The sequence below is a fragment of the Desmodus rotundus genome, chromosome 8 (assembly GCF_022682495.2).
Source record: "Desmodus rotundus isolate HL8 chromosome 8, HLdesRot8A.1, whole genome shotgun sequence".
Classification (NCBI taxonomy): Eukaryota; Metazoa; Chordata; class Mammalia; order Chiroptera; family Phyllostomidae; genus Desmodus; species Desmodus rotundus.
The window spans coordinates 15,795,164-15,867,252 of record NC_071394.1 but is presented as its reverse complement, the minus strand read 5'-3'; the positions used below and the strand labels follow the sequence as shown (position 1 = coordinate 15,867,252).

The window sequence follows — 72,089 nt, the reverse complement described above, 5'->3', positions numbered from 1 at the left end:
TCTGGTTTGGCTGCTGTCCCTGCCTGACGTCCCCCAGAGATTCAGCTACTTTGTCCTTCCGTATGTTTGTCACTACAGCACACGAGGGCAAGGCTGGTAGGGTGCAGCATCATTTTGTCGGTCACCTGCACAAGTCACCTGTGGGGACTCGCATCTGGGAGTGCTGCGGTTCTTTTTCTGTTAAGAAGAATGCACAGACCTACCTTGTATTATTGTGATTCACTTTATTGCACTTCGCAGATGGTGTACCTTTTTTTGCTATTCAATATTCAAAACTCTTTTTGTGCTTTTGAATTTATTATAGATATCCCTCTTCCCCGCTACTTTGCTCACCTTCACCCAGCCCCCACCCTTCCTTCCCTCTGGATGTCACCACACGGCTGTGTCTGTGGGTCATGCATATACAATCTTTGGCTAATCCCTTCACCTTCTTTCATCCAGTGCCCCTCCCCTGCCCCTCTGACAGCTGTCGCTCTTTTCCATGTGTCCATGCCTCTGTTTCTATTTTGTCTGTCAGTCTATTTTGTTCATTAGCTTCCACATGTAAGTGAGATCATACGGTATTTGTCTTTCTCTGACTGGCTTATTTCACTCAGCATAATAATCTCCAGGTCCATCCATGCTGTCGCAAAGTAAAAGATTTAAGACTCTCCACCAGCAAAAACATTACGACTCACTTTACTGTGATACTTGCTTTATTGTGGTGGTCTGGAACTGAACCCACAATATCCCCAAGGTATGCCTGTAGTTTGCAAACTGTTGCTAGCCAGGGAAATGTCTAGTCTTGAGTAACACTCAGAAGGAAAACTAAAGGAATTTGCAGAATGATTTTCTCTTTCTTTATAAAGTAATTTTTTATTTTTCAATTACAGTTGACATGCAATATTATATTAGTTTCAGGTGTAAAATATAGTGATTAGACATCTATATAATTTATGAAGTAATCATCCCAATAAGTCTAATACCTGACATCATATGCAGTTATTACAATATATTTGACTATATTCCCCATGCCGTACCTTATCTCTCTGTGTACTATTTTCATAATTGGCAATTTATACATCTTAATCCTTTCTCTTTTTTTTACCCGTACCCACAGATCCCCTCTCATCTGACAACCATCAAAATATTCTCTGTGTCTATGAGTCTTTTTCTGTTTTGTTTTTTAGATTTCATGTATAGGTGAAATCATATGGTGTTTATCTTTGTCTGACTTATTTCCCTTAGTAGGAGTTGAATACCCTTAGTATGAGCCAAGTATTATATGGGTTATTTTCATATTCTACATAGTAAACCCTTGTCAGATACATAATTTGCAAACTTATCTACCATTGGTAGGTTGCCTTTTTATTTTGTTGATGGTTCCCTTCGCTGTACAGGAGCTTCTCAGTTTGATGTGGTCCCTCTTGTTGAATTTTGTTTTTGTTGCCTTTGCTTTGGGCAGCAGATCCAAAATCACCCCCAATACTGGTGTCAAGGCGCTTACAGCATATATTTTCTTCCTGGAGTTTTATGGCCTCAGGTCTTGATTTCAAGTCTTTAATAAGTTTTGAGTTGATTTCATGTTTTGTGTAAGATAGTGGTCCGGTTTCACGTTTTCGTGTGTGGCTGTGAACACCATTTATTAAAGAGACTATGTTTTCCCCATTGTGTATTTTTGGTCCTTTGGTTGTAAATTAATTGACCATATATGTGTGCATTTATTTCTGGCTATCTTCAATTCCATTTGTCTGTTTTTATGGCAGTACCATATTGTTTTGATTACTATAGCTTTGTAACATAGTTTGAAATAAAGGAGCTTCGTTCTTCTTTCTCAGGATTGCTCTGGCTATTTGGGGTCTTTTGTGGTTCCCTACAAATTTTAGGATTGTTTGTTCTATTTCTGTGGAAAATGTATTGAAATTTTGAAAGGGACTGCATGTAATCTGTCTTAGGTTGTATGGGCATTTTAACAATATTAATTCTTCTAATTCGTGAGCAGGGAATATCTTTTCACTTATTTATGTCATTCAGCTTCTTCCATCAATGCATAGTTGTTTTCAGTGTACAGGTCCTTTATTTCATTAGTTAGATTTATTCCCAGGTATTTTATTTTTGATGCAATTGCAAATGGAATTGTTTTTTAAATTTCTTTTTCTGATTGTTTTTATCATTGGTATAGAGAAATGCAACTGATTTTTTAATATATTGATTTTAGATCCTATAACTACTGAATTTACTTATTAGTTATAACAGTTTATTGGTGGAGTCTTTTTTGTTTTTTCTATATAATATGTCATCCACAAATAAAAAATAGTTTTACTTATGTCTTGCTTTCCAATTTGTATGCCTTTGTTTTTTTTCTTGCCTAATTGCCCTGGCTGGGACTTCCAGTACTATGCTGAATAAAAACGGTGAAAGTAGCATCCTTATTCCTGATATTAGAGTAGAGTCTTTCAGCTTTTCCCCATTGAGTATGATATTAGCTCTGGGTTTGTCATATATGACCTTTACTATTTGAGGAACTTTCCCTCTATACCCCATTTTTTGAAAGCTTTTATTATGAATGAATATAGAATTTTGTCAAATGATTTCTCTGCCTCTATGAAGATGGTCATACAGAGGTTTTATCTTGTATTCTATTAATATGATGTATCACACTGACTGATTCACATGTTGAGCCATCCATCCTTGCATCCCAGGGATAAACCCCACTTGGTGGTATGTCATTCTGTTAATGTGTTGTTGAATTTCACTGGCTAATATTTTGTTGAGAATTTTTCTATCTCTATTCATTGGAGACATTAGGCTATAGTCTTCTTTTGGTGTCCTTCTCTGGCTTTGATATCAAGGTAATGCTGACCTCATTAAATGAGTTTGAAGTACTCCGTTCTTTTCCGTTTTTCAGAAGAGTTTGAGAAGGATTGGTTTTAATTTGCATTTGATTATTTGGTAGAATTCACTAGTGAAGCCATCTGGTCCTGGGCTTTTGTTTATTGGGATGATTTTGATTATTGATTCAGTTTCCTTACTAGCAAATGGTCTGTTCAGATTTTCTATTTCCTCATGATTCAGTGCGGTAGGTTGAATGTATGGGTGGGGTTGTCCACAGAGGCTTTCCCCTCCAACTTTGTGGCTTTGGGCACTATTGTTTGATCATTTCTCATTAAGCAGAAGGATTTCTGGGCAAGCTCAGGGCTATGCTCAGTTTCAGGAAAAAAAAGAAAGAACAGAACAAGAAACCTGTGGGTCTTGAAGAAACAGGAGGCTCAAGAAGAAAAACACATCAAATCATTAAACTATCACTTTAGTGATAGTTGAAAATTGTCTAAACCACCCTGAAGCCTGTCTTGCTAACGAGAAGCATCCTTGGGGTTCACAGACACTGAGTTGAGAAGGAATTTCTCTGTGAGATGGCCCAGGCTGTAGCTGGTTAACTGATCCAGCGGAGCAATATTGCCCTTGGAGCCGAAGGGTTCGAGTCCTGTTTGTCCAGGTGCAGCACGTGTGGAAATCTGTCCACCCAGCCACTCTGCCAAAGGTGGCCGACACAGCCAGGTGTGCCCTGGGCTGGTGGGCTTAGCCTCAGGGCGATTGCACCTCTCAGGAAAGTGGGGGGGAGCCCAGGAGGGATTCTGTGGCTCCTTGTAGTGACATGGTGCGCCTGGAATAACAAAGGAAGGAAATCAAAACAAAACAAAGCCACAGCCTAGGAGTTCCAACCACGCTCAGAAGTGATGAAAGTGAAAAGAAAATATAGCTGGAGTTCAAACTGTGGCTAGGGTTATGACAGTTAATAAATCAGTGAGTCTGGAAAATGTTAAGTCTCACCAATAAAATTAGGAAGCAAGACTGTCATTCAACTAGTGTTATTTTAAAAAATAATAATTATGAACACGTGTTTGTCTCCTCTCTGCAACAAAGCTTGCCTTCTCCAGGACAGAGTCTTGTGTATTCATAAACTGGGTTCTGCCACAGCTAGCTCTGTGGCCTTGGGTGGATTATTTAAGATCTCCGAGCCTCTGTTTTTCATCTGTGAATTGGATTTCATAATAACTTCGCTTTGGGTGGCAGTTTTCAAATATTTGGCAGTAGCCTGGAGGAAGGAATAGAACCTTATATCACGATGCAGTGTGCTACATAAACACATCCACCACACATATAACCCAAAGAAAACTGTCATAAATATGTTTCATTACCGCAGTTGATGCATATTTTATTCTTTTCTTCATTACATCTTAGGAAATACTGGTGGTGGCCCACTACACTGATTTCATAACTTAATCTTTCATAACGTTAACATTTTAAAAAGACCATCGTAGGTTCATCTGCCCATTCAAATATGTACTATGCATAAAGAGCCGAGCTCACAGAAGGTAATCAATAAATATGAGCTCCCTTCTTTCTTCCTTGGGCAGCCAAACTTAGCATTAGCTACAATTGGTACTTTGTGTTTCTGTGACATCTGTATGTGTGATGCTTATGTAGTTTTCATAATTCAGCAAACGAAATACTCATTACTGTGGGTTTCTCAGTCTCAAAGCTGACTTGATGTGGGCCGATGACAACCAATTACCTTTGACTCTACACCAAGGAGTTTACACGATTCTGGCCTGTGTTTAATCTGCAGTAAACTAAGCAGCAATCCAAGAAGTAAACCTTTTTAAAGGATTATTGCACATCGACTGTTCAGGCGGGAACATGGCCTTACATTTCCATAAAGCAATATACTTTTTCACGTATTTTCATGTATGCTATGTCATTGGTCCCTCACAGTCACTCGGATGCTGCTGAAACAAGCAGCTGTGACTCTCTGTTTGGATGTGATGAACCTGGGAGCTGAGGATGAGAGGTGTGCTCTTGACCCTGGCTGCAGACTGCAATCACCCAGGGAACTTTAACAACACAGCTAAAGCCTGTGCTCCAGACAGCCGGCTTCAGATGGTTTGGACACAGCCTGAGAGTGAGTATTTTCCAAAATGGCTTTAGATTAGTCCAGTGCGCAGTCCAGGATGAGAGGCACTGGGTGACACCGTGCTGAGATTGAGATGCTGATATGATAAATAAAGCTAGGTTTCATAACACAGGGGGTCCTTTTCCCACTCCCCCATACCCTCTGACTCCCGTTAAAGACAATTGGAGAGTCTCTGCTGAAAAGCAGTTCTGGCAATTTGTTCCAATCATCGCATGTGCTTATCAGGTACAAAACCCAGCTTCCTAGAAAATATTCTGTGAAGTCTTCCAGCTCATTCTGACCGGCTTGTTTTCTGAGCTAGTGTGAACCGCGGTGTCTAACTTCTCACCGTTCCGTCTTCATGGGTAAACCCCAGGAAGGCAGAGTGTCTCGCTCTCTGAAGGCTGCTGACAACAGAAACTTACATGAAACCCTCCCTTCCCTTTGTCCCCAGGGTTTTGGATTCCCTGCTCAATATTACACCCCCCAGATTAAGTTGTACTTGACTTTTGTCTGAGCTACCTTTACTCCTAGGCTGTGAGTGCTTCAGAGCACACACTCTATTTTACGTAATTTTACGTTTCCCAAACCTAGCATGGGGCCTGGGATGTGGCCCAGACTCAGCCCATTTTGCTGAAGGAGCAAACAGCTGACTCTAGAGCTCAGAGCAGGTGGGTGGCTCTGTTCCTGCTACCTCAGCACTTTTGCTGCCAAGATGGGTTTTCTTTATGGTGTTATCAAAGGAAAATAAATTGAGACTTGGTGTCTCTTGCTCACCATTAAGAAACTGTAAAGTATAAAGCCCTGTGCCATAGTGCTCCCAATAGAGATGAGGTCCCATTATAGGGCACATTTTTCATGAGACAATCTGTCACCCTGGAGTTTGAGAGACATAGCTATAGTGTTTGGTCCTCTGACACCCTGATGTAATACTGGACGCCAGGGTCTGCTACACCAGGCGTTCATTCTCTGACCTGAAGCTCTCTGTATCTTCATTTCTTTGCTTACAATAGTGGTGATCCTAATGCACAATTCACAGGGAGATGACATAAAGAATGGGAAAGTTCCCAGGAACAGTCGTAAAAACGATTTCCCTTACAAACCCTCAGCTGAGTGGGGCTTCTGCCCTGTGTAGGCCACACTTCAAATCACAGCTCTTTCAAGTTTCCTTTGATGAAGAAACATAACTGAATAGGCATACGGCAAAAGATACTGTTTTTCTAAATTAAAATTTGGATTGTACCTATAAATATTTTTACTTATATTTATGACACATGCAAGCAAGGTACCTCTGGTCTTTTGAATCTGGTTTGTTTGATAATGGCAGGAGAGCTCTCTCTAAAGATCACTAGACATGCTACCAGGCATACTTACCGCTGAACATAACTTTGGGCTGTGCTGATAGGAAAGGAAGTCCTGGAAGGCTGTGTGGTTTATTCACTTATTTGCCTGTGCATTCATTCATTCAACAAGCACTGACTGCTCACTTTTGCCAGGCACGGTGAAATGTGTTGGAATACAGAGCAAATGAGATTATCTTTGCCCCAGGGGCTCACATTTCCTGTGGAGGAGGCAGACACATCTACAAATGGCTATACTCAATATGATAGAACTATAATAATATTATAACTATTTGCTGAACTATTTGTTGAGCCAGAGACTGCTCTGGGGCTCAGAATATATTGTGGGCACACAGCACTGGCCATCAAGAGCTTATACACTAGTGTCAGGGGGAAAGTTGCAATTTGACAATTATAGGCACAGAGGTGAAGTCTATGCTATCGCTGGGGGGATCATGGAAGACTTCCCAGAGGAGGTGATGGCTGCGCTGAGCCTTAATGATTGAGTAGGGCATTCCAAATGAAAGCTATGTGAGGTGGAAGCTATAGGGGAGGTTATGTGGGAAAAAGTGGGCTTTGCTCTCAGAGCAAACAGCACCTGCCAATGTGTGGCTGTACCTGAGGGACTGAGAAGGAAGGAAAAGGCCACATCATACAGGGATTGTGCACCTTAGTAAGAAGTTTAGACTTCATTCCATAGATGCTGAGCCTTTATGCAGAAATTTGACATTGTCAAGAGTTGTGTCTTAGAATGACTTTTCAGTAGCAATGAGGAAAACAGACTTCTTGGAGATAGGTATGGGCAAGAATGTTGTCAGTGAGAAAGGGGAGGAATCTGACCCTCTTATCCAAAAGGAAATTCTTGAGTGCTTGAACTAAAAACGGGGGTGTTGAGCAGAGAAGGAAGAGGAACAGACATGGCAGATATGGAATGCATAGATCAATACAGAATGTTGGAGCATCGAATGGGGAGCGGTAGAACGGGTGGCGTTCAAAGTGACTGCTAGGTTCTGGTTCCAGTGATGTCAGTGGCTGGCACGTGATGACACCCCAAGGGCTGAAGAAATGACTCCGGCTCTTTCTTGGCTAATTTTCAGGTTGCCATTTGAAGAAGCCATCACTGTCCATGGTGCAGAGAGACAGCTGGTTGACGTGTGCCAGTTCTTTTAGGCTAGGAACATGGTTTTGATACATATAATTACTTACATATATTTTGTACTTATATATAACATACATGTGTTTATTATAGATATGTGCTGACCGATATATGTGTGTGTGCGTATAAATACACACACACTGACCCATTTATATTGAATGTATCTATATGAGCTGGCACATATAATGACCACACTTGTTTTGGTGACCACCCATGCGTTTAAGGATATCACTTTCTTTCCTTAATGCCACGTGACTGCAGCAGTACGGTGTTAACGTTATGTGCACGGGTTCTGGAGCCAGACGGCCTGGGCACAGGCCCTGCGTCCACCCGTCACTTGCAGACTGACCTGGGAGTAGTCATATCACCTCTTCCTCCCTGAGTCTCCCCCCACCCAACCGCCAATCTATCAAATGGTCATAACAATTCCATATGCCTCCTAGGGCCATTGTGAGGATTCAATGAGTTCATTCGTGGTACCTCATTTAGCACATGGCCTGCCTGGTACATACTAAGTGCTCTGTGATTGTTCTCTCTCTTTGTCATGCCAAGAACATCTCCATGGGACAGATCCCCAGAGGGCCCCTGATGCTGCTTGAATGACATCTCTCCCCGTTGCTGCCAGGCAGAGCTGTCTCTGCGCCAGGCTCTGTGCCACAGGCTGTGCAAGTATTTCTTCCATTGGTTGCACTACCGAGTTATGAGGTCCGACAGGTTAGGACTGTTTTTAGTTCAAGCATTTATTAATTTCCTTTTGGTAACTGGATCAGATTCCCACCCTTCCAAGAAATCCATTTTTCGCATTGCTGCCATGGTCCCAGCGTGACAGATTAAGAAACAGAGACCTGAGATGTTCAACAACCTGCCCAAATCCACACGCACAGTGAGTAGAGGAACCAGGACCCAACCTCCCAGGACTGCCTGGTTCTAATGCCCTTGGACATGATCCAGGCAGTTGCTAGGGCAGCCAGTGACCATAGCGGTGAGCAGTTTCCAACAGGACACTGGCTGGCAGGGCCTCATTATTCCAACAGCAACAGCTTCCCTGGTACCCAGTGGGGTGGTCCAGTGCCATAGGATGCTGAGGGGTCCTTCCCTGTTTAGAGGACAATTCTGCTTCCTCCTTCATCTCTTCTCTGAGCCTCCCAGACCACCACAATCAAGTCCCCCCTCCTCATCTTTTCTTTAAGGATTTAGCCCTGCTTATAGAAGCCTTGAAACAAAGGATCCAATTTAGCAGGCTGCAAAACATTGTAAGAATATGATCTGGAAAAGATTACTTTAAATGGCAATTGCCTTGACTGTGTTTAACTGACCCATAAAAGCCACTTAGAGGAGAATATACTTTGAATACACATCGCCTGTGTGCTCAGCTTATCCATTTCCACATCGTCACCATCATGTCCAGCTGGAACTTGGTAAACGTCAGGCCCCATCTTGCATTTCACCTTTCGGCGAGGTTCTTGTGCAGGCTGCCGATGGTGCAGATGGGGAGTTGCCATTTTTTCATGCAGCTTTCTCCGATGCACAAAGTTCACAGGTTGTTCAGTCACAGCGTGAACTATTTACTAACCACACTGTCTTTTTCAGTTGCAAACTGAGATGTGGAGGGGAATTTAGGAGTCAGTTACTGATGTAGGTTGCGTCCAGGGTGCTAGGTCTGAGAACTTTGCACCATTACAGGCCATTGTTTATAATGCTCAGAGCAGACTCTATTTCTACGAACACATTCTAGTAAAAAATTATGCTATAGGAACTTCCCCAAGATTGTGGAAACTGAATTTCCTAAGCTTTGAATCTGCCAATGAAAGATAAATTTTTTTCCTGCTAGGATACGAGTTACCCTCTGAAGTCTGTCATGTTATTTTCTCGGAGAAGGAAATCTGGCTTCCACCCAAGTCAGGTGTGCTGCTTCAGTTAAGCTGGATACTGAAAATCTGCGCATTAAAAAAAAATAAAATAGGCAAACTGGGTCAATCTAGCAACGATCCATCGCTTTTCTAAAAGGATTCACTCCCAAGATTCTTTGTATTGGAAGTTTCCCTTGAAACTTTGAGATGATTTGCAAAACCCAATTTACACAAAACCTTTCAAGAGCTCATGTGTTGAGCAAAGCTCTATTAGTCTGTGTTGTTTTGAAATCCTTGCTTGGCATAGCTTAAGTGCAGATCTGAAAAAAACCCTACATGTGTATAAAAATACGGTCTTTGGGCACTATCGATGACAAGCAAATGAGAAGTTCATGGGACTATTGGTTTGGGAAGGAATGCATTCTCCTGGACTAGGGTCTAGTTCCTGTATTTCGTTTCTACGCACACCAGCGCAGGTACGATGTCAGCTCGTGAATCCGAAGGTGACTCGGAGGCTTCATAAAAAGTGCTCACTGAGTGCTAGTTGACAGAGCCGAGAGAAGGATGTGTCGCTCTGTCTTGATTTATTTTAAAGCCACCATTTTACTGGGTGCTCATTATGGGCTGAATCACTTACACAGTGCTTCACACACATCATCTCATTGCATCCTGGCATGAAACTGATTGCAGCCAGAACTAATTGTCCTCATACCTACCTGGCAGGGGAGAGGCCGTGATCACAAAGGTGGTTTTCCCAGGAGAAGGCTTACCCATTGCGCTCTGGATGTGCTGACCCCTGCGGTTTCCCCAAATGTGGGAAACTAGGCTGCATAATTTGTGCTAGTGGGGGCCCAAGTTCACACCCTCCCTTGAAAAAACAATTAATTGTTCTCATCTTGCCCATGAAAAAAAATGAGGCTCTGAGAGGTGAAGTCATTTGTCCAAGGTCACACAGTTAATTAATAGTTCTTGATTCAAATACAGGCTTGGGTAGAGTCAAAGGCCACACTCTGAGTCAGTACACTTGCCCTTGACCTCGACTGCACCTCTAGGCTGAGCCACTAAATTGCTGAGGGTAGAGATGCAGTTTATATCTGTTCGTCTCTGTTCTCCAGCTGCTTCGAAGGGGGCAATAGTGTTTGTCATGACAGTGGTGATGCCTACAACAGATCCAGGTGGGAAGGTGCTTTCGGAGCACCTAGGTGTTGTGCAGAGTGACCACGTGAACGCGATGTCCCCCCCTGAGAGATGAGAGGGTTTACACCATCTTGAACCGGGGTACTGGGCGTGCACTCCCACCTCATTTCTTGAGAGGCCAGAAATGCATCTCATTATTTTAATATGCTTCATAGCGTGTAGCGGGTTAATGGCTGCTACGTAATAATGAATGAACGAACAATAGTGTTAGTGGCTAACATTTTCTGGCTTCTTACTGTGAACTCAGGCAGTGTTCTAAATATATATAATATATAATTATTTATATAATATATATTTATATGATATATAATAAATAAATTCATGTAATATGGAATCATTGTAATTACACAATTATAAGCATATAATTATATATATATATATATATATATATATATATAAAATACAGGGTCCAGCATGAATAATGCCCTGTTTTTATTACACACTCTTTTATTACAAAATCATAATTAAGCATGTAATTCTATAACATAACAATATCACACCATGTGATATTTTAGGTGAAATGTTCGAATTAAAACTATAAGTTATTACACCCATATTATTACCCTACCAACCACACTCAAGCAGGCGTTACTTCTGCCAGACCCTGTGTGTGTGTGTGTGTGTGTGTGTGTGTGTGTGTGTATAACTCATTTAACCCTTACAACAGCCCTATGTGTGGTAGATTCCAATATGCTTCCTATCTCACAGATGAGGAAACTAACCAAGGACACAGAAAATGGGAGAGGGGGGATAAGAACCTACATCTTGGGGCTCCAGAATCTCCTCCTCAACCCAACTGTGCCCTGATGCTTCTCTACACAATCCTGCCCCACCATTTCTCCCCTTGCATTGTACCGTGAAGCCCCCACCCTACTTTTACCATCGCATTTCTCAAAACTGACAGCCTTTGTACTTGTTCTGCTTTCCTTTCGAGTTTTTCTTCCCACACTCAGGTATTGGCTCCAGGAGGACAGAGACTCTGTCTTCTTTGTTTACCGCTGGCTGTATCCTTGGCATGGTTTCTTCCCGAGTGTCTATGAGCCGCTGTTACCTATAGGACAGTGCCCCCGCACATCATAGGCAGTGACGAGATCTTCACTGAATGAAAGAATGAATCATGTGGATATCTTTTAGCTCCTCAGAACTGGCAGCTCTTCAGGAATGATCCTGCTCTAGTTCTGCTTGTAGAAGGGATTTCAAACACAGTATAGTGGAATGGTAGGTATATAAACACATTTATCTGGGCTGAAGAGTGAATAAGAAGTCAAGAAGTCATTCAGCTCAGGGGAGGCAAGACACAGGGTGGTAGATGGAAGAGGCTCAGTGGGAAGGAACCCATCTGTGGGGGGAAAGACTTGCTGACTAAGGGGAAGGGACATGTGGAAGGGGAGATCTGAGCGGAGGTCATTGAGGGCTCAGCAAAGGGAGCTGGGAACTGAGTTAAGAGTGCTGGTGGAGGGGCCATCCTTGCAAAGCTGGTGGGGCTGCCACTGTTTCTGTAACGTGGCACAAGGAGGTGGTGACTGGTAATTGTGCAGAGAGATGTGAAGTGCAGAGAAATTAAGAGAGAGCCTCTTACCTGCCCTTGATCTGCTCAGGATAATAGCAAGGTGAAAGTCTCTCTACACATGATTTTGAAGCAAATTCTGACTTTAAAAAATGATGTCAGATAAAATGACAGTTTGCCACTCCTGAAACCAGGGACTGGTTCATGTAGGCAATCAGTAATGATGACAGGCAATCAAGGCTGGGCTGTAATTAGTGTGAAATTGCTGTGAAACTGTTAGTAAAAGGAGACTGTGTTTGATAAAGGAGCACTGACTCAGGCTGGTTGCATCGACTACTTTTACAGGAACAAAGCAGTTACTTCATACCTGGATGTTCCTATGGGGTTAACCAAAGATTCAAGCCAGTGAGGAAAAAGACAATTCCACCCTCCAGAATGATGTGGCCACTGATTGCTCAGACCAGAAGGACACTTTGTGATTCCCAGCTGCTTGGCAGCAATCAGCTGCTGCTCTTACTAAGATCCCTGACTTTGCCCTTCTAGTCCACTTGAGATCTGCTGTCAATTGATTACTTAAAATGTGCTTAAACCCTTTCTTTATCTTCCCAATATTCTCCGAGGCACTAATCTTTCCTCTTTCTTCTCTTACAGATTATTAATTCTGTTCTCTAGGAATCTACCTACTCAGGAATTCACTCCTTGTACGAGTTATCTATTGCTGAGTAACAAAATTACCTCCAAATTTAGAGGCTTAAAACAACAAACACGGTTTATCTCACAGTTTCTGTGTGCAGAGTTTGGGAGCAGAGTAGCTGCTGCCTCTGTTCTGGGGTTTCTCAGCAGGCTGCGATCAGAGTTCTGGGGCGGGGTGGGGAGGGTTGCTTTGGCAAGGTATAATTTACATACAATAAATTGAATTAAAACTATGCATTTGACGGATTATGACAAATGTGCACGCCTGTAGAACTACTACCAAAATACAGAAACAGAACAATTCTATCACAACCAAACTTTTCCTTGTGGTCCTTGGCAATCTGTTCTTTCTTTTGTCCACAGCCCCAGGTAACCCCCTACATGCTTCTTGTCCCTATAAGTCAGTTTACAGTTTTTAGATTTTTAGAATTTTATATAGAGTGATTCATGCAGTATGAACTTCTTTGTGTGTATCTTCTTTCACTTACCCTAATGTGCTGACTTGGAGATGTATTTCTGCTGCCATGCGTACTAATAGGTAAGCCTTCTTTACGGCTGAATGTTATCCAGTGCATGGATACACCGCCGTTTGTTGATTAGTCTCCTGCTGAGGAGCATTAGAGTTGTTTTTTTCTTTCCCAGTCTGGGGACCATTGTTAAAAACTTTCTGTGGGCATTTTTGTGTAGCCAACAAACTGACATATGCTTTCATTTCTCTTGGGTAAATAACTTGGAATGAAAAGACTTGGACATACAGTAGGTATATGTCCAAGTGTTTAAGCAACTGCTAAATTGTTTTCCAAAACGTAGTTGTCCCATTTTGCATTCCCACCAGTGAGACTTCCCGTTGCTCCAGATCTCCACCACCCCTAGTGAAGTCTTCACCACACTCAGTGAAGTTGCCTCGTGAAGTCCTCATCTTCAACAACCCTGGGTGCGGGCAATTTAACTTCAGCTCCGCTAGAAGGTACACGGTATGGTTTTACCTTGTGCTTCCCTAATGACCACCATGGTGAGCGATTTTTCACGTGTGTTATGTGCTCTCCAAATCTCTTTTCTCTGGTGAGAGGTCTATTTAATCTTTTGTCTATTTTTAATTGGGTTGCTCGTCTTATTCTTGCATTGTGTTTCTTATATACTCGTGTTCTATATACAAGTCCATTATTAAGTATGTACACGTAAAATATTTTAGTCCATGATTTGACTTTTCATTTTAACAATGATTCTTGAAGATCTAAAGTTTGTAATACAAATGGAGTTTGGCTTGTTGATTTTTTCTTTTATGGGTCACATTTTTTTTTTGTATTTAAGAAATTTCTTCCAAACCCAAGGTCATTCAAATTTACTCCCTTGTTTTCATTTTAATGTTTCACAGTTTTAGCTTTACATAAGTCTATGATTCATTCCAAGTTGATTTTTGTGTATGGTGTGAGCTGTAAGGTGTGAGGTTCATTTTTTTTGCATATGGCTAATCAGTTACTCCAGCACCATTTATTGAAAAGATCATCCTTTCTCCATTGAATTGCCCTTGCTCCTTTGTCAAAAAACAATTGGCAATAAATGTGTAGGCGTATTTCTGAACACTCTGTCCCATTTTCTTGATTTATTTGTCTATCCTGATCCAACATGACATTGTACTGATTACCGTAGCTTTACAATAAGCCTTGAAATCAGAAAACATAAGTCCTTTAACACTGCTATTCTTTTTCAAAGTTGCTTCAGCTATACTCAGCTCTTTGCATTTTCATATTCTGCTGGGCCTTTGTTTGGGATGACGTTGAGTTTGTACATCAATTTGACAACAATGAGGACTCTCTTTGATCCAAGAACACAATATAGTTCTCCACTTATTATGTCTTTATAAACTCTCCTAGCAGTATCTTGTCATTTTCAATATACATGTGTTACATATATTTTGTCAAATATACCCCTAATTTTTTGTATTTTAAATGTTATTATTAAAGACTTGTTCAAATTTCATTTTCTGATTATCTGTTGCTGGCATACAGAAATACAAATGAATTTCGTATATTGATCTTGCATCCTGACACTTTGGTAAAGCATTTAGAAATAATTTCTTAGGAATTTTTTACATGGAGTCATGTTGCCTGTACATATAGCTGTAGGTTTTTGTAAATGTCCTTTATTAAGTTGAGGAAGTTCCCTTCTATTCTTAGATTGCTGATAATTTTTATCAGGAGTGAATTTTAAATTTTGTGAAGGAAATGTTTTTTATATATCTATGGAAATGATCATGTGACATTTGGATTTTAGTCTGTTACAATGATGAGAATGACATTGATTGATTTTCAAATATTAAAACCACCTCGAATTTATGGGACAAACCCCACTTGGTAACTGGGTACTGTATTTTACATGTTGCTAGATTCAATTTGCTTAAGTTTTGTTGAGAATTTTTGTATCTATGTTTATGGGCAATATTGTCCTGCAGTTTAGTTTTTTGTTAATGTTTTTTATCTATTATTTTTCTCTTATGTATTTTATTATTTTCTGCTTTTATCTTTTAAAACTTTTTTTTCCTAATGTTCCCTAGGTTTTACTTGGTTCTTCTGTTTCTATTTCCTAAGGTGAAACCTTAGGTCACTGATTTCAGACCCTTATTCTTCAGCAGGATAAATTTCTCTATCTATTATGAAGCTGAATTACACAAGCTTAAATAATTTGTGTTTTTGTTTTTACCAGTTCAAAACAATTTCTAATTTCTTTTTTATCCCTTTTTGACCCATGGATTATTAAAAATCTATTATTTAGATATTTTGGAGTTTTCAGCACATTTTCCTGTTGATTTTTAATTTAATTTTATTGTGATCTGAAAATATACTTTGTTTTTAATCCTTTTAAATTTTTTGAATCTTGTTTGGTAACCAAGAGCACGGTGAAACTTGACACATATTTTAAGTCCAGTACATTTGGACAGTGTGGGTGTTCTGTGGCTGATAGGAGAGGCTTATAAATATTATTCAGGTCAAGCTGACTGATAGCCTTGTTCAAGTCTTTCATATTCTTACTAATTTTCTGTCTACTGTTTCTCACAGTTCTTGTGAAAGGGAATATGAAATCTCCAACTATAATTGTGGATTTGCCTATTTCTCTTTGAACTCTGTCAGACTTCCTTCTTGCATTCTGAAGTTTAGTTATTAAGTGCATAGATATTTAAGATTCTATATCCTTTTGATGAATTGACCCCTTTATTATTATAAAATGATTGCTAATATTCTTTGCTGTAAAATCTAATTTGCTATTAACATAATGACTCCAGTTTTCTTTTGATTAGCGTCTTCCCATTTATTTACTTTTAATCTCTGCATGTTTTTGTAGTGGAAGTGAGTTTCTTGTAGGCAGCACAAAATTCAGCTACCTATGTTTCTGAAGAAAATTCTCCTGTTATTTTTATCTTGATTCTTTTTCTATAGCACGTCTTTATTATTTGGCTATTTAAAAGATTTTTCTCTGTATCAGTAGTTTTAAACAGTTGACTATGATGTACTTTGGTGTAGGATTTTTTATGTTTCTTGTATTTAGGGCTTGTTGAACTTCTTTATGGTTTTCATTATATTTGGGATATTTTTGACCATTATCTTCTCAAATATTTTTTCTGCCTTCTCTTCATTGATATGATAGGCTGCCTAAATTTTCCCTAGAGCTCACTGATGGTTTGTTTAATTTTTTTCAGTCATTCCTCTCTCTCTTATTTTGGTTCGTTTCTACTGCTATGTCTTCATATTCACTAATCCTTTCTTCTACAGTGTCTAACGGTCTCTTCCTCCCATCTAGTATATTTTTTACTACAATAATTATATGTTTCACTTCCAGAAGTCCCATTTTAATTTTAAAAAATTTTACATGTCAACATATTTAATCTACTTTCTTCAACGTATGGAACATAGTTATAAAAACTGTTTTAATGACTTTGTCTACTAATGCTATAATGTTGTGCGATCCCCAGGTATTGATACCCTGCTCTCTTTGTGTGGTTCTTCCCACAGTACACGGCAGTTTGCTCACATACATGCACTGGTTAGAATTCAACTGAAAATTCAAAGGGACCCTCTACACATAATGCTTAAGTTCTTTCATTGTGCAATTCCCTTCCCACAAGTGCCCCTTTGAATTCTAGTCACCTGGACCTCATCAGACGACCAACTCCATCTTTTCACTGCAGGGAGACAATCAAGCTCCATTTGGGTTTCCCCTCTCTTCATGACAGCATGGAAGTTCTCCCCAAGTTAGAAGATTGGGCAATCTGAGGGCTCGTCTCATCTGTTTCCCTTTTCTCACCGACCATTCTCCTGGGCTGCCTGATGTCTGAAAACTGTTGTATCATAAATTTTGTCTGTTATTTTAAGTTTCATATTGGAGGATAAATTTAATTCCTGTGCTCCATATTGGTCAGAAGGAGACATCGCTCAGTGAGGTTTTATTTCCTCCCCCCCTTATTACATTTAAGGATTATTTGAATTTCTTTTGTTTTCCTGTATGTTTCTGTCCTTTGCTTTTCCCTCCATTGAATTATTGATAGTTTTCTTTCTTCATTTCTAGGAGCCTTTGAGATATGGAGATTAGTCCCTCTTTTTTTTGTAAAGCTATTCCAGTGTCTTATTTGTGTTTTCACTTTATTTATGGTGTTTTTATTCCATGCATATGGCTTTCATTTTTATGTAGTATAATTTATCAGTATCTCCTTTTATTACATTTGGATTTTGAGTCAAATTTAGGAAGGCCTTCCTGAGGCATATTTTTAATATCCTCAGAGCTTCAATTCTTTGCCTGCTGAGAATGGATTTTATTTTTGCCAATTGCCTGAAATTATTTGGAATACAATCTGGTGAATAAGACTGGAACAACAAATTGAGTGATGATTATTTTTATTAAATCATAAAGTTTCTATGTAGTTGAGAGATTGGTTTTCATGTCAAATGCATACATTTTTCCTGAAGCTGATTCCAAAGTGGAATTTAGAAAAATGTTGCTGGATAATATTTTTACATGTTAACTTTCTCTCCTACTGTAGTGCTTCTTTCCCTCTCCCCACATTTGAGGAGGTAGTCTGTTCTCTTCTTTATGGCCTTGGAGGAAATGTATGACAGAACAATTGTGGGGAGGCAGAAGGCTCTAGAGAGGAATAGCCATGTGGTATCTTTAGGAAGGAAGGACGTAGACAGACATAAAAGAAAACTTCTGTGTCTCAAGCAACAGAGAAACACTGAACCACAGAAGCCATCAGAGAAGGATGGTGGCCATCATCTGGGTAGACTGTGAGGACAGATGACCAGCTGGACGGCACCCCCAGGATGCTGTGGGACCAGTAAGACTGGGAATTATGACAGATTTTCAAAGCTGTTTGGGTAGAAACACTAAGAGTGACTCACATGAGGCTTCTTACCACTCGGTTGTCTGGGGTCTTGAATTTGAAGTTTAGTTTATTAAAAAAAATGTACATTTTGTATATTTAGAAGAGCTCTCCCCTCTTTACACATATTCTTAGCAACGGTTAACATAAGTTGGTAGCTTTCTAAAGTGAGAAATTTGAAGGGGTGCTTTCATTTGCCTGTCTGCTAAGTGGGGCTGGGGAGGATTCAACCATTAGTTGCTGTCACCTTATCACAGGAGTTTTTAGTTAGAAGTCCTCAGATCCCAAGGGATCCCTGAACTTACATAGTGAAAAGATTACTACTTTACTCACTTCTAACTGAATTATCTAATTTCCTTCCATTATAAATGTAGGCAATAACCCACAGGAGTATCAGCAATACCTATGATTTCACCAACAATAGAAAACACACATTTTCTTATTACAGCATGGTTGCTGCCGCTCTTTCAACATATTGTTAATCCTCCTTACTGTTCATCCCTTATAGCATTATGGAAGCTTAATTTATCACTTTAACTATGGAAGTTTCTAGACATGTTGCTAGATCTACTTAATTTATTAATTAGGAAGCATTGTAAGGACAACAGGACTTCCGGCCAAGATGGAGGCATAGGTAGACACACTGTGCCTCCTCTCACAACCAAAAGAAGGACAACAACACATTTGAAAACAAAAAAACAACCAAAACTCGTAGAAAATCGAACTGCATGGAAGTCTGACAACCAAGGAGTTAAAGAAGAAACACTCACCCAGACAAGTAGGAGGGGTGGAGATGGGCAGCTGGGAGGAGAGGACTCAAGGAAAGGCTGCAGCTGGCAGAGCCGGTGGTCCCACACTCCTGTGCAGATAAATCGGGAGGAACAAATGGAGAGCGAGACAGACCGCACAACCCAGGGCTCCAGCACAGGGAAATAAAGCCTCAAACCTCTGACTGAAAACACCTGTGCAGGCTGAGGTGTTAGCAGGAGAAACTCCCAGACTCACAGGAGAGTTTGTTGGAGAGACCCATGGGATCCTAGAATGTACACAAACCCACCCACCAGGAATCAGCACCAGAAGGGCCCAATTTGCTTGTGGGTAGTGGGAGAAGTGAGTGAAAGCTGGCAGAGAGCAGAGTAAGCACCACTGTTCCCTCTCGGACCCCTCCCCCACATACAGCGTCACAGCACAGCTGCGTGGGTTGTCCCGCCCTGGTGAACACCTAAGGCTCCGCCCCTTACCATGTAACAGGTGTGCCAAGACAAAAAAAAAAGGCCCAAATGAAAGAACAGATCAAAGTTCCAGAAAAAAAATACAACTGAGCAATGAAGAGATAGCCAACCTATCAGATGCACAGTTCAAAACACTGGCAAACAGGATGCTCACAGAAATGGTTGAATTTGGTCGCAAATTAGATGAAAAAATGAAGGCTATTCCAAGTGAAATAAAGGAAAATAAACAGGGAACCAACAGTGAGGGGAAGTAAACCGGGACTCAAATCAATGGTGTGGACCAGAAGGAAGGAAGGAACACTCATCCAGAACAGAATGAAGAAACAAGAATTCAAAAAAATGAGGAGAGGCTTAGGAACCTCCGGGACATCTTTAAATATTCCAACATCTGAATCATAGGGGTACCAGAAGCAGAAGAGGAAGAGCAAAAAATCAAAAACTTACTTGAACAAATAACGAAGAACTGCCCCAATCTGGCAAAGGAAATAGACTTCTAGGAAGTCCAGGAAGCCCAGAGAGTCCCAAAGAAGTTGGACCCAAGGAGGAACACACCAAGGCACATCATAATTACATTAGCCAAGATTAAAGATAAGGAGAGAATCTTAAAAGCAGCAAGAGGAATGGAGACAGTTACCTACAAAGGAGTTCCCATTAGACTGTCAGCTGATTTCTCAAAAGAGACCTTGCAGGCAAGAAGGGGCTGGAAAGAAGTATTCCAAGTCATGAAAGGCAAGGACCTACATCCTAGAGTACTCTATCCAGCAAAGCTTTCATTTAGAATGGAAGGGCAGATAAAGTGCTTCCCAGATAAGGTCAAGTTAAAGGAGTTCATCATCACCAATCCCTTAGTATATGAAATGTTAAAGGGACTTATCTAAGAAAAAGAAGATAGAAAATATGAACAGTAAAATAACAAACTCACAGTTATTAACAACCACACCTAAAACAAAAACAAACTAAGCAAACAACTAGAACAGGAACAGAATCACAGAAATGGAGATCACATGGAGGGTTATCAGCAGGGGAGTGGGAAGGGGAGAGAGGGGTAAGAGGTACAGAGAATAAGCAGCATAGATGGTAGGTAGAAAATAGTCGGGGGGAGATTGAGAATAGTATAGGAAATGTAGAAGCCAAAGAACTTATATGTATGACCCATGGACATGAACTAAGGGGGAAGAAATGCAGGTGGGAGGGGTGTACAGGGCAGAGGGGAATAAAGGGGAGAAAATGGGACACCTGTAATGGCATAATCAATAAAATATATTTAAAAATTAAATTAAAAAAGCATTATTATTACTATTTCATAAATATGTTTAATATTTTGCTAATTTATATAGCAACATAATTAGTTTCCTTTGTATTCATGTATTTTATTTTGAATACTTATAAATATTATTCTGACAAGCAGCCTGTAGACTTCAGCCAACAGTTAAAAAGTATCCATGGCATAAATAGGTCAATAGCGCCTGTTTTTGTTAAACTTTGTATAATTCCTGGCTGGAGGCACCTCTCCACCTCTACAAGAGACAAGATAGCAGTAAGGCAGCTCCTCACTTTTTCATTTCCAGCTCCTCCTCAGCTGGAAGATTTGAGGATGTAACTTACCTCGGAGAGAATCTGACCTTCTACATTCATTTCAGGCTCAATAAGCTGCAGGAGCCCAGCACTTTATTCGTCTGCTTTGACAGCTTCCACCAGGAGCAGTGCTTACTAGGTTTGCGGGCCTGAAACTTTTCTGCAAGGTTTAGATGATGACAGATTTGCCTCTCTTCTTTCCGTATGAGCTGATGCCAAGATGACTTTCCACATCAGTGAAATAGCTTTAAACCTGACATTCTGGGCTTGGGGCCCCCTCTCATTTCATCGGCACCGATTCTGGCCTCTGTCTTTGAATCCATTATACTCAGGGCACAGGGCCTGTGTCCCCTCTCTTGCCTCTAAGTCTTCCTCTGCCCTTTCAATACTCCTCCTTCTGTGTCCGCACTCCCTCCAGCTGTGGCAGGTGAAGATGCCAGCAGACTGGGGGATTTCAGCATCCTGGTCGTGCAGGCTCCTGTGGAGAGAAGCTATCGGCTTTCACCATTTGACAAAAAGAGAATGAGAACAAAATCAGGTCAAAAGCAAAGTCCATGCTGAGTTTAATAAAATCTCTGATCTTGTCATTCTTTTGAATTCAAAACTCTCTGACCCAGAACTCTTTTTCTAAGATCAACCTGAAGACAAAACTTTCCAGCATCTGTTACCTGAGAACATTTGACTGCATGCAACTCTGTTTTCTGTTTCACTGTAGTAAGGAGAGCTAACATTTTACAGTTTATGATGTGCTTTCCGAGTAATGATTTTGTTTATCCTCAGAGTAATTGTGTACCTCAAGTTGTCTCGCTCGCATTTGACACATGAGATATCTGAGCCCCGAAAGTCCCAAGACTCACCCTACAAGGCACTAGCAGTGGAGCTAAACTAGGACTTCTGCCCGCAGAGGCAATGCCGGTGCCCCTGCCCTGCCCTTCCTGCTGTAGGGCGAGGTAAATGTGCAAACACAGATCAGACAGCTCACACTTGCGCTCTTTGCATTCAGCACGTAGGTTTCATTTCTTTCTGTGTTTTAAAGGAATTCACATGAGCTCCTAACATTTTTTAATTTGTCCATTTCACATCAAAATCCAGATTCCTGACTTTTTTCCACGTTGGATGAAATAAAAGGTCTCGTTATATAGAACGCACACTACCGTGAGGCAACAATCAGCTACAGCTGAGTAGAGCTGCTCCTCTTGGACCGAGTGTGAATTAGCCAGGTGGCCGCTGTCCCCGCCACTCCCCATTGTTCCGCAGTGTTAAGGCTAAGGTCAGCTACCATTTATTATTCTTTTTGTTCTGTTTTTCTTATAGTGTAAGTTAAAGAGAAAAGGAAAACAATTCACTTTTTAAAAAGATTTTATTTATTTATTGTTAGAGAGAGGAAGGGAGGGAGGAAAAGAAGGAGAGAAACATCAATGTGTGGTTTCTTCCTGAACATCCCCTACTGGGGGCCTGGCTGGCAACCCAGGCGTGTGTTCTGACTGGGAACCAAACTGGTGACACTTTAGTTCACAGTCTGGCACTCAATCCACTGAGCCACACCAGCCAGAGCAGAAAACAATTCTTAAACTCAAAAGTGGAAAAGTGAAATAGGGACCTAGAGAACTTTATTTGTTTTTAACCTGATTTGCCTCGGTATTATCAGGTCCTGTACAGATTGGAGTTTTTTCTGGATGCCATCGTAAACATTTGAGGAGCTTCTTATTTATTTTTTATAGATTTTATTTATTTTTAGAGAGAGGGGAAGGGAGGGAGAAAGAGGGAGAGAAACATTAATGTATAGTTGCCTCTTACACGCCCCCTGTGAGCACGTGGCCCACAACCCAGGCATGTGCCCTGACTGGGAGTCAAACTGGCGACCCTTATAGTTTGCAGACCTGTACTCAATCCACTGAGCTACACCAGCCAGAGCACATTCGAGAAGCTGTTCAAGAGTACATGAGTCTGGGCTACACCACACATCCAATGAGTCAGAAGCTTCAGAAATTGCCCCCAGGAATCTCTAATTTTTAAAAAAATTCCCCAGATTATTCTGATCAGGAAATCACTGATTTAAACCTCATAGTCCTTCCTTGTTAAGTCCTCTTTCCGAGAGCAGACTTCACTTTCCCCTAAGCTCCTTGAACAGCAGGTGCTGGGAAACACAGGTCAGCCCAAAATAACTGTCAGCCCAAGGCAGGCAGGTGGAAACAATTTCTTCGGAGTTTGTAATAAGTGCATTGTCAGTTGACCCACGGATTCGACCCTATTGAGTCAACAATAAGAAAGGCATCAGGAGACCCTATCAGGGCTGATTCCCCCCACCCCGAGGCTAATTCCCACAACCACAGCCTGAGTCACGCGGAAGGAACCTAGGAGTCATTCAGCATTTCTGAGAAATCACTTTCTCTCCCTGCTTCCATCTTCTTTCTCTGAAAAACCTAAATGTAGAAAGAGATATTTAGAGACAAAATCAAGGCTTCAACAGTGATTTCCTGTGCCTGGGGACTGTTCTTCCACTATGGGCTTCATTTCATAGCATTAGTGTTTTTGGTTTTTTCCTGAGAATTTTTAAGACGAAATCATGGTGACCTAGGCTGGGTTAGTATTTCTTTACGGCCCCAAGGCAGCCTTGGAGAAATAAAACGTTCTCGGAATTTCGTTGCTCCCACTTTTCTTATGTAAAGATAAACTAGTTATGATGGGGAATCCCTGGCCATGAGGGCCAGCTGTGTCAGGGAATCAGGGATACGTTTTCTTTCGTCCTTTCTGTGATGACAGCAAGGGCAGTAGTGGCAAGTGCTCTTCATCAAGCAACAGTTCTGTGTCGGTCCCCGTGCTGTTCATCCACTAAACGTTCCCTTCCTTAACCTTTACAACAACCCTGTGAAGGAGAGACCTACATCCATACTTTGCGTGCGGGGAATCGAAGCTCTGAAAATGAGGGTATCTTAGTTGGGTTATCCAGCCGCTGTTTACTGAGCAGCTGTCCTGTGTCCATTCTCAGATCACACTGCTGAGCTAGGATTGGAACCTGTTTTCTGATTCGCAAACACGGGCTTTTCACTAACTGTGAAGCCCCTCTGTTTGCCAGGGCTTCCTCCCATTTTTTCCTTTACCCCAAGTTAGTTCCCTAGTGGGACTAACTTGGAGTCCAAGGAAGTTGGCTCCCATACTATTTCTATTTTTAATATCTCTATTTTCTTGAATAAATATCTTGTCCAGATCAGGTCTCTTGGGGGTAGAGCCAGTGTGTAGGGGGTGATGAACGGGAAGGGAGGGGGGAAGAGTGCTGGAGGATCTAGCTCTGTCTGGAGGCTGAGTCAGAACAGCCACGAAGAGGCTGGGGGCTGGGGCAGGTGTGACAGACACATCTCCATGAAGTCAGGGTGTACCTCCTGTGACAGATTAGGTGGGACCGTTGTGCCATAAACCCAGAAGGTCTCTAGTCCTGAAATACTTCCATGTAACTTGGCAACGAACTATACTGAGTGAACAAATATGGGTAGAGAATACCTTATAATGAATAATTATGACTCACTTCATTTTGGAGTTATTTTTAAAGCTATTTTGCATATGTCATTTTATTTCATGCTCAGATGAATATGGTAGTATAAGCAGAGATTCTGTACTGAAAGCTGGTCTGGGACTGTTGATAACTGCTAAGTCTTGCTCTCCTTAGCCTTGTAAGGGCCCTTCTGCTACAATTAAAACACTGTAAACAAATAGAATAGATAACAGTAGACATCCTGAAGCTAAGTTTGGCCGAGTAGTTACATTACGTGTGCGTCATAGTGGAAATGGCTCTGGGCAGGAGCAAGGCTGTTGCGCTCAAATGTAAAAATTTGACCTGGACCTGGATGGTCGATGTGTATGATGATACTGAGATTATGGAAGCCACGGTCAAACAAATGGAAAAGCTGGAGAGAAAAAAATGTCGGCTGGTGTTAGAAAACAAGATAGGCAACTTGAAAAGGGACTTAACTATAGGCCAGAGGGAACAGAAAGTTGGAACATAATTGTCCCGGATTGTACTATACAATATAACCCTTTGGGAAAGCTGCATATAATTTAGCGTCTGTGTGAGGAGTAGCCTGCATCACCTTAATGGATTTTTGATAGAATATCAAAATTTAAAAGTAAGAGGGCTATGCTTCTATCAAGAAGTAATCCTCTTCACAACCCATTTTTCATTTTAATGTGCCAGCTGGAAGCTTGCTCATTGTTCTTTCCTTATTTTTTCTTTCTCATGATGATCCTAAGTGTATTTTTCCAGAAGACACCCACTGACAAGCCCAAAGCCATTGTTCTGAGTTCTTATTCCTATGAGTGTTTAGGTTAATAGGGTTCTTAGTATTCTATGTCATCCTTTTTATCCTTTCATTTACGTTCTTGGCTGCCGAAAGTTTCCCATTTATGTGTCTCTTTCTTCTTCTGTTGGACCCTTCTGAGTGGTCATTTTTCATCCTGTCTGTTTCCTGATCCCAGTGGTCCCTTCATTCTCTCCAAACTCTTTCCCCTTCTTCCTGCGTGCTCCCTGCAGTCAGCATGTCCTCCAGTGAACTTGTGCAGCCTGTCAAGAGTTGACAGCTGAAGATGGTTATTGGGCTAGAACGAGAGGATGACTTTATTTAATAGCTATTACAGGCTTTAAAACCAGTCTCAGCTTTTGGCTGCAAATGATGGAAACTCAATTCAAGTTAGCTTAAGTAAAAGGGAATTTATTGGGTCACTTATCAGAAAAAGATATTGGGGTAAGGCAGAATGAAGTGAATTGCTACAGGAACCAGGACCTCAGAAACTACAGCAAGAATTCAATGCCAATGGGTCCATATCTTGCTTTCCTCCACTTTTTTTTCCTGATTAGTTTCATTCTGTAGACAGGTTTGCCCTGTGTGCTGGGAAATATGGCGGCTACTCATGTTCATTCAGCTCCAGGCTCATATCCTCCAGCAGACAAAGGGTTTCCTGTCACCGCCCATCCCACCCACCAAACCCAGATCCATCTATTATTCCCAGGGAAGGCATCTGATTGGTTCTGATTGGTCATGTGTTCTCCTCTGGGCCAGCCTCTGAGTCTTAGCCAGACCTGAGTCCTGAGTGTGGGGTGGGAGGGACTAGGATATGGCAGTACAACTGACAACCCCACCAGAACCATCTAATGGCCTTATTAAGGCCAGCACAAAAAAAAACAAAAAAAAAAAAACAAAAAAAACCACATATTTTTTAAATAATTTATTTTCCTGCAAAATTGCCCAAGGAAGAAGTTCCTTCCTCTGGTGTTACCTTTATAATTAAATAATTACTTTGAGGAAAATTACAGAATTATATGGGAGTTCCCAACAGTATTTTTAATTAAAAATAACAACAACAACACAATGTTATATTCTCTTAAAAATGCTCACCATTATGCCCTTCCCTGAATCCACACTGACAACCACTCCCACATGGACTCTGGGCTTGGCAATTTGACTTGATCTGGCTAATGAGACATGAATAAACATGATGCAAAACAGAGGCTTGAATGTGTGTGCGTGAGGGCTTGCTCTCATTGGCTGCTCTTGAGAACCCCGTTAAGCTTAGATGAGCCACTGGGTTATGAGTAGCACATGGCCCGGTTATATCTGTTGTCTCTCCCAACAGCCAGACGTAGAAGTGAGGCCCTTGACCACCAGCTAAACAGAGACTCATGACTAAGCAAAGATGACAGCACGTGGAGCAGAAACGGGCCATCCCAGCTGAACCAAGCCCGCATTTCTGACCCACAGAATTGTGAATAAATGGTTGCTGTCTTAAGCCACCACTTTTATGTCTTATGATTATTTGTTATGCAGCAAAAACTGCTTCGAATACTATGTGCAGTGTTCTTGGGTCTGTCCCGACTTGGGAGGCCCTTTCAGCTCTTTGAAAGTTGTCATTCTGGATTCTTCACTGGGTGTCTTCTTATTAGTTCCCTCCCCACTGTAGCAAAAGTTTCCATATTATTCCCAATATCCTCTTTGAGATGGCCCACAGTTGCTGAATTTCTCTTTAACCATATTTCCCCCCAAAAAATCAAGAAAAAAATCTACTTACTGGTGTTTTTCTTCAGTAGGCAAGCCTATAGTAAGCCTGAGAAAATTCCCAGCTGCCCACCTCTCTGGGTCTCTAAGACACTATCTGAGTAGGACATACACTTAGAATTGTTTTTCTTTCAGTAGAAATGTTGGCAGCTAGGATTTTTATTTGTGAAGTAACTGCTTGATGGTAACTGAACATTTTTCAATTTCATTTTTGAATTTTATTTAGTTTCATTTTTCTTAAGAGTAAATCAAGCAGGGATCTGAGCAGAGAACCGGGAGTGGGGGGTGGATCGCCAACATTTAACAGTTGGAGATAGAAGAGAGGATAAGAAAGTAAATGGAGAATGAGTGAAATACAGTCGGGGGATGGGGGTCACTGTAGCCAAGGGCATTTAGAACTTCAAAAGGGAGAGAGCTGCAAAAATCACTGAGTTCAGCAATTAGGGAATAGCTGGGCTTGGCACACGTGATGAACTCTGAGCATTGTCCACAGTGTGGGAAGAAAGGAAGTCCGGCCACAGTGACTTGTGGAAACACGAGGTGTGAGCAAGTACAGGCAGTGTGTGTTGATGTCTCATCCCAGAGGCATATGAGAGAGATGGGATGGCAGGTATCAGGCAGACAGGCTCCCTGGCAGGCAGGATTGAGATTTCAGTATATTTATATAAGGGAAGGAAGAAGATAAAAACATATAAAATCTCATATATGTGTATGTGTGTGTATATTTTTTCTCCTTCCTGCCATCATATAGATAGATGGTAGAGAGAGAGGGAGAGGGAGGGAGGGAAGGAGGTACCGAGAGAGAGACACACACAGAGACAGAGATACAGAGAGAGGATGGATGCAGGAAAGAAGCAGAGTAACTGAGGAATTAGGATTTAGAGGAAGCAGAAGGGTATAGAATAATTAAAATTTTACTTAAATAGGGAAACCTCTTCTGAGGCTGAAGGAAGAGTGAAGACTGGATGTGGTAGAGGCAAGTCGACAGGCACGTGGTCGTAGTTGCAGTGAGGCTGAGGGCTTAGGTATGCAGCAAGTTCTCGGCTGAGTGCCAGGAAGCAGGGGGGCAATGAGTGTGAGCGGGCAATATGGGATCTTTTGAATCGGTCATTAAAAGTACAAGCACTAGTCAAGGAGCTGACTTGTAGTATTGACCAGTGCTAAAGGTAGAAACCAGTCTGCGTAATTCTGCATGTGTGGCAAGGAACTGGAATTTTCCATCCTCATTGATCGTGAGTTTCATCCCCCACCTCAGGACAGCATAGAGACATAGGAGAGTCAGAGTCCAGGGTGCCCTCTCGGCTGAAATTTGTGCCAGAGACAACGTGATGTCACACAGGTGCCGGCTCACCTACGTAAACACTCATCACTATCTTTGCCCGAGATAAGGAGGAGCCTGCTTAATGGAGCGCAGGTGACAGATGTGAGCACGAACTCTCCCTGCCTCAGAAAGGGGCAGCGCTCTCAGGAACTGTGCCACAGGGCATTTCAAATGGAGTTGTTCTTTGAGAGTTAAAATATGCAACCAGCGTAGAAAGGATGCGTTGTGACTCTATAGAAGCTGGCAGAGTGGTTCCTGGACTAATGCAAGCTTGGGTTATCACCTAGTTGGTGACAATAACATGTTTGAAGAAAAAAAATAGACCGAATTGTCAGGGGAATCACCTCATTTGCTGTGGATGTGGAAAAAGCTGACCTTGACAGTGGAGAATCAGTGGCCACACAGTCTGGAACACTTAGGTCCGTATGACTAGTCCCTCCCTATTCTAAAACAGTGTCATGAAAACATGTGGCTCTGAGGGACAAATACCATATGATCTCACCTTTAACTGGAACATAATCAACAAAAGAAAAAAGCAAACAAAATACAACCAGAGACATTGAGGGGGGGAACAGTCTAGCAGTGGCCAGGGGGGAGTGGGGTGGGGACAGTGGGAAGAGGGGATTGCAGGAACTATTATAAAGGACACATGGACAATATCGGGGGGGATGGCGGGGGTGGGGGGAGGGAAGGGGAGAAAAGGCATACAACTGTAATTGAATAACAATAAAAAATAAATTAAAAACAACCCCAAACATGTGGCTCAACAAGTCTTTTGTTCCTTGCTCAAATCCATTCTCACCAAGCAACTTTCTGAACGTAGTTCTGCTGTATGTCTCTGCTGTACAGTAATCACTCATTCCAGAGAAATACCAACTATCTGCTGTGTTTCAGGGTTATTTGTTTTGGTTTCAGAGATACAGAGGTGAACTAACAAAACAAAAATCCCAGTCTCCATGAAGCTACCAATCATTCATAATACAGACACACACAGCATAGTACTGTAATTGTCGATAAGCAAGATGGAGAAAAGCAAAGCAGAGGAGGGAGACAGGAAGTGCTGTGGGGGTTTCTATTTCTGGTCGGGTCACTGGGCAAAGCCTCTTCAGAAGTCTGCATTTAAATAAAGACTTAAAGAAGATGAGGCAGCGGGCCACGTGGGCATCTGAGGGAAGACCATCCTTGGCAAAGGAAGTAGCCAACATAATACTCGCAAGGTGGGACAGGCCTGGCTTGTTCCAGGCATAATGAGAAGGCCAGAGTGACAGGCATGGAGGGAGGAGGGGAAGAAAGTGGGAAGTGGAATCAGAAAGGTGATGATGTGGGTGGGGAAGTTACGTGGGACCTTATCAGCCATTACAGTAATTGGGACTCACTCTGAGTGAGATGGGACCCATTGGAAGGTTTAGCACAGAGGAGTCACCTGACAAAGGTTCTAATACAATCATCAATACTGCACTCAAACCTTCTGTGTTGGGAGGAGTTTGGGGGGCAGTGGATCAAAGAGAAGAGAAACTAGCGGGCAGGCTGTTGCGGTGACCCAGGGAAAGAGAAGGTGGAGAAATGGAGAGTAGCGACACAAAGGCGTTAAAAGTGGTGAATGCTATCCTGGCTGGTGCGGCCCAGTGGGCTGGGCATCGTCCTGCAAACCAAAAGGTCACCGTTGATTCCCAGTTAGGACACGTGCCTGGATTGGGGGTTCAGTGCCTGGTTGGGGGTGGACGAAAAACAACCAATCAATATTCCTCTCCCTCTCTTTCTCCTTCTCTCTAAACATAAATAAATAAAATCTTTATAAAAAAGGGGCTGAATCCTGGCTACATGGTGATGACAGAACAGCAGGATTTGTCGGATCGTGAGGAGGGCGTGAGAGAAACTGAGGAGTCAAGGATGGTTCCAAGGTTGTGATCTTAAGCAACTGGTAGGATGGAGTTGCCAGGGGAGCGTGTTTGTGGGTGAAGGTCAGGAGGTCAGCTCTGGACATGTTCAATTCCAGAAGGCTAATAGATGTCTCAGTGGAGATAGCAAACCAACGAGCAAGAGTTGGCAGCGAAGAGATCAAGATTAAAGCCACAGCTGGAGATATAAAGTTGAGAGTCATCAGCATGTGGATGCTATTTGGAGCCATGAGACTGGACGAAATTACTGGTGTGGGGGGGGGATGTGCTCATAGAAAAGAGAAGTTCAAGGACTGAACCTTGGGGCATTAAGAATGAGGGGTGGGGGCAAACAGGAATCGGCAAAGGGGTATGGGAATGAGCTTCCAGTGAGGTAGGAAAAGCAAACAGTGAGGTAGGAGAGTGAGAATAAAATATCCCTGAAGCCAGGTAAAAAATGTATTTTAAGATGAATGAGTGATTCATTGTGTCAGCTGTGAGCAGAGCATGCACTCATTGTTTAGGCCGAAAAACTTAGTGGGGCCATGTGACAGGCATATCTGGTTGGAGTTTGCTGGGTAAACCTGAGGGCCAGACCTTGAACTATGGTAAGTTTATGTCACCCTGCGAAGCTATTTAGCAGTCCCGCTGCTTGTACTCTGTATTTCAGCTTTGCCACGTGCGGGATCTGCTTGGGAATCCAGTGTTCACATCTGTATCTACAAGCTTGCTCTGTCAGAGCTAACTGATTAGCTGCCATCAAGAGACATCCTGCCCTGGCTGGTGTGGGCTCAGTTGGTTGGAGGGCTGTCCTGTGACCAAAGGGTTGTGGGTTCAACTTCTGGTCAGGGCACATGCCAGTCAGGGTGCGTACAAGAGGCAACCAACTGATGTTTCTCTCACATTGATGTTTTTCTCTCTCTCTTCCTCCTCCTCTCTCTAAAAGCAGTGGGAAAAAATGTCCTGGAGTGAGGATTAAAAAGAGAGAGAGAGAGAGACATCCGATATGGACTGGGTCTGTTGTGGATAGGTTTTTGGAGTCATTCCCACACACACGGTGAATAGGGCAAGAGAAGCTGTGGCCCTTACCACACTCAGACTTGAATTTGTGTAGTAGGAAGATTTGCTTGGGAACCAGGATATTTTGGTTCTGGTTCCAACTCAATCACTTAACTTAGATCTACTACTTAGGGCAAGTTACTAAACATCTTACGACCTCGTTATATTTGCAGGCTAGGTTAGATTAGGCAGCAGTAATAAACTAACGCTGAAATCTCAGTGGCTCAGCACTACAAAGGTTTATCCTTGTTCCTGTTAATGCTTATCCCAGGTTCATGAGAAGCCTGTGTTCCCCATAGTCACTCAGGGACTGCCCTGATGGAGGGTCACCAGCTAGTAGCTTCAGTGGCACTCCGTAACCATGTGGGCTTGGGGGAAGAGCAGATGGGGAAGAAGTTCACATGGGCTTCTCACTGTGTCAGTTCCGAAGAACTGTGCTTCATTTCTGCTCAGAGCCTCTTGGCCAGAAAGAATCACACGGCCTCATCCAACCACAGTGCAGCTGTGAAATGTAGAGGAAAAAGATGAGGCATTTATTGACCATTATAGTCTACACCACAATCAGTTTCCACATCTGCTAGTGAGGTTAATAATAATAATAGAATTGATCTCACAGAGATGTTGGAAGGATTAAATGAAATAATGCCTATGGTGTGCTTAAGGTAGGGCCCGGCCCATAGAAAGTTTTCTGAAAATTCTAGTCATGATAAATATATTATTGTTATTATTAAGTGGGCAATAAATGGTGTTACTATAATTGTTTTTAACATGTGATTATCCTAAGAACATAATTGATTATACCTGTGCTCTTAACCATTTGCTACCTTTGGACCATTACAAAGATACATTGGCCAGAACTTGGGCTTGGGATCAGATGAGGCCTTTGACAAAAGAGTCCAGGAAAGTAATTATCAAAGTGGCTGCTCTTTAGCCACTGCCATTGGCCATGAATGACTCTGTCAGCAAGCTGGGAGGAAATCTGAAGACATTGGAAGCCTCCAGCTCAGTCCTCTCCTAAGTGACTTTCCAGGCCCTGCCTTCTTCCTGCACATCTAGGCTCTCAGAGCTTGAGACATGGGGGCACGATGGGGCAGCTCAGGTTTGCTGGAAGTCAGGCTCATGTGAACAGCTAGAACCAGAAAGACTTATAAAAACTACCCTGGTCAGCAAGCAGACTTGCTCTAGTCTGAAAAGGTTTTCTAGTTCTCTGACCTCTGTCTGGTTTGTTGAGGTAAAAAGATCCCACACTCTCTCATTAAAACGAGGAGAAGAAAAGGCCATTGAGAAGCCATATTTGTTGGTGAATAGGAATGTAGAGAAGACAATGCTGAAGGGAGAAGAAAAGTCCTTAAGCCTAGAATCTGTAGCAAGTCCAGCAAGATTGCTTAGCCTGAGAGGTAATGCTGTCCTCTGCCTGCTATCTTGGCTTTGCTTCCTTACATCCAGGCTTCCAAGTAAATCCTGCTCCTTTGTACCTCCATGCCTTTGCCTGCATTCTTCTTTCTTCCCAGAACACCGTTCCCTCCTTTCCTCTGCTTTCCACCTGTGGAATGAAATTCCAGTTGTTCCTCAAGGTCTAGTTCAAATGCCTCTCATTGCTTCCTTGAAACCTTTGAAGGTATAATTGTAGAGATCCTGTTTTAATATGCTATTAGCACCTAGCATATGTCTGGTGTCTCATAAATGTTTGTGAAGATGACTATCTCCCTCTTTATGAAGACTGCGACAGAGTTTCAAAAAGTTTGGGGAAAGTTGTTTCTTCTGCCCCCGAGTCTCCCCGAGAAATGCCTGAAGTGCTGAAATTCCTTTAACTTTTAAGTTCATAAAACCTGGAATAGTTACCCCAAGACATCAACCATAAATATGAGGTCTCCTCTTGCCTTGCTGAAGTTGACTTTCAGATTAAGGCCTAACATTATCTCCATCTAATATGGTATCTCTTCTTCCCAAGGAAGCTGTGTTACCGTCTTAGTACACTTGTGGAGCTTTCCAGATTGTAGAGTATGTGCACATACGTGATCCCCCCCCACCCCCCCGCCACCCAACCAGTGCTCACCATAATCAGGGGCTCGGTAGTGTAGGGCCTAACATTTCATAGGCAACTGCTCGAATCAAGCCAGCGCGCAGTCTCTGCTATCTCAGCCGACTTCATCTAAACATCTTTGGGACTGGGAAAGAAACTCAGGATTTATTAGCTGCTATTATCTTTCAAACAGCACAAAGAAGGTGACATTCTCATTTCCCCGAAAGCAGTTTCATACCAAGAATTATTGTGGGGATTTGGAATCCCAAATCAAGTATTCTCTTGTATTTAAACTTGAAGAGACTCTTCCTAACTAGTCAATATGTTATTACCTGAATCTAAGGCTTTTGGCTCTTTGTTTTGATGCAAACACCTTTGCAAGGTGGTCTCTGAACCAACTTTCCAACTGCAAACCCACCAGAGGCCCCAGCCTCCTGTCTTGGGGCTTCTCCATGGCAGGTGAGCAGGAGACCTGTGTGCTGGTCCTAAAAGGGGTGGGTAGTTAATGTCAGATGAATTATTCTCCCTTCCTTGTTAGTTTTTCTCCCTTCCTTGTTTTTCAAGACAAGGTAACAAGCCTTTAAAAAACGTAAGAATCGATATTCTGCTCTTAAGACTAATATCTACACTAGTTTCATGAGTTATTTTATTTCCACCCTTTACCATTGGTGTTGTGAATACAATAAAAAATGATCAGTCACTCATTGGGTTGAGGAATCTGAGATTACAGACAAATCCTCCAAAGTTCCTAGTCAAGTAGTCAAAAGCAGCACAAGTAAGCAGGTTAACTAAAGCATATTGTGATAAGTTGCATAATAGAAGTCAAAGAAAATATTGGGGAAATGGAAAAAAGGCAGGCAGAATAACTTCGCCGGAGGAGGGTTATATCTTTGGAGAAGCTCTCCCGATTCCCTTGACCTTGTGAGAAACGTAGCTCTATGGGGGCAGGAACCCTGTCTGTTTTGTTCTCATCAGTACACCTGGCAGCCAGAATCATGCCTCACTTGGGGTAAAGCACTCAAATATTTCTTGCCCAAGTAACAACTAATAAATATAGAGCAGTTACCATCGGCCAGACGCTGTGCTAAGTGCTTTTCTTGCATTATGTTACTTAATCCTCACAGGAGCCTTATGAGTTTTTGCAGGAGAGAACCAAGACTTAGAGAAGTTAAGATATTCACCGTGGTTTCTGGTTAGGGGCAGGGCTGATGCTGAGCCCACCTTTCTTGTAGTTCACCCCCATTCCTTCACCACTAGGCCAAATTTACTCACTAAAGGGAATCTGTGGCTGTTTTGATTATTGCTATTGGGATTATCAGCCATCCGTTGGCTCTCTTACCCATTTTCTAGCCCATAGGAGCCTGTCAGCAGCTGGGATAATTACAATGGGAAGTGAGAACCCTTTTGGCCAGATGCCTCTGGAAACAACACTGTACCAGTTTGCTCAACCTGGAGAGCTTCATTCCATCCTTGAATCGTATGAGAATTTCCCACTGAACAGCTCTTGGCCAACAGAGAACTAATTGGGCTTAGAGCTGATCACAGAGGGCTTTTCCTCTCACCAGTGGGCTCCAGAGGCTGGCTCCAGGCTCAACGTGGCAACTCCAAGAATAAGGTGGAAGCACGGTTACCTGAAGATGTCACCGGGGTCATGCCTGCCCAGAACCACAGGAACGCTTGTTAAACATGAGGATTGCCAGGCCAGATTTCAAGCCTACAGCTTCACAGTCTCCTACAGGACTCCTGTATTCATAACACCTGAGAATCACTGCCTTTTCTGGCTTCGGGAGATTTGAGGGGATGCAGCTTTTGTCTTGAGGCTTAAATTTTTCTAGCCTTGCTTCTAAGCAGAGGTTTCCATTAGGTTATATGCTTGCGCGATGCTTATACAGCAGTTATCACACAAAATATTATTAGCAGGGCATGGCCCGAAGCATAAAACTCAACTAAGAATTCTCCCTGTGGGCCTGACGAGTCAAATAAAGGCCTTGTGAAAAATAAAGATGGTGTTCTTTAGAGAGGAAGCAGTCAGGCTCAGGGGTTTGAAGCAGCATCTGAGAAAAAGTCCAGGAAGTCTTGCTTCAGTGATATAAAATTGCTTTCCTTAGAGTCATCACACTTGGCTCGACAGAAGCCGAAAACCTGAGACGAATGCGCTGAATCTGTCTGCAGACATCCGGCCTGCCTGATGTTGAAAACAATTTTGAATCGTGTATCACATTTAAAAATCAGGTCTATCCATGTAAGAATCTGGATCCCTGGTCTCTCTTGACAAACCCCCTCTGTGACAGCGCTGTGTCCTCTATTCTGAACAAGCAGTTGCTGAGATTTTCACATGCACTGTTCCCCCATATCCAGCCCCCCACCCCATCTACCCAGCCCCCCACTGTCCTTCCCTCCCTTCAACTGCTGTGCACCTGGCGACTTCACGCCTTTCCATCACCTGCCGCAGCATTTCCACTCATGACAGAAGCAGGAACACAGAATGGGGATCAGATGATCCTGGAAGCAGGTTCATCAAGAACCTTCTTTCTTGCCCTGGCTGGTGCGGCTCATTTGTTTGGAGTGTTTCTCTTACTCCAAAATGTTGTGCGTTCCATTCTTAGCCAGGGCGTATGCCTATGTTGTAAGTTCGATCCCCAGTCAGGGCACCTATGGGAAGCAAGTAACTGATGTTTCTCTCTCACATCAGTGTTTCTCTCTCTCTCTGTCTCTCTCTCTCCCCACCTCCTTATTCTTTCTCTAAAATCAATAAACACTTTTAAAAATTCAAAAAAAGAGAACCTTCCATCTTCCCACTGTTCTCAATGTCCTTATGTTAACTTGCTAGTTGACAAGAATGTAAGATTATTTAGAGGAAGCAGCAGGAAAGCTAGACTATAAGGAAGGAGAAAAAGGTCGTCCACATAAATGACTTCTATTTTGAAAATTGCCCAGTTACCTGCTCATGCTGGTTGCCACTGGTGCTGGACTTGGAGGTGCCTGGAAAAGGCCAAGCTGCAAACTGAGGCTGGCTGCTGCTGGTGCTGGGCTTGGGACTGCTTAGCAAGTGGTACATACGGGCACCTCAAGTACAGACGCTTCTTGTTCAGGGGTTTGGGAACCTTTGAGAGATTTTACAAATGTCCACAGCATGAGCCAAGACAGGTCATTTCTTTTTTTCTTTCTTTCTTTCTTTTCTTTCTTTTTTTTTTTTAAAGATTTTATTTATTTAGTTTTTTAGACAGAGGGGACGAGAGGGAAAAAGAGGGAGAGAAACATCAATGTGTGGTTGCCTCTCACATGCTGCTTACTGGGGATCTGGCCTGCAACCCACACATGTGCCGTAGACTGGGAATCAAACCAGCAACGCTTTGGTTCACAGGCTGGCGCTCAATCCACTGAGCCACACCAGCCAGGGCAAGACAGGTCATTTCTATGGAAAATGCACTGGGCTTGGGCAGGCCTGCAAATTGGGTGGGACGGTTTCAGGGAAACACCAAGGCAGGTGAATAGTGTTAGCCAGGTGATGGAGACTCAGATATAATGCTCAGCACCTGCCCTGCAGGCTGGGTAGGGGGAGGGCTCAGCAAAGGAACAATGGCTTTTGCCATCACTCTGTCTGAGAGATGGCCACCCCTGCAGCCCTCACCCTGAAGCCAGACAATTCCTTTCCTCCCCTACGTCCCAGCACTTTTTGAGCCACTTCCCCAGTGCAGCAGCTCAGAGGAGGTGAGTCCACCCAGTAAGTCTGAGCATGGGCCCTTTAAGAGGAATGCCTGGGACTCCAGAAGCTCCGTTTCTCAGCCACCATTCCCCCTGGTCTTCACCCCAGCTAGAAATTATGGGGACTTTTCTTCCTGGGTGGGTGGGGAGGGAGCCTGGTGTGGGGCTGGGACCCCTTGCTTCATGGGGGGGACCTTCACAGCCAAGATATTTCTCCTGATTTTTAACTGCCACATGCAGGTGTGGGACCAGCCTGTTCTGTGTCTCCACACCTCCTACTAGTCTCAAAGTCATTGGGCTCTGTTCAGCTAGACTTCAGGCATTTCTCAAAGGTGTTTTCCTGTAGTTGATTTTTGATGCAGTCCTGGGAGAAGACGAGCAGTGTTTGCCTACTCTACCACCTTACCAGAAACCCCATGTTTCATTTTCTTTATCCATTCATCTGTTGACGGGCACTTACGTTTCCATATTTTGCCTGTTGTGAATAATGCTGCAATAAATACAAGAGGGCAGCTCTTTTCAAGATCCGTTTTCCTTTCCTTTGGATTATATACCCAGAAGTGAGATGGATGGACCATATGGTAGTTCTATTTTTATATTTTGAGGAAACCCCATACCGTTGACCACAGGGATTGACCGATTTACATTCCCACCTATGGTGAACAAGAGTTCCACCTTTCCACCTATTCTCATCTATCGCCCTTGTTATCTCTTGCCTTTTTGATGGTAACCACCCTGACAGGTGTGAGCTGATATCTCATTGTGATTTTGATTTGCATGTCCTTGATGATTAAAGATGTCAAACAGTTTTTCATGTACCTTTTGGCCATTTGTATGTCTTCTTCGGAAAAATGTATTGTCCATTTTAAAATCAGACTGTTCACTTGCTCTTGAGGTGTAGGAGTTCTTTATATATATTTAGATATTAAGCACTTATCAGGTACATGCTTTACAAATGTTTCCTCCCACTCCGGAGATCGCCTTTCCATTTTGTTAATGGTTTTCTTCGCTGTGCAGCTTTTTACTTTGATGTAGGTTGTGGTGTCAGTTATCACATCTTGTTCATTTCTGGATTTATGTATATGGTCCTCTCCTTTTTACTTCATGAATCTGGTTAAAGATTTATCCATTTTGTTTATCTTTTCAAAGAAAAGCATTCTGATTTGGCCCCCACCTGTGCATGTTGGGTGGGAGGAGGGCTCAGCAAAGGAACAATGGCATTTGCCAGCACTTGTCCCCAGAGTGAGCTACCCTGACCCCCGCTCCCCTCCCAGCCCTGGCCCTGAAGCTCGTCAACTCAGCTTCTTCCCGTGTGTCTCTGGTGCTTTTGGAGCTGCTGCCGCAGCACTGAGCTCAGAGCCAGTGAGTTCCCAAGTCCCCGTATGGGCCCATTAAGAGGATCGCCTGGACCAGATGACCTCCATCTCACTCATCTGAAATCCCTGCTAGTTTTCACAGCCAGACATTCTGAGGATTTTTCTTCTGTTAATACATCTCTTACATTGATGATTTTAAGTCCTCTTTTTTTCTTGGTGAGTCTTGCTAAAGATCTTTCTGTTTTATTTATTTTTAGAGAATCAGCTGTTAGTGTAATTGATTTTTGCTATTGTCTTTTTAGTTTCTATTTCCTTCTATTAAGTTTGGGCTTCATTTGTTCTTTTTCTAGTTCCTTGAGATATACCATTAGGCTGTTTGAGATTTTTCTTGTTTCTTGATGTCATTTATCACTGAATTTTTTCCTTAGAACTGCTTTTGCTTCATTCCATAAACTTTGTTTTTCATTTTGCTTTGTCTCGAGGTATTTTTTCTCTTACTTCTTCTTCAACTCGTCATGCTGCAGTAGCGCAGTTGAGTTCTACAGTACATCACCTATCCTGTTACGTCTCCCACCTTAGTTCCTATCACTTCCCCGCTCACTTCTCTGTTCTCTTCGGCGTCTGGTCTTGCGCTATCTTGAACATGCCAGGCATATGTGTGTCCTAGTTTTTGCCCTACATATTCTTGGTTAACACACTCTATACATCCTTGTCTCACATTCAAGTCTGCAGAGAACTTCGTCTTGTAAATGAGGCTTACTCTGACCGCCCCAATTAATACTGCAGCCTATCATTCCTAAAATATTAGATTTTTGACTTATGTTTATCATTGTCTCCATGCTAGAAGGTAAGTTCTATGAAGACAGATAACTTTGTTTGTTTTTTGCATTCTTGGATGCTATGCACCTTGCCTAGATTTACAAGTATTGATTGTGTGACCCTGAAGTGCTAATATGGTAGCCACTAGTCACGTGCAGCTAGCAGACATTTGAAAGGTGGTCTAGCCTTGTGAAACACTGGGGACATGGGGAGTGAAGGCGCCTGTCACCAAGATGAGGCATTACACTGCAGGGGTGTCAAACTCATTTTCACCAGGGGCCACATCAGCCTTGCAGTTGCCTTCAAAGGGCCGAATGTAATTTTAGGACTGTAGAAATGTAGCTACTCCTTAACAGTTAAGCAAGAGTCGGCACTGCCACTGGGTAGAAACAAGGTGCTGGGCTGGATAAAAGAAGGGGGAGGGCCGGATTGGGCCTGCAGGCATTGTCTTTGCCACCAGTGCATTACAGGATCTGAAGGAGTAAGTAGAATTAGTGGTTGTAGATGGACTGAGGCGCCATGCGGTCCACGTGGAGCTATCCACGTCATGCACAGGACTTGCTCTAGGATCGGAAAGGTTAAGAACCTGACCTGGAAAAAGTAATGTCATTCCTGTTATACAAAGGTTAGTGGCTTTTAACATTGCTTTTCATTAGCTCCATAGGATTTCCACAACTTCTGGAGACAAGTGTGTGATCGGATTTTCATTTTATCTTAGGAGTAGGCCCAGATGGAGAATAAAGTTTGAATTTTAGGCTCCAAAATCAAATTAAATGAGAATCTACTTCCAGACCTCTGGCCCACTTTGGTAGTAGCTCTGTTTGAGGAGGAGGTAGGATTTTACTTTTCAAGTCTCTGCCTAGGCTTCCATGTCCTAAATCAAATCCTCATGTTTCTGCTCTATCTAAAATAAAACCACTTTACTTTACTTACTATGCTGAGCCATCTTTCAAATCTTAGCAAAAGCTTTTTACTGCCTGATAAAAATCCTTTCAGGACTACTCCCAGGTACTTTGGCATGCTGTGTTCTAGCTCCCAACATTCTTGTATTAGGTTATAATTCTCTACTATTAGTCTTTGCCATGGGTGGCAATCCTAAACTAAACTAAAGTATCTTTGGGTCTGAGAGTAATTGGTACTTAGTAAACAGTTTTTCCTATTACAAACAGCATTGAACTATTCATGGTTTAAGCCCTGATGTGTCTCAAGACACTAAGACACTTTCCGGCCAAGATGGAGGCTTAGGTAGACATACTGTGCCCCCTCGCACAACCAAAAGGATGACAAAAAATTTAAAAACAAAAACCAAAACGGACAAAAATCAAACTGTATGGAAGTCTGAGAACCAAGGAGTTAAAGAAACATGCATCCAGACCATTAGGAGGGGTGGAGACAGGCAGCCAGCAGAGAGGACTCACAGCAAGGCAGCAGCTGGTGGACCCGGTGAGGCAGCGTCTGATGGAGCAGGCAGTCCCACATTCGTGTGCCAACAAACAGGGAGGGAACAACTGGGAGGGAGACAGACCACGCAACCCAGGGCTTCAGTGCAGGGAAATAAAGACTCAAACCTCTGACTGAAAACACCTGTGGGGATTGAAGCACCAGCAGGAGAAACTCCCAGCCTCACAGGAGAGTTCATTGGAGAGACCCACAGGGTCCGAGAACATACACAAACCCACCCACCAGGGAATCAGCACCAGAAGGGCCCAATTTGCTTGTGGGTAGCAGGGGAAGTGATTGAAAGCCAGCAGAGAGCAGAGCGAGCGCCATTGTTCCCTCTCGGACCCTCCCCCACATACAGCATCACAACACAGTGGCGTGGGTTGCCCGCCCTGGTGAACACCTAAGGCTCCACCCCTTAATATGTAACAGTTGCGCCAAGACAGAAAAAAATAGTCCAAATGAAAGAACAGATCAAAGCTCCAGAAAAAATACAACTAAGCAATGAAGAGATAGCCAACCTATCAGATGCACAGTTCAAAACAATGGTAATCAGGATGCTCACAGAAATGGTTGAATATAGTCACAAAATTACATGAAAAAGTGAAGGCTATGCCAAGTGAAATAAAGGGAAATGAACAGGGAACCAACAGTGAGGGGAAGTAAACCGGAACTCAAATCAATGGTGTGGACCAGAAGGAAGGAACAAACACTCATCCAGAACAGAATGAAGAAACAAGAATTCAAAAAAATGAGGAGAGGCTTAGGAACCTCCAGGACATCTTTAAATATTCCAACATCTGAATCATAGGGGGGTACCAGAAGGAGAAGAGGAAGAGCAAAAAATCAAAAACTTACTTGAACAAATAATGGAGAACTGCCCCAATCTGGCAAAGGCAATAGACTTCTAGGAAGTCCAGGAAGCCCAGAGTCCCAAAGCAGCTGGACCCAAGGAGGAACACACCAAGGCACATCATAATTACATTAGCCAAGATCAAACAGAAGGAGAGAATCTTAAAAGCAGCAAGAGGAATGGAGACAGTTACCTACAAAGGAGTTCCCATTAGACTGTCAGCTGATTTCTCAAAAGAGACCTTGCAGGCAAGAAGGGGCTGGAAAGAAGTATTCCAAGTCATGAAAGGCAAGGACCTACATCCTAGAGTACTCTATCCAGCAAAGCTTTCATTTAGAATGGAAGGGCAGATAAAGTGCTTCCCAGATAAGGTCAAGTTAAAGGAGTTCATCATCACCAAGCCCTTAGTATGTGAAATGTTAAAGGGATTTATCTAAGAAAAAGAAGATAGAAAACATGAACAGTAAAATGACAACAAACTCAGTTATTAACAACCACATCTAAAACAAAAACAAAAACTAAGCAAACAACTGGAACAGGAACAGAATCACAGAAATAGAGATAACATGGAGGGTTATCAGCAGGGGAGTGAAAGAGGGAGAGAGGGGGGAAAGGTACAGAGAATAAGTAGCATAAATGGTAGGTAGAAAATAGATAGGGGGAGGTTAAGAATAGTATAGGGAATGTAGAAGCCAAAACTTATATGTATGACCCATGGACATGAACTACAGGGGGGAAATGTGGGTGGGAGGGGGTGTGCAGGGTGGATGGGAATAAAGGGGGGAGAAATGGGACAACTGTAAGAGCATAATCAGTAAAATATTTTTTAGAAAGCTGGGGGGTGGGGAAGACTCTAAGACAACTGGGGGTGGGACAAGCCACAGGCCTGAGTGCAAAAGCAGTATATTCCGTTACTGAAAGCTCTGGCTTTTAGTTGGCTTTTAGTAGGCTTTTCAGATGGACCCAGGAAGTCTCCAAGACATGCGTATTGGCTGAGTTTGTTTAAGGCCCCAGGGTACACACCCACAGGTGTGGCATCATTTGTATGCGCTGTGTTTTCCAGGGCGGCACCTCCAACTGAATGACCAATACTCCAACAATTTACAGCTTGTAACACAACTTTTATTAGAAAAGTTATACATAACATAGCATCAACTATTTTCAGGAACAATATTAAACCCAATAAGCAACAAAAACCAGACTAACAAAATGTGTAACAAGGAACTAATGACTTTTCTATAATCAAACATTCAATTATCTACAATGTCTTTTTACAAAGGGAGAAAAATGGTTTTACAGGCACATTATTTTGAAAATAAAGCTGCAATAGCAATTTTATACAATTACCATTCTCAAGAAAATGAATCATCAAAACAGTAATTACGTGTTCACAAATTTAAAACATTTCACTTAATTTTAAATTACTGGATATACACTGAAGTCTGAGTGTCCAAAGTGATTTTTTTCCCCACAAAAGTGCCAACACTTAACGCTAGAACTTTCAGTGTATCCTTGCTCTAAAAAGTTAAGACATTTCGATAATCATAATAGTCACAAAATTTCTGGTGCTATCTGGTCTGTTAATAATAAAGCCTTTATTTGGATGTTTTTCTTCATTTAAATTATAGGGAACTGGATACAGAATTTCTGTTGCAAAGCTATTAAAGTTCCAAACACAGAGTGTGTGCAGCGTTGGAAAAAGAGGTCAGTAATAAAACTTATAATAAATATCAGAGAAGCCATTATTTTTACAGCATTGTCTGCTTAAAGGTTAGGTCAACCAGGTGTATGATTTCCCATCAGTCTGTCCTTTTAGTTGGCATAGCAATTTCTAGTTCCATGATTCAAATACTGAAATATTCAAACATCTTCTTAAAACTTTGATTTATAGCTCCTGGACAGTTATAAATGTTTAAGTTCATTCTACTCTAAAAAAGTCTATTCCTGCTCATTTTAGAGCCTCCCTAAAACAACAGATTTCAGGATAGTAAGGTTCATTAAAAAGACTCATGGAATGATTTATAAAACAGAACACTTCTAACCAAGTCCTACCGTCTTGTAGCTGAGGGGATGAGCTATAACATGATTTCCCACACCCTCTTGGTCATGATGGAATTACACTTTAAAACAGATCTCAAGGACAATCTCTGTTTAGGCACCAGGCCTGAGTACAGGGGTTACCAAGAAGATTGCCAGTGTTACTGATGAAGACAATTTCCTGCTAAGACTCACACCATAATTCTTAAAACTGTCAGGCATTTTTCCTGACACGTTTTCCTTCCCAATGGAGAGCAAAGATAAAAACCCTGACTGCTGACTGCTGACTGCCACTCAACATTATTGCATGCGCCAATATTGCACACATCTGTTCTCAACTGTTAAAATAATCAGTGAGTCCTCGGGGTGCTTTTTTTCTCCATCAGAACACAATCCATACAAGCAGTTTCCCTTAAAGATGAAACTGATAAAATTAAAATACTGGAAAAAATTAAGAAAAAGGCAAAGACTTTGTACAGACAAAAATCGGGATTTTCTTAAAGGGTTTTGTGTGCCCTACACATGGGGGCAATTTGTACATCCTAGTGAAGTGAACACTAGCTACAGTGCTTGTAAGCTGCTCAAATAATGTGGAACCTTGGTCCAGGTGTTGCAATGATGTCACTGTATGGTTCTTCCTGTGTCAGCTCAATAGCTTGCTGCTTTTTAAGAACCAAGAAACTGTAGAACTTTGCTGCAGCTTGCTTTCTGTTCGTGTTTCGACATAACTCAAGCAAACTGATAGATTCAGCTCCAGTTTTAGCAAGAGCTCGCTGAAATTAAAAAAAAAAAAGGAAGAATTAAATGAATAATTTGTAAAACAAGGCGTCAATTTTGGATACTGGAAAAAGTATATTGTATATTCATTCTATTGGGGGCTGGGAGTAGACTTCTTTGAATAGCAAGAGTGATTCTCAGGTTAATCAAGGAGTTAAAGAGTATGTCACGGTATGTCTAAATTCATAAATCTAAGGAATATTATTGACTCATTTCTTTGGATATCTAAATTGATACAACAGTAAAATCTAGCGCTTATAGTTCTTAAAATTTCCACTTAATCCAACTATCCTTTGAATCTATTTTAGGAAACTTCAAGCAACTTCCCTGGTGTGTCATATGCTCAAGATATCTCATCTATTATCTGATACTTTAAGGCTGAAGGTAAGTGACATCTGACACTACAACAATGCAACGAATGTAATGATTCAAGCACATAAATTTGCTCAACCGAGAATAAGACACAGATACACAGAAGAGCACCATACATCACCACAAATCTGCTTTGCAAGATAAGCCATGGGAGAGCACTCACCTGGATGCCTTCCAGGCTTACTCTTGGTCTAACAGTTAATGTATTAAAGAACTTTAAAATAAGTAGTTCTGGGAAATGCCTCACAAAGACAGGTTTTCTGGTTCTATGGCACATGACTACTGTTTTGGAGGAGTAACCCCACGAGCCTTTGCAGTAGACGCCAAGGCCGCGGTGGCATACCTGCAGCCCGTGAAGCATCTGCTGAGTCCTTTTGTTCCATCTTCTTTCTTCTTGATCCTGATCACCCCCTGAAGCATCTTCATCCTGAATGAAGGTGACCCCACACACACATTAAAAAGTAAGCTGATAAACTACTCTGCTGCAAAATGAAGTATTTCTCTATCTCCTGAAAGCTCTAAATTAATTTAAACCACTTCATTTTGACTAACAGAAAAATTATACTTGATGCTGCTGAAAAATCACTTAGATTTAGTATGAACTTTGAAGTCTGTCTTTCTTAAATTACAAAAGAAAGTCCTCTGTACCTGCAAGCAAACATTGGGCTGAATATGGGATTCTGTACTGGTCTAGAAAGATGTGGTCTACACAGCATGGTCCGTGGACTATTGCTGGTTGGTTATTTGGCCCCTGTTAAGATAAGGAAGGAACGTATGCTGGGATATAAATCAGCTATGCCACTAAACACACTGTTCATCTCAACTGCATATATATGTATTATTTTTCTGGAGCATGATATTCTAGATGATTTATGTTCTGGCCAATTCCTAATCTCATTTTGGAACAGTACCGAGAAGAGCCCACAAACTAGCAAAGATGAGGAAGTCATACTAGTCTGTATGTGTTTTAAAAGAAACGAGCTATAACCCATAATACAGACTTTACTTCAGCCACCCAGCTCCCAGACTATACTAGATGTATATGCCACATTCCAAAGAAGCAGAAGTAAACAGCTTTACACATAAGAGGAAGCAGGATGACTTTTAAATACTGATTCAACACTAAGTCTGAGAAAATGGCACACACTCTAACACATGGGCTAGAGTAGCTCTGGGGCTAAATTTTGACTTTAAAACAATGTATTGCTCGTATTAAATTCTAAGCACTAAGTGCCTATGAAATCTATGGCTGGCATAATGATAAATTACAAACACAAACAGATGGTAATGAAAATGTGTCTAATCCAATCCATAACCTTTACTCTTAGATGAAATTTAAAAAGCTTCAATGCTACCTGGAAGACACTTCAGTAAAGGTCTAAATAAAATATTTGACAACATCCAACAGAAGAATATATTCTAAGCCTTACATTAACCTCAAGACCTTAAATAGCACTTCTATACTTTAAAAAAGGAAGTCATCCCAGCCTTTACTCAATCTATTTTAGTAAAGTCACACCCCACTCCAGTCTAATGAAAACAAAACCCATGTGTGAAGAATGTTTGATTATCTGATTTCCAGGCCAGAGGTAAGAACTGATTACTGACCATAACATAATAAAAGCAGCTACAAACCATTTAGAAGTCAAGGGAAAAAAAATAAGTGAAGCCATGTCCTTCCAAAGCCACTGAGTTACACACAGCATGAAATTTGATGTTCCCAATGATACTAGATTACTAAGCATTTGGTTAAGTTTTGCTCATGCTTGAACATTTTTTCATTACTCTGAAGCTCAGCATTAATGAACTGACTTCCAATATGAAAAGAGAGCTGGGGAGAAGGTTTGCTAACGGTGCAAAGGTAATTTATTCCAAATGTTACTTTACCTCTTCCTCTTCATCATCTTCTTTCTCCTTCTCTTTCTCCTTCTCTTTTTCTGGTAGAAGATCTAACTCTGGGATTAACTGACAGATATTTGGAGGCTCTTCTGGGGGCAGCTCTACAGGAGGTATTTCCATCTGCTCTACCTGCTGAGGCTTAAAGCAAGAAAAATAAGGCAATTTAAGACGCACATTTTAAGGGTAGTTTCTTTTAAATATGCAAGTACATAGTTGCTAAAGTTTCCAAAATGAGAAGAAATACTGCGGTCATATGACCTCACAATCAAAAACTGATGAACAGGGTGAGGCAAAAGTAGGTTTAAAGTTGTCAGTATGAAGCATAATACAATAATTAAATAATAATCCAAGAATAAGCTGTTTTACATACAACTGTAAACCTACAACATTGAAGTATTGCAGTTCACAAAAGAAGTAAATCCACTATCTTATCCTAAGAAATGTGTTTACACTTACTTTTTAGGAGTCAAATACTTAAACGTCTCTGAGAACTTTGCAAATAGAACAACTATAAATGATAAAAATCCCCAAACTTTCTGTAGTACCATTTTAGAAAAACACACAACCACCCGCTGACTCCCGGGCAGGGCGGAAAAGCTGTGCCATCCATTACCGCATGAAAGTCACCACTACTGCCTCAAGACCATCACAGCTAAGCTCGGGCTCGAAATGAGAGCCCTGAAGCTCTTGTGGCAACTAATGGGAATGAAGAGACTATTTTGGGGTCCATCTCTTTAATTTCCTTCCTCTCAGGCTTAAATATTAACAGTTGACAACATTAAAAATAACAACCTTTAACAAGCTCAACAAATGGTAAGGAACAATTACCAGGAGAGTGGTACCTGTCCCCATTCTCATTCCTGAGCTCATAGAGAAGAAATACGCGCTTTTTCAACAACTTCCTACCACCAGAGGGCACAGAATATTCTGCCAATACCTCTTGATGGAGGCTGTACCAAGAACCCACAGGCTGTTACGAGAGAGCCTCCTTTTGCTCAATCATTTATTCTATTGACTTAAGGTTGAGAAGTCCTAAACTGGACTTAACTTCCTTTATACTTATTTTAGCTTTTTTACCTTTAGTGTACTTAATGGTAGACAGTCTTAATGAAATAATCAGATGTTTACATTTTTTCAGCAATCTGAAAAGTATACTCTGATTAATTATCAAGATAGCCTAAAACTCCCTAGTACTGGAGATAGGCAGGAAATGTTTGCTAAACATTAAACGAGAACCTGGGACAGAATAGAGAGACTAAGAGGAATGAACCCACACATACACAGTAAATTAATTTACAATAAAGAAGCCAAGAATATGCAGTGGGGAAAAGACAGTCTCTTCAAAAAAACTGGATCCCTAATCTCCTATACCAAACACTAAAATGGAATCACTAAAGACTCTGAATGTTAAGACCTGAAACCATAAAACTCCCTTCTCACAAGAAATTATAAATGGGAAGCTCCTTGGCATTGATCTTGGTGATGATTTTTTGGATCTGCTATCAAAAGAGAGACTATATCAACTAAGAAGCTTCTGCATAGAATACCATCAATAAAATGAAAAGGCAGCCTACAGAATGAAGAAAATATTTGCAATGCACATATATATTTTTAAATATTAACCCCTTATCAGAAAAAGAACTTTCATAACAAGTAAAAAATAAATAAACCTGATTAAAAATGGGCAGAGGATTTTCCCAAAGATATACGGGTGGCAAACGGGTACATAAAAAGATGCTCAGCGTCACTAATAATCACGGAAAGGCAAATCAAAGCCACAATGAGCCATCACCTTCACAACTGTTAGAATGGCTGTTATCAGAGACAAGAAATAAGTGTTGACAACAATGTGAAGAAAAGGGAGCCCGTGTGCACTATTGGTGGAATGTACACTGGAACAACCAGAACGGAAAATGGTATGGAGATTCCTCAAAAAAATAAAAAACAGAACTACCATACGATCCACCAATTCCACTGGAGAGGATTTATTTGAGGGAAACAAATCTACCTCAAAAAAATATAGGCACCCTGATGTTCACTGCAACATTATACACCACAGCCAAGATGTGGAAAGAACCTAAATGTCTGTCAATGAATGAAGACGTGATATACATATGCAATGGAACATCATTCAACCATGAGAAGGAAGGAAACCACGCCATCTGCAACATCATGGATGGACCTTGAGGCTTTACGCTAAATGAGGGGAGTCAGGCAAAGCAAGACGAGCACTGTGATACTGCTTGTACGCGGACTCTAAAAACTGAAGACAGTGGTGGTTACGGGGGATTGGGAAGTGGGGAGATACTGGTCAGAATATAACTTGTAGTTACAAGGTGAAGTTCTGAGGATTTGATACACAATACGGTGATCACAGTTAACATTGTAATCATGTACTTGAAGTTGCAGAGAGTAGATATTACAAGTTCTCATCACAAAAATATATTTTTAACTATGTGAGGTAATAAATGCTAACTTATTGTATGTATCATTTCACTATACATATATAAAATCATGTTTTTCACCTTAAGCACAATGCTACGTTAATTATTTCTCAATAAAACAGAATGCTTAATCTTGCTCGTAAAGACTAAACAAAATAAAGTGGTCAGACACCTGGAACTAGGTAAGTGACAATCTGCGTCCCCCCCACCCCACCTGGCCTAGATAGAATGCACAAGAATCTACTCCCTTACTTTTTACAAATTTTGTATTTATTGCTTTTAAAGAGACAGAAGGAAAGAAAGATTAATTTGTTCCACTTATCTATGCATTCACTGGGTGTCCCTTCAATGTGCCCTGACCAGGGATAGAAGCCACAACCTTGGTGTTTTGGGATGATGCCTAACCAACTGATCTACCCCACCAGAGCTCTACTTGCTTATTTTTAAATGCAAAAATTCTATTTAGCAGAAAGTATGTTTCATTTTATTCACAAAATTATTTAATACATATAGAATTTAACAAGTTTAATACACTGCTTTTCTTACTTTATCTAGAATCTCAGATTCACCCTTGACTAATGTTTGAGAAAGAAAAATGAACCACAGTTAAGTTCACGGTCAAGGATGTCACCTTAGCAAAGGATGCTCACTTCACGCCACTCTGAAGCAAGACTATCCAAGACGTGTCAGAAAGACTGAAAATCCCTAGAGCATCTTCTCACTTAGGGTACACTGTGCTCATATCCTCTTGCTGCCGTTCTTCCTCTCTGACCCATTTCCTTTGCATTTTCTGTCTAAACCAAGATACTTTAAAAAAGCCTCCTTACATAACATTTCCTAGTTCTAGAGATTTAAAATGATTTTCTGAATACCCCCAAACACTGTGATGGAGAGAGGTGCGTACTTACAGGGATCACAGGCTCTGGGTCGATCTGTCCTGCTTTTCGCTTAACTCCCTGAGGGGGTGGTGGGGGCATGGCTGACTCATCCAGGGTTGTTCTGCTGGTCTCCATCACTGATTCCTGGAGGCGGCTTGGCTCTTCCAAAATGGGCTCATCTGCAGTCAGCCATATGAAGAGACTTAGGTCATTTAGTCTTAGCATTTTAGAACCATTTACTTTTTAATACTAATACACTAAAACATAGGTACTTTCTCTAACACAGAAGGCTGAATAAAATTTTACTTCCACAAAGACTACTCAAGTTATAACGTTACACTTGAAAGTGGGAGAGTGCCTTAAGGGAACAAGTCCCGCCTCCGGTCCAATGCAGGACAACCCTTTAGCAGACTATCACACAGCCAGTCACGAAACAGAAAGCTTCCTATCTAACCAGGCGATTGCACAAAATAAGAAGGCATGTATTTCCCTGTCCAAAATCTTGAATATACTCCCTTGTTCCTGGTTTCTTTTACTTTGGTAACATACAAGTAAACTTTAAGCCAAACGTTTATGGAAACTTCATCAGGGAACTATTCCAATAGGACAGACCGATAACATCACGCTGCTGATGTTGCTGTTGCTGGTCCTCTCTGGGAACCTCTGGATTTTCAAATTCTTTGAGGAATTCATCCAAATTATCAGCCTCTCCTCCTTTCCTCCTTTTTCTAAGATCTTCTGGAACTAGAGGTGTAAGACAGCGTGTAAAGAGCTATAAGGAAAATTAAGAAAAAAAAACACCTTAATTATAAAATAAATCACATTAACTAAAAACCCACCACTCATACTTGCATTTTCCCTAAGTTTTAATACAGTTGTAATCAGTGTGCATATACATTTAGCAAAATTTCTACTTAATGTTATAACATACTCACATTTCATTCCACCTTGAACTCATTTTGAATATAGGATTTCAGATTTAACTGCAGCAATTTATAAAAATTGAAAATAAATGAAATTTGCCTGAAGTTTATTTTCACATTGATACACTTAAAACTCAATCCAACTGTAATCATATCAAACAGCTTTGCATGGCGCTTTTATCACTTACCATTATATGGTAATCTTAACTATTGTTTTAACATTTTAAATGACTGCATAATGTTCCACCGAGATTACATGTATGTATACAACACACACACACACACACACACACGTATCTCACACCTGAACCATTTTTCAACATTATAAGTTTATTTAAAAAAATGTGTAAGTGTAAATAACAATGTAATGAACATCTTCACAGAAACAGTTTTCATATTTTGAATTACCTCCTTAGGAAAAATTCCTATAACAAGACCACTAAGTCAAAAAATATAAATATAAATTTTCCAAGTGAATACATGACTGTGCTTTCAAAAAATAGCAGTTTTACCATAGTCTTGGTGCTTTTAAACACTTTACATTTAGAACACGGTGAAATATAAAGTAAACTCAGTTGGTTCTATGCAATTTCAATTTTAGAAAGAGTAACAGCCTAACAGCGCTGCATCACTCATCAGATGCCTCCGAATCTTGCTTTGGAATACTCTGGATTCTAAGTGAGCAGATAGGGCCTAAGCTCATAAAGCCAGTATTCTTTATTGTGGGAAAAGTAGAACCACCACATGTTTTGGCTAGAAAGCAACATTAAAGGACTGCAGACTTGAAACACAGTACACACTAAGGCAACAAAGCTAACAGTCCATCACAGAAGGTTGAGGAGAGAGAGCTATTGGTACCATATAGTTAAAAAAAAAAATACTTCAAAGTTAAACATTATTCAAACACAGGTTTTAAAGTATTTTTAAAAATGATCAAAATGTGTAAGAAATAAAAAATTCTACCGACTGTACTACCTTCAGTAGTCTGTTATTCCACAAAGGCTGGGCAGGTAGAGAGAAGAGCTTTTCCACTCCCCCCGTCTCTTTCCACATCATCAGTTTCTTGGTGGGTGGTGCCAGGTCCAAAGTGGTAACAATGTCAGAATAATCACTAAGTTGAGCTCTAATTGTCTTACTATCCAACTCTTTGACACTATCAACAATTAGCTTCCTCTTCCTCTTGGCTTTTGTTTCTTTGACTGAAATGATAGAAGGAAGTAAGGTCACTTTCCTGAGAAGGCAGCATAAAACACACAGTGACCAGACTTGGTCTCCTCATCCCTGGCTTTTCTACAAAAGCACTAGAAAAGTTAAACCTCGTGAGAGCAGAATCTCTTTTAAATGAGGTTTCCCAAGCAACATGCAGAACAGAGGCTGGCATTCAATAGGTGCTCCACAAAAAGTTGAATAAATGAATGAATACATATTTAATAAAAAATGAGTAAAAATAATTCAAGAGCCAATACATGTTGACCCGTGTAATATTATACTGTAAATTACACAACAAATCACACTTGGGCTCAAGTTCTGCGTCACCTTATTAGTTGAATGAAAATTAACTAAGTTTATTTCATCTTGCTTACCTCTTCATTTTCTTATTTGCAATATGGCCAACCACTTATCGGGTTGTAAAATACTTTAGTAGACTGTTTGGCATAGACTGTTTTGCTCCATAGATGGACGCAATTACTATGATTTTTATTGGAAAAGTTACAATTCATACATGGCAGTTGTACAAGCAGCTTGATGAAGTGAAACAAGCCCAAACCCAGTGAGATGGGCCTGGAACTCCATCACAGACATTCACAATTATTTCTAACCCTCACTAAAACTTTGCAAAGCAGGGAACATTGTCCAGATTTCTGAAGATAACAGAAAAGCTCGTGAAACACCAAGTTCCATGAAGATAAAGATTTATTCACTGCTTCATTTTTAATTCCTCAACAGGCAGTTACATGGTATAAGCACTCTTTATAAACCAGAAGCCCAAGTCACAAATAATTCCTGATGACAAGATTTTAAGTAGAAAACCCAAAAGGTTAATCCTGTTCTATGTAAGAGTACCATATTTTGCTGTATATACCGAGCACCCACATTTTTGGCCCAAACATTCAGGAAAAAAAACTTTTGTCTTAATATTTTAATTCAGTATTTTATTTCTTTATACTTAGAAACAAAAACAGATCATCGTATTCCAGGGTATTAATTTGCATCAGATATTGTTATTCTAGAGTTACATTTTTAATGCATATGCACAAATAAAAGAATTAAAAACACTTATGTAGATACAGAATTAGTACTACCCATGTATAATGTGCATCTTTATTTTTCCCTCAAAAATTTGGGCAAAAAAGTGTGCATTATACGTGACAAAATATGGTATATCTTGAAATATAGTGTAACTGATTTCAAGTATTCTATTCCATCATACCCACATTCCATTTAGAAATTTTAAAGTTTCACACCCAAATTATGTATCTCAAATTGCCCCTTTTATTCAGAAACAGTACCCCCAATTAAATGTTTGTTATGTTTCTTACTTAATAGGCACCAAAGGAAACAGAATACTGCTTTTAGAACCTTTGATAGTTTCAGGGTTTTTTTTGTTTTTTTTTTTAAGTATTTTTAGGTTTCCCCAGATTGTAGCCCAACTATATAGAACTTTGGAAGATACATGATTAGTAAGTTTTGTATTTTACTGTAAAATGTCTTCCAATGTTTTCTAATTGTTACACATGTGACCTGCTAGCATTTTGGGAACCCCAAAAGACTAAAAAGCATATTAGCAGAAAACTTGTTCTATACTTGTTTTATTTTATAGCAACTTGTACAAATACTTGGCAGATACTCAAATTATAGTTGAATTAAATAATCTATAATAGATGACTATGACAAAGGAAAAAGAAGAAAATAGTTATCTAAAGTAGAGTAGCAGTTTAGTGGACAAGAGCCAGAACTAGGACCTTCTAAGTCAGGAAGCATGCTCACCAGTGATATCAATAGGTTCCAAAGCAAAGGCTTCCTCCTCATTTGGAACAAGTGTTGTCTGATCAGTCATAGTTGGCATTGGTTCGACAGGATCCACCGAATCAGGACTATCAGGCCCACCCACTATAAAAACAGAAATTGGTCACAAATGGCTTGAGTATTTAACATATATTCTAGAAACGGTGGGGGGTGGGAATCACTCTGAGAAACTGAAGAAAAAGCCCCCATTGGTACCCCCCAAAAAGTTTTTAGTTCTGAGGAAGTCCCTCTAGTGTTGAATCCTATTGGCCAAAAAGGGGGAGGGGCATGGGGTTAAACACCTCAGAGACTCAAGAGACTCAGAACTAGTGATCAATCATAAATACTGTTTCAAAGATTTACAGCCCTGGCTGGTGTGGCTCAGTGGACTGGGCATGGCCTGTGAACCAAAGGGCTGCCGGTTCAATTCCCAGTCAGGTCACATGCCTGGTCTGCAGGCCATGTCCCCAGTATGGGGGCGCTCAAGAGGCAACCAAACACTGTCTCCCTCTCTTTCTCCTTCTCTTCCCCTCTCTCTAAAAATGAATAAATAAAAGTCTTGGAAAAAAAAATTTACAGTTCATTAAAAGCTGGAACTTTAAGTTTGTGGTCTTCTGTATTAAATATCTTTGTGAATATCACACAACCATGCCCAACTCACTACACATGACATGCTTACTTGATACATTATCATCCTCATCCATATCATCGTGTGCAGGCTGTTCTGGCAACATAACCCCTGTCTCAGACAGCGCGGGGGGGTCATCAAAGATACCGCCATCATTATTACTGATAAGTTTGTCATCTGAAATAGGGAATGTAATGTAGTTAAAATTTGTACAAGAAATGCTAAAAGAATAATATCAATCACTGGGAAAATAAAATTATGTTAAATAGATTAAATTAAAAAATTTAAATCGACGTTCAATTTGCATCTGTTTCTCTTCAACGCAGTATACGTAAGTATAAAACAGTATGTAAAAATATTTCTTATTCCTAATTTATATTTTCTAGTTCATCTCTCAAACATAATTTTAACATAGATATCAAACACAAATACAGCAGTTTTAAGAACTAATAAAATTTAAAACCCTGAGAACTTTCACTATACTAATATATACCTGGAGAATTACTCAAGACAGAACTAGCAACTGCTGTAAGAACTGAGTATAGACATTGTTAGAATAACCACCTTGTTGTGACCTACCTAATATGCCACCATCATTTCCTTCTCCGAAATTGTCATCCTTATATTGGTCTTCATATTCTAAATGGTTAATCTTCTCGTTCAGATTGCTGGTGCTCTGTTCAGGCTCCAACAGGAGGTTGGAAGCACTAGTGCTTACTAACATGTCATCATCCTCAAAAGCGCTTCCTTCTCTCATTATCTCACGATCATCCATTCCAAAGTCACCTGAACAAATTTCAGTCATTAGATGAAAAAAGTCAGAAACATCAGTGTTACAAAAAAAAAATTAATGATTTATAATTATGTTACATTTGCTTACCGAAGTCCTGCTTATTTCTGTATGTTAAAACATCTAGTTTAAACTACATCTTTGGCATCTATAATTGACAAATGCATTCTAGGGTGTGACTAGCAAATTCAAAGGCAAAGTCCACATTTAGATTATCCTAAATATGTTAAGTAAATCTAAATACATATGCCTGTTAGGTTGCATTAACAAACTTTATAGTAATAGGTTTCATCAAGCAAAGAATTCCGCCTGCTATTAGTTTTGAATACTATTTCAAAAGGATAGGTACACAGGGCAACTGTTCCAAATAGATAGTTTAAAGGTGCACATTTCTTCAATGAAATGTTGAGACTTTTCACATAAGTCAATATATAGGTTCTATCAATGTGTTTTAGGAGCAGGAGGAAACAAAGAATGAACTCTTAAGTTTGGTGCAAAAATGAAAATGATGCTTAATATAGTGGTTGGAAGGCAAATTCTTTTCCTGAGGAAAATAAGTGAGATGAAATTTTAACTCATTCTGTCATTGTGAATGTAACATGTCCCTGGTTTTCTTTTCAAATTGCTAGCAGTGCCAAACACAATTGCAACATTATCGCTAGTGACTGGTGATGTTTCTCTTATTACCAAAATCATTTTCTTGTAGAATACTGATGTTCCCAACTTCTTCTCTCATGGTTATCTCTTCCACCCTACTCTGGTTCAGGCTGAATTGCTGGGCCACATCAATGTCACTACAAAAAAATTTCAAATACATTTTAGTAGAGTCTTATATATTTATAAGGTAAAAAAAAATCCCAATTCTCTCCATAAGAAAAAATATACATGTAACCTATCAAGATTTAGAATCCTTACTATTTAATACTAAATAAATGCAGTCCAAGAATCTGAATGATTTGAAAGTTAATTTAATTTGTATTTAAAATGTAAAGCCATCAGTGACCAGCAAGCAAAATATGCTGAAATCACTACATAAGGCAACCTGTTATGGAGAATAAACTTCAAAATGCATGGAATAGAAAGGCACGGGTTTTTATCAGGTCCCTGCAACTTAGGGGCTTTGTGAACTCTGAAGCTACTTGGCTTTTCCAAGACTCACGTCTTCCTCTAACAAACAACCTTTCATATTATTTTAAAGAGATGTATTAACCAAGTGTCATATGCAGACTTTGTATAGACCCTAACTCAAACAAGCTAGAAGGAAAAAAAAAAAGGGCCCTGTGTCAACTGGGACATTTGAATGGTGACTGCATATACATTAAGAATTACTTTTTCTCAAAGTACGATGTTATGATACATGTGTTTTAAAAACTCCTTACCTCCAAAGAAGACATACTGAGGTATTTATAGATAATTTAAGATATGTGTTATTTACTTTAAAATAATCCAGTGGGGACTGGAAGGTGAGTTGGGGAAATACGTATGAAATAAAACCAGTAATATATTGATAATTAAAGAAGCTGGCCCTGGCTGGTGTTCCTCAGTGGATTGAGAGCAGGCCTATGAACCAAAGGGTCGCTGGTTCCATCCCCAGTCATGGCACATGCCTAGGTTGTGGGCCATGTCCCCAGTAGGGTGCATGTGAGAGGCACCCACACATTGATGTTTCTCGCCCTCTCTTCCTTCCTCCCCCCTCCCTAAAAATAAATAAATAAAAATCTTTAAAAAAATAAAAAAGAAGCTGAATGATCAGTACATGGGAATCACACCAATCCTCTATTTTCAGCTATGTTAAATTTCCATGATCAAATATAAAAAGAATAATGGAAGTATAAAAAGAGGAAACAAACAGTAAAGCAGCTAGATAATGCCTAGCACTAATTAACACACACACAAAATCAAAATAAATTTAATTAGGAGTCATAGATCAATTTAAAAAGCAGAGAAATTTTTCACAAGACAAATGGGACTTGGTACAGAGGGTTTCTTGGTTGCCAACAGCGCGCAGAATCACTCGGAACTCAGTCACACTCCCCGTCACGATGCCCAGGGCCGGAGTGGATGAGGAGGGAAACGATGCATGACAGCCCTCTACTGTAATGGCCGTCTCTGTACGGTCTCCTGGTCTTAAACATGTGCCGTAACAATGCCCTTTCATGCTCTTCATACAAGGTGATCTCGTGTGCTTATTACAAATATAAAAATTGTATAGCTTGTCCAAAACCAACCAACCAACCAAAACAAAATCACCCCCCCGTGAAACCCAGCAGATGATTTTAATATATTCCCCTGAAGAAGAAAAACCATAGGGCAATAGTTCAAGTTTACTGATACCATTATGTGAAGTACACTCTTGGACTGGACAACTGTTCAGTTTGCGTTAGTTCTGGCCAAAGCCCGCGAGTATTCGCATATCCCAGCTGTGTTAAAAGTGGTATCTTTCATACTACTATCCTAGAGAAGAAGCACTTTCAGGTTACATTTAGAAATCCAAATACTTTCATTTAGGCTTCACTATCCTAAATGAAAGAATATGTATTTTAGCTAAATGTTAATTCAGTGTCAAAATATCTCAAGGAAAACTGTACACTCAGAAGTCAATAATGTTTTTTGTAGACCAAGTCAACAATTAAAAAAAAAAAAGGACATACTCTAAGTCGGGCAGTGGCTGATCAAAGTCATGAAATTCTTCAGGTAAAGTAATGGCATTGTAAGCAGCTTCTCGGTTTTCCTCGGGCAGGTCAACAACACCTGGAAAAGAAATGGGCAGTTCAATGCTTGGCTATATCACAGATCACCTAGAGACCCAAGCAACATAAAGTCAGTATAGTTTCCTAAGGTTGTATTTTAGAAGGTTGATAATGTATGGAAAGCTCTTGCAACACAAGTACTTTTGGTTTTCCATAATCATAAGCCATACTACTTGCTTTCCCAAAAATGTCAAAGTGCTAATTATTCTTGAAGCTAATACGTCTTTAAAAAACATCAGGTTTTTAAATTAGGGTGAAATTTATGAGGAAAAGGAATGACTACAAACCAGTGCCCCAAAAGTTAAGAGGAGTTGGTTTTTGAGGGAAAGTGATGCTAGAAGATTTTAAGTTTCTTTATATTTTCCAAGCTGTCTATAAAAAACACACATTGCTTTAAAAAACAAAGATAAATGAAAAAGCATGTTAAACAAAATGTACTTAACTGTGTTAGAAATCAATGATCACATTCTCTGCCTATTTTACTTTTTAAATAACATCTCAGATCTAAAAAATGTTACTAGTCATAAAGTACTAGAATATAACCTTAATAGAATCTACTGTACAAGGCATCTTTCCTAAACATTCAAGTTACTTTAATTAGAAAGAAGTTTCATCAATGCTTTAAAAAAATTACAGAATAATATATGAATTCAGATAAACACCCTAATAATTTTTCAGATAGAAGTCTGGTTGCTAGAGTCCAGTTTTAGAACTGATTATTACCTAAAACAAAACAACAAAATCTACAGAGAACATTTAATAAAAATTCTCAACACAAGTTAAATGTGAATTTGATTTTAATGTCACACTGTACACTAAAATTATTTGGAAAAAATTAAAATCCTGTAATTTTCTGCACTTTTGAAAAATCATATAACTGGTTTTCAACAGTTTAACCTCTGATGACTGAGCTCCACATAAGTTTCTGCAAAAGGGGCTGAAAGAAAAGGCAGCTCCAAAGGAACAAAGAAGGGGTGACTGTCATAACTACACAGGTGGAACAGAAGTGGGTTTCCTCCCTTGGACCCCTGCCTCTCCTAGCCTTGCCCTACTTTGAAGGGTCCTTTGTATTATAATTAAAATAAAACAAGACATGTTGATCTAGAATATTTTTTAGCAGTTTTTCACACCAAACACTAGAAACTCCAAAATTAAAATTAAAAAAAAGTCAGTAATACCTGGCCGAAAGGCCATCTTTATCTTAATGAAAGCTTCATTACAGTCTGCAAGGAGATATTTGGCTTTTCTGTGATAGATTCGAACTACTCCCAGTAAGAGGTGTCCTGATGTTCGGAGTGCCATCTTCACCTGTGAATAAAACATTAACATCAATCTGATTTATAAAGTTCGTTTTCTCATTTTATGGGTAATTTTACTTTAGAGGGTGTCTTTGCTCAATTTATAGGCAGTTTTTACTTTATCTCTTCATATATTTTATCATTTATTTAAAGTCACTTCAATCACCTATATTTTATTGCTTACTGCCTTTACCTGTAAATTCCCCAAAGTACCCCAAAGGATAGACTGGCAGTAATTCATGAATTTAATGCAGACATGACAGTAGCTATAAGGCAGGCCACTAAGGTTTTCCGTGGATTTAGCACACTAGGGAATTTGTGGAACTTTTAGTTGTCAATCCAAAGCCATTGCTCCTTGCTGGCTAACTGCACTCATTTTGTTTGGGAACCAAATGTCCCCAGCCTTGAAGGATGACTGTTTCAGTTCTCTCTGCTAATGTTTATTCTTGAGTGGGCAACTCAGCTCAGCCAAAGAGAAATAATTGTAGAGTACAAGGTCTGTCCAGAAAAAGTCCAGCCACTGTTAATGTAATGAGAACGATTTGTACAACATCGATGTAACCTGGTAGCCAAGGAGAGTGGACTGGAATGCACACGTGTGAACAATGACAACTTCACTGTACTCATCAGTGGGGACATAGACACCGTTGAGTGAGCATGTGTACTGTATGGTCAGTGCAATCAAAATGACTGAGCTGGTACAGCAATGGATCAGCATCAATTTTTGCATTAAGCTTGAACATTCCTCTGTGGAAACTATATGGATGATTCAGAAGGCCACAGCTATAGGCAACTGGGGATTGGCAGCTTTATCACAACATGTGATAGCTCATGCATCACATCTTGTGCAGTTTTTTGGAGAAACATCAAATCACCCAGGTGACTCAGCACCCCCTACAGCCCAGATTTGGCACCCTGTGACTTGTGATTTTTCCCAAAACTAAAATCACCTATGAAAGGGAAGAGATTTCAGACCATCAGCGAGATTCAGGAAAACACAAGGGGCAGCTAATGGAAACTGGGAGAACTGTGTGAGGTCCCAAGGTGCCTGCTTTGAAGGGGACTGAAGCATCATTGTCCTATGTACAATGTTTCTTGTATCCTCTTCAACAAATATCTCTATTTTTTACATTACGTGGCTGGATACCTTCTGTACAGATCTCGTATGTCAGAGAGTTTCTAAGGGAGATTTTTCCCATTACAGAAAATGCCCCTGCCCTGGCTGGTATGGCTCAGTTGGTTAGAGCATTGTCGTCCCATAACTGAGGGGTCATGGGTTTGATTCTTGGGGCATATGTCCAGGTTGCGGGTTTGATCCCTGCTCACAGTGTGTACAAGAAGGCAACCATCAGTATTTCTCTCACATTGATGTTTCTCTCTCTCCTTTTCTCTCTCTCTAAAGCAATGAGAAGTTGTCCTCGGGTGTGTTTTTAAAGAAAAAAAGAATGCTCCTCTCTTCCTTCTCCTTCTCCTGCATTGTGGGTAGGTAGGGTTTTGAACTGCTTGCAGTCACCAATGAGGTTGTAAGTATGAGGACAAGTAGCCAAGAAACTAAGAATGGTGAATCTTTGGATGACATTATTGTGTAAGCACTTTTCACTGAGGATTTTATAGTACCTGGCTGAAAAGCTTACTGATAAAAGATAATGAATGGCAGCCATGTTCTTTTCCACAGGAAAGTAGACTCCTCAGCCTGTTTTTTTCTCAGGGTAGATTTTGATCAATGTTTATGTGGCATGAGATGAGGTAGTTGGGAAAAGAACGAGAGAAGTAAACACCCAATGTAAACAGAAGGATTCAAAATCCCTCTGGCTGTAATAAAGAAAATTTTTTTGCGGGAATAAGACAACATGAACTCAAACTCTGCCAGATCGTTTTCCAAATCATACCAAAAAGTTGGCAAATTCTAAGTTAGCAAAGAACATTATTAAACATTTGCTTAAATTGTAAGTAGGCAATTACATTACTTGTAAGACAATGTGATTTTTAAGCTTTCTGTGCACACTCTACAGTACCTAGAATTCTACTTATGACGACTCCTAGGCTCTGTATTTATGGCCACTTGACGTGAAATACGGCATAAACTATGAAGTTTACTGCTATAAATTCTTAGGTGTCTAAATTTATAATAAATGTGATGAAATCCAGGACTTATTGCCTAATGGTAAATGAGAATCTTTTCTAATGTGGTCTTAGGAAATTTAAAATTAATATTAAGTGCAACTTCAGCTAAGAAAGGAAGAGAGAAAAAAACTTTGCTTGTTATTATCTCATCCAGAATTAACAGCCTTTAAAAGCAGTGTTTGGGTAAAGGCTTTCTTTCTGGGTTAGTTTGGTTCGGAGTGTGGCTGTTAGCTCACGTTAAGGTGCAGGTATAATAAAGAACACAGTCTGTATATCCAAGGTAAGCTCTGCAGAGGCTGCCAGTGGCTGTTCCAACCATAGAGAAGGGAAGGGGAAGGCATGCAGCTGCAACTGAGCCACGTGTCTGTCTGTCTGACACTTGTTCTAAATAACTAAACCAGCATCTCCAACTGCACACCAAGAGCAAATATTAGAAATTTTCAGGTCACTGCACCCTGTGGAAATATCTTTATATTTGATCACAATAAAGTAAAATCAATCAAATAAAAACCCACTTGGAAATGGTTCTTAGAGTAAGTTATCCGGTGTCTCACAATACACTCTATAACCTTCTACATTATTCTTGAACCGTATGTATACTTTGCTTTGCAGCTGTTGGAGCGTACCTTCACGTACCAGGTTGTCTCAAGACTTATTTGCAGTGTCACTAACAGGGTACAAAGTACTCTGAACATACCATGAAAGAACTGTTGCCCTTTTAAGCCCAATCACCCTCAATATTTGCTATGGATGTCAAAGATTACCTACTCATATCAATTTCAAGAAAAGAGTTAAATTTCTCCTTTTCCATTAATCTGTCTCAGTAAGCACACCTATAAAAAAAGTAAGAATCATGTTCCCATACAATGTGACTGGTAGTGCAAACTGGTACAATCACCTCACAGAACGAACTGTTAATGTCTATCAAAAATCTAAAATCTAAGGTCATTACCTGGCTCTTCAACTACATTCCTAAGCATCGACGTTAAATAAAGACTGACAGATGTGAACACAAGATTTAGCAGGCAATATTTACTAAATGGTTTTTTGAAAAGAGGAAAGTAAAGACAACCTACACAACCTACAACCCTACCACGTAGATAAATCTTTAATAATAGCACTTTGGTATATAATTTTTAGGCTTGAATGTATGCATGTACTCATTTTTTTTTTTTTTGGTGTGTGCATACCCATTGCAACATATTGTTTTGTGATGAGACTGTGTTTAGAAAAGGCTCTGTCTGTGACATTATCATAATTTTCAACAGCTGCGCTGCATAAAATGAGAGGAATTAAAATTTAAAAAATTTTTTAAAAACCCACATGGACTATATATTAAAAAAGGACTGATAAAATAAACACTTCACAATCAAAACAATGAATTACAAGTCCGTAATTCTTTACCTGAAATCCTAGGGGACAAATGTGTTTTGGAATTCAGAGTTTTTTTAATATTATAAAGGTAACACAGTACGTATGCCGTATACTAAAACACTCTCAGGAGCATCTAGAGTAGCCTCCCACAATCATACATGTTAGTATTTCTACTGTGAATTTATGAATATGCAAATGGCATTAATTCCATTTTGGTTAAGTATTTCTTTTTTTATTTTTTGCACTTAAGTTCTGTGGATAAGAGACTATAACCCTGCAATGCTACCATTAAAAATGACCATACAGCTAGGAACAGAGCTTTTCCTGAATGTAGATTTGCTATAAAGCATGTTAATTAATGCAGTATTTATGTACATGCATAAAAAGGGAGAAAAATAATATGTAAAATTCATGCATAAATGAACAGTCCCACGGGCATCAAAATACTGGCCATTTCTCTAGATGGTAGGACTACTGATCACTTATTAAATAAATTTTTGAAATAAGTATTGTCTTAGAAATAAAATGACAGAAATATCTTTAAAACCAATAAATTCTACTAGCTATAACTCTAAAGGCAGCAAAAATCCCACACAGAGAAAGAAACTTTCTAATTTATTGTTCCAAATACAAACTCTCACTTCCCCATCTAAAACATATACTTTCCCACTTAACTTTTCTGAACAAGTCTCTGCAACATCCACACTTTAATCCTCGGTGAACACCTCACTCTTTCCTCAATAAAGAACTGCTCTTATTTATTTAACACATTAAGCCAGCATTGTCCAAACTGTCAATTCTAAGAAGAGTAGCTGCTAATGCCGGTCCAGACAGCTGTGATTTGGAATGTTTTCACCACAGGACAATTAGTGCATATATGTATAAATATAAAGTCCAGGAAAAGACTCTTAGAACACAGATGTTAGGTTTGTAAAATATTTATATGAAATATACAAGGACTTCTGTTATTTTGAGATTATCCTTTGTACATTTTTGAAGTTAACATGTCTATTCTTCAATGAAATGTTCATGATGAATTGCATCTTGTGTGTCTTTCTTGGCAACACAAAAACCCCGTATTACTCTTGAGCTATACTATTTGTGAAACCCAAGGGTGGAAACCACCGCTTCAGAACAGTTTGAGAGGATGTCAATAAAAGCCTCTCCAGGAACAGAGCAGTAAACAAGGCGATAAGGTGAGGACATTCATGAGGCTTCCATTCTAGTGGGAGACAGGCAGGAATTAAGTATTTAGGGGAAGGGCGCAGCAAGTATAAAAGTTCTGAAATGAGGAAAATGCTTGGTATCTTCAAGAACGGCAAGTGGTCCTGTAGGCTTACCTGAGGCCGAGTGGTATGGAGACTACCTGTTAGTTAGGTAAGATAGATCTGCCCCTGCAAGCTTTTCTAATTAATGGGTCCTTATTTCAAATGTTTTCTGAATTCATACATGGGGAACACTCACACACATATTTTAATATAAAAACACCTAGAAAGCCAAATAGAAAATATTTGGGTACTGCCTGACCTCAGCTTATGTACCCTTAAACCAGGCAAATAAAAATATCTGTGTGAGAAGAGAATATCAAACTGGAATTCTGGATAATTTATGGATTCTCTTTACCTCCAATATATGTAAATACCTACCTCTAAAGTTGTTTTATAGAATTCTATTTCACATACCAAAAAACAAGCGACAAAATGGGTAAAAATATCAACATCAGACGTACCTTTGGTGAGATGATGCTCTCCACACTGCTCTCTAAATTACACTCAAACACATGGGCTTTGGTTAGCTTCTTATCCCAATGGGCCGCTAGCCAAATTTTGGCCAGCGGCCCTCTTTTACTGAGGACAAAATGTGCGTAGAACATTGTTCTGGTTGACTATGAAACAGGAGGAAACCTGAAAAGGAAAAAAAGTTAATATAAATAACATATGAGAATTGAAATGTTTCATGACATAAAAAATCCGAAAGTTTCCTATTCCTTCTAGTATGAGAACTATAAAAGGATTGAATTTAGTATGCATTAAAAAATACAACCTATTACTTTTATTTTTGAGAGAGCAAGAAGAAGACTCCCAAATATTAAAGCTGAAGGGAAAGGGACAAAAGAATACAATTTTATTCATGCCCTGCTGTAACCTTAAAATAAAAGTGCTACTTTTTTTAAAAGTAAAAATTGTCATTGGAAAACTCTTACTTTGAAAGTTCTACCAAGTGTTAATTTCATTCCTATCCTGGTAACTGTGGTAATAGTCTGCTTCTAACCAAAAGCTAGAGAATATATTCTTCATGGCAAGAAAAAAAAACACTCAGGCACACATATTAATTTTTGGAAATCCTTAAAAACCAAGACTCTCAGCTTTACCCAGTAGCTCAGGATGAGCACGAGCGCTGTGCTAAGCAGGTTACATTTCACCAGACCAAAGACAAGTAGGCGGGTTGGATCCAAGGTCAGTAGCTTAGAAAAGCCGAGGCTTAAAAAGGGAGTGTGTATTACATACTGTTTCTCAACTCAAGAACTTGAAAAACACTTGTCTACTTATTTTAAAACTAAATTCAGGACAATGATACAGTATAAAATGTATCTTATGACTGAAATGGTCTTAGTAGAAATACAAGTATGTTATTCACATTTTATTTTTTTCCAACAAACCAATGTGTTAATGCAAAAGAAAAAAAGGCAGCCTGAAAATTCCAGCTTGGAGAGTATCTTAACTGTGTAAATTGATTTTCCCGATATTATTTTTCCCCTTTTCATAGAAGATTTTAAAGTCTATTTGCCAAATGAATTTCTATCTTTTTCTAAAATGTCCACGAATAGAATAAGATATCCAAGTGATGCTTTTACCAAAATAAACTCAAGAACACCCGTAACACATAAAAAGTGTTTTGAAACCAGGACACTGACATTGATACGTGTGCAACAGTTCTTTGCTATTTTATCACGCGTGTAGATCTGTGTAACCATCATATGAGCAAGTAAGACACAAAGCTATTTCATCATCACAAAGATCTCATCCTCTCTGTCCCTGCCACACCCATTCCTCGGTCCTGACAACCACCACTCTCTTCTCCATCTCTAATTCTGTCATTTTGAAAATGTTGCATAAATTGAATTGTACAGTGTATGATTTTTTGGAATGGCTCTTCGGACTCAGCATAATGCTCCTGAGAGCCAACCAAGTTGTTACATGTATCAATAGTATGCTCCTTCTAGTGGAACATACTATTGTGGAACATACCATGGGATGGATATACCACAATTTAACTCTTGAAGGACATCTGGTTGTTTCCAGTTCTTAGCTACTGCAAATAAAACTACTATAAATATTTGTGTATGTAAACTATTTGTGAGCACAAACAAATGTCCTGAAGTATGATTTCCAGCCAGCATTGCTAAGCATATGTTTAGTTTTTAAAGAAAGTTCAACACGACTCCTATCGAAATCCTACTGAGATTTTTTTACTGGTATTGACAAGACTTTTTCTAAAATTTGCATGACAAGGCAAAGGAGCTAGAATAACTAAAACTACTTTGAAAAAATATATATTGGGAAGAAGTAATCTACCAAATTTCAAGACTTTAAACAGCTACAATAGTCAATGTTGTGTGGCAGAAAGGCACAGATAAATGGAATAGAACAGAGAACCCAGAAATAAAACCAGAGAAATAAGTCCAACTGATTTTTCACAAAGATACAGAAGCAATTCAAAGAGGAAGAATAGTCTTTTCAACAAATGGTGCTTGAGTGACTGGATATTATTCACAGGCAAAACAAAAAAGCAAAAACACCAAACCCTGACCTAAAACTCAAATATCACATAAAAATTAATTTAAATCACAGACTTAAATGCAGAACTATGAAATGTTTAGGAAAAAAACACAGGGAAAAACCTTCAGTACCTAAAACTTTGTAAGAATTTTTAGACATGACACAAAAATCATGTCCCATAAGAGAAAAAAAAGAAAACTGATAAACTAGCCTTCTTCAAATTAAAAATTTTGGTCTACAAAGGAGTTCACTGAGGATACAAAAACAAGATAGAGAAGGGAAATAAAATATTTGCAAACCCCGTATCTGACAGGGACCTGGATTTAGAATATATAAAAACTCTCAAACCAGAATTTAAAAAATCCAATTAGAAAATGAACAAAAAAATGAAAAATTTTACAGAAGAGAATAATATACTGATAGCAAATAAGAAGAAAAGATGCTGAACATCACTGTAATTAGGAGATTTCACTGCACACCTATTGCAAGAGTTAAAATAAAAACTAATGTTAACACCGAGTGCTGGTCAGGATACAGAGAAGCAGCATCTCTCATTCATTGCTAGTGGAAATGTAAAATTTAAAAAAAAATTTTTCAATTGACTTTTTAGACAGAGAGAGAGGAGGAGAGGGAAAGAGGGACGGACAGACGGACACTGATTTTTTTGTTATTCCACTTAGTTATGCATTCCTTTGGTTGGTTATTGCATGTGCCTTGCCTGGGGGATTAAACCCACAACTCTTGGCCTATTGGGATGACACTCTAACCAACTGAGCTACCCAGCCAGGGCCTAAAATTTCTTTTGAATTTGCTTTTTTAAAAAAAGATCCAGAGTAAAGAGATTTCATGCCTATCAAAAATGCTTGAGAGGTGCAAGAGTAACTCAGTCAAGTTTGCTTCATCTCCATTTTTTATCAGAATAAAGGTTCCTGAAATTCTCATTTTATGAGCAGATGCTTGTAGGGGATCATTAATTCACACAAGGAAAACTTCCTCAAAAGAAAAAAATAATGGTTCATCAATTGCCTAATGTTGTGAACTCTATCTCAAATAAGGAATTAAGAACTAATGAATACTAGACTAGGAAGAATTCAGATCCAACACTCTAAGGTAGAAAAGCATTAAATTATAATGCCTTAAGCCTATGTTGTATCCCACTCAGAAATATTTTATTTTATTTTGTTTTAACACTCATGGGAGGGAGGATATGTTTATTGATTTAGAGAAAGAGAGGAAGGGAGGGAGGGGAAGAAGGGGAGGGAGAGAAATATGGATTGACTGGCTGACTGCCATACGTTCCCAACCAGAACTGAACCCACAACATTTTGGTGACTGGGACAATGCACCAACCAAGTGAGCCACCCCGTCAGGGCATAACTAATGTTTTATAGATCAAAATATATTCCCACAATCAAAGGCATCTTCCTATGTTGCAAATCAATGCTTCTAGTTGAAACCTTGAAGCTGCCTCTACAGCATTATAAATAAAATCAAAAGGTTTTTGCAGAACACCAATATGGCAGTGTGGATTCAGAAATACAGTCACTGTCGTATGCCAAGTCCTCATTTTCACTGCACAAAATAGTTGTGCTCCAAATAAAAACTCCTTAATATCTAGCTCCTAAAACACTGTTTGCTGCGTGACAACTACTAGATGTATGTGCTTAATGAATAAGGAAATGAGATACACCAAGTGATCTAATAGTTGACCCATGTAAATAATTCTGGAGATTTTAGAAATTAAAACTACTGGCACTTCTCAACAGGTGTCAGGAGCTCATAGCCAGCACTTCAGCTGCTAGTCAGAGTACCATGCCTAAAATATCCCAACTATGCAGAGGCAGAGATTCCTAAATAGATACTTTCTTGGCATAGGATGGGACTGGGGGTGAGGGGGAGGGTGGTAAGGAAAGCAGAGTGCTGCTAAAATTATTCTGGGAAACAATTAGCAAGAGGAAATCACCCTAGTAACTAAAGGAAGCCTTGAGGTACAGTAGTGGACCGACTCCTGGCTTACAACTAAGTATGTAGAAAGTGTAATCGTTGTTGTCTTTTAAACCATTTTCCCCCTTAATAATACCAAGTGTTAGCCGATCTTTAAAAAGTTGGTTAATTTCCAGAGGTTTTGAAGATTCTAAATTCTGCTCTTTTAAACACTTTAAAAAAATTATTTACTTGTAGATTGAGGGGAAGGGAGGGAGAAAGACAGGGAGAGACATCAGTGTGTGAACTGCCTCTTGCACACCCCGGCAACAGGCATGTAACCCAGGCATGTGCCCTGACTGGGAATTGAACCTGTGAGCACAGGCCTGTGCTCAACCCAAGGAGCCACATCAGCCAGGGCACTAACTCTTCACAAAATACCTTCATGACTTCTCGATGTTTTTCTAAAGCAGCAAATAACTTTTTTCAATTGATCCTAAAAATAAAATTTAAATCTGATATGAAGTGTCAGAAAGACTGACATTTTAGAACATATTCAGAAATGCAAACCCCCCCCCCCCGCAATTTCTTGAAGATCTTTTCAAAAAGCCAAAGCCAAATTACAGCCCATGTGTCTGTAATGACGTTAGTCATTACAGCATTTCGCTCACCTGCTGGACGCAAGGCAGTAGTACTGGTAACTGTAGAAATTAGTATGAACTCTTCGAAGGGCAATTTGGCATCATCTTATGAAAATTTCAAACTCATACTTTCTAACCAAAACTGCACTGTCAGTAATATGCCAAACTTTGAAGTGCTTAATATTAATAACTAAACGCTTGTTTAAATCTTACTAAGCGCTAAGTATTTTGTGTGTCCATCCTGTTCATGACAATCATGGAAGGTAATTTATACTGGCCCATTTTACAGACCAGGAAACAAGGAAAAGGAGAAGATAAATACTGTGCCAACACAAGTAGTTAATGCAAACTGAACTTGAGCTTCAAAGCCCACACCTGTAACACTATGTTGCCTTGTCAGTATGACTTTTAATAACAAAATATTAGAAATACAGTAACCTACCTGGGCACTAATAGGGGACTTTTAACAAATTAACACAACCATAGAACACAATTCCATGCAGCCTTGAACAAATGATGTAACATACATATTAAAAAAGAGGGCCTCTATATAAATTACCAGCACTGGCATAAACACAACATATCCCTGTTGTACAAATGAAAGTCTGGACACTGGTTACCTTTGGAAAGTGGGTCTGCTGGGAAATGAGTCTGCTACCTTTTTGTAATGGTTGATTTTTTATTTTTATCCTTGGGACATACACATACACCACCTAGTCAAAGTAAAATTATACTGGGAGTCAAGAGCCGCTTGATTTGCGTATTTCACTTTCCCTAACCATAAAAACTTGGAAGGTTGAAATTCAGTGATTTACTACCCTTTGAAAATGTCAATACCTAAGATAAGATTAGAGTGAACTATCTCTTTGGGCGCTGGGGGAGTGTTTCAGGGACCAAAGGTACTTCCATCCAACCATGCACAATAGAGCTCCCCTCCCTTTTGGAAGTACTAGCGTTCTTTGAACAAGAGTTTTACAATCAGTCTTAGGTTCAAATTCACCTCCCTCCTTAATTGTTGTTATTTAACATCTCCTCTATAAAATGGGGATACTTACCAAACAGATTATAAGGATTAAATAGGACACATACCTAACACAATTACCACCGAAAATGAAAACAATTTCAAAAAGCATCTATATATATGCCAATCAGCCTGATCATACCTAACAATTTTGACATTACAATTTAACAAAAAACACAAAATCTTTACTTCTCAAGAACTTTAAGTTTGTCTTTTGTGCCAAACTATAGAGAGTATTTCTCAGAATTTTTGTGTTCCAGTAAGTAGGAATTTATAAGGAAAGAAATTCTCAACTTTAACAATACTTAAAACACATACCACTCTAAGTAGCAAACGCAATTCTCGAGTGTACTACTGTGTTGCCTTTATAAAGACAAAAACGGCAAATAAAGGTCTTGTTCTCTCAATGTAATTCTGACCTATGTAGAAAAAGCACTATGTCCATTAGTCATGCACTCGCTGCCACCTCAACTATCTACAAACTATTAAGGAATTCAGGATTGGGTATGGCATATGCCTCATCAGTGTCTCTTCAGAAACAATTATTAGATGCCTCCAACATTAAACAAAGAATTTAATCACTCTACAACTTCGGGACGCTTCTCCAGCCTGTCACCAAAATTCTGCAGACTCACACAGCTCACTGGCATTTACACTCATTTTGAAAGACAGATTCCCCCCACCCCGTGGAATTCAGTGATGGTACTAAACCGTGTAACGGGAGCAAATATTAACTTTCACTTGCAAAGAGAAGTCGATAGACACAACCCTTTACCAGATACCCTTAAAGACACAAGCACGTTTCTGAACGCTGAACAGAGCCTAACAAATCATAAGGTGGCCAGAAAGACCCTCCAGCATTTCCTCCTCTCGAATTTGCAGAAGGCCGCTCAGTCTGGCAGCACAGCGCGACAGTGTCAGCCCACATCATCACAGGTCATTTGCAAAACCTTTCTCAGCGAGGAAGAAGACACCACTCCAATGCATCTATACAACACGCAACAGCTTTCATTATTAGAAAAGTCGGGGGGGGGCATTATGCTTATTTCCTAAGAATCAGAAGCAACTTCCCTAGATCGCGTTTTCTATTGGTCTGTCCAGTGTTCATGTCCCAACATAAGAATTTTCCTTTGCATGAAAGCAGAGGGGGAGCAGCAGCAGTCCCCGGCTAGGGGCCAGCCGCCGCCCTCCGGCCCCACCGCACCCGCGCTCGCCGGACGATAGCGGCCCGTCCGAGCTGACACCGCGGGCGCCGCGCCCGCCGCCGCCGCCGCCTCCCGCCCCGAATCCCGCGTCTTCCCAGCCAGCCATTTTCACCCCGGGAGGCGGCGGCCCGGTCCCCAGAGCGGGCTGGTTCAAACCTCCCCCTCTCCCTCCGCGGCCCAGGGTTTTCCGCTTCCTCTCACCCAGGGCTGCCTTGGGGAGATGCGGCTCCCCGAGGGACCCGCAGAATAACGGCTCCTGGGGGCATCGGAAGAGACCACAGCCATTTGTTACCTAACAGGCGATGCGCGGGTCCCGGCCCAGGGCGGACCCGGGGCGAAGGGGCCTGGGCAGGCGGCGCCTCCGCTCGGGGGCCCCCAGGGTGGCAGCACGGCCAGCGTCCTGGGGTGCGGCGAGGGCTGCCTCCTCCCGCCCCCCGAGTCCGACTGCCCGCTCGCCAGACGGTGGGGAAGGGGTGGGGGGAGCGTGCCGGAGGATAGGAAGGGATCGGCAGAGTATCTTACCTAGCTCTCCACCGGGAGTTGAGCCGACTGGGTGGCCTGGGGAGGGGAAAGGGTCGGGGGAGGGGGCGGGGAAAGGGGGGGCGCCCCTGTGAGGTATAGCTTCCGAGCAGCTCTCGCTGCCGCCACGGCCGCCGCCTCCTTTCCGATTCACTCAAACAAACAAGATGGCTGCCGTTACGCCGCAGCTCTTCCTGCCGCCCAAATTCTCGGTTCAAATCGGCAGGATGTTTACGGTCAAAATGGTACCTGTGCGCCTGCGCAGCTAGCGTATGCCCCAGAAGGAGCGACGCAGGCGCAATGACCATTTCCTTTTCTTTGGAACGGCTGCCTGGTTAGACAGCCCCAAACTGAGCAAGCGCAAAGGTGATAATCTTATTAGAGGGTCTC

General features: G+C 40.5%; 1 protein-coding gene and 1 non-coding gene across 2 annotated transcripts; one reads left to right on the top strand and one right to left on the bottom strand.

Moving 5' to 3' along the window:
* The first annotated feature begins 9,987 nt into the window (after positions 1-9,987).
* On the top strand, positions 9,988-10,148 carry LOC112315777 (U1 spliceosomal RNA). The gene has a single exon (XR_002975925.2). It is a non-coding gene; the product is annotated as a U1 spliceosomal RNA (small nuclear RNA).
* A 32,263-nt stretch (positions 10,149-42,411) lies between these two features.
* Positions 42,412-71,887, bottom strand: RAD21 (RAD21 cohesin complex component). The gene is made up of 14 exons (XM_024572134.2): positions 71,703-71,887; positions 64,341-64,515; positions 58,994-59,123; positions 57,717-57,816; positions 55,753-55,859; positions 54,855-55,061; positions 54,327-54,452; positions 53,630-53,752; positions 51,617-51,840; positions 50,331-50,490; positions 49,749-49,897; positions 46,385-46,534; positions 44,841-44,924; positions 42,412-44,121 (listed from the first exon to the last, which is right to left on the bottom strand). Exons 2-14 carry the CDS (start codon positions 64,482-64,484, stop codon positions 43,930-43,932), a joined length of 1,896 nt encoding a protein of 631 aa, XP_024427902.1. The 5' UTR covers positions 64,485-64,515; positions 71,703-71,887; the 3' UTR covers positions 42,412-43,929.
* Positions 71,888-72,089: the final 202 nt, after the last annotated feature.

Excerpts from the sequence above, each read along its gene's own strand:
- RAD21 (XM_024572134.2), bottom strand. The coding sequence starts at position 64,484 with ATGTTCTACGCACATTTTGTCCTCAGTAAAAGAGGGCCGCTGGCCAAA. Across the intron at positions 59,124-64,340 it reads AGAGCATCATCTCACCAAAG|GTGAAGATGGCACTCCGAAC; the intron begins GTACGTCTGATG and ends TTTTATTCACAG. Across the intron at positions 49,898-50,330 it reads TCAGCAGCGTGATGTTATCG|ATGAGCCCATTTTGGAAGAG; the intron begins GTCTGTCCTATT and ends GGCTGACTGCAG.